At 40.9% G+C, this 72,089-nt stretch overlaps 1 protein-coding gene across 1 annotated transcript; it reads left to right on the top strand.

Moving 5' to 3' along the window:
- Positions 1-37,325: 37,325 nt before the first annotated feature.
- Positions 37,326-56,179, top strand: LOC136866896 (uncharacterized). Its single transcript, XM_067143993.2, has 6 exons — positions 37,326-37,389; positions 40,534-40,629; positions 45,835-45,977; positions 49,991-50,055; positions 54,040-54,123; positions 55,930-56,179. Exons 2-6 carry the CDS (start codon positions 40,534-40,536, stop codon positions 56,049-56,051), a joined length of 510 nt encoding a protein of 169 aa, XP_067000094.2. The 5' UTR covers positions 37,326-37,389; the 3' UTR covers positions 56,052-56,179.
- The last annotated feature ends 15,910 nt before the right edge of the window (positions 56,180-72,089 follow it).

Below are 72,089 nucleotides of genomic sequence, written 5' to 3'. Positions count from 1 at the left end.
ATGGCCGCTTCCTTCCCTCTTTCTTGTCTATCCCTTCCAAGCTTCCCAACCTCCGCCCCCCCCCTCCGTAAGGCCCCTGTTCAGCATAGCAGGTAAGGCCACCTGGGCGTGGCACTGGTCATCCTCCCCAGTTGTATCCCCTGACCCAGAGTCTGCAGTCCTAGGACACTGCCCTTGAGGCGATAGAGGTGGGATCCCTCGCTGAGTCCGAGGGAAAAACCGACCCTGCAGGGTAAACAAAGAAGAAGAATTCATTACCGAGGACAAAACAGAATGCAAGGACCTATACCTGGATTTAAGTGGTTCGCGGAAATCTATCCGTTCTAAGTGGCCAAATATGTGGTGAGATGGATGCTGGCACCTTCACGATGGTAATATACATTGCTCCCAGCTGGTCTCAGATGTTCTCGTCAAATATGGAACTTAACGTGATTCAACACTCTGCTTATACAGTCGACACAGCCTCCTGTGACTTTACCTCTTTCTAAGGATGGAAACTTCTGAAGGGAAATCATTTATAATTAGTAAATGAGGTACATTACATTTCCGTGTCCGGGATAACGATTAAACTGAGTTCTTCCAGTATTCTGCAACATACAGCACTTTTTCACTGGCTGAAAGAATGTCGTAATGAGAGTATAGTCTAATGATTTCACAAAGACCAGAATATGCTCTTTCCCTTCGACTAGCCACATTGGCAGAATGTGTCTTCATCAAGGCAGTGCCATTTCACAAATTTTGATTTATACCCGGACACACCAGTGAGCAGTCGGTCGAGACATTTCCAGGTTGTATCCTATGAACAGAACAGGCTGAGGACTTGGGAGCGTATAATCAGATTGGCAAAGATTGAATTATATTCTAAAACCCTTGAATATATACACATATATACAAATTACATATACAATTCTGACACTATATACTCTGACACCATTTAAATCTCAATCTCTTTTCAAACTTCAGGTCTCTCTGCAAGTCTTTTAAGTTTTTATATTACAAGAATATTTATATTCACTAGTTAAATAACTTAACTACGGGATGGAGCCGATATCGGTCCAGTTGAAGTCTTCTCTCTTCTACTTTCTTCTTCGTTGATGTCCCTCTCGTGACGAGGCGATACTCTCCCAAATAAGATTGAGTGCTGATTTATAATGATTATATTCCAACACCTAATTGACTACTGGTGTGGAAAACCCTGTGATCGTCCACTAACGAATCATATTCAGTTCAAGAGCCTATTGTCACTTTAACTTGCTAATGTTTTAGCTATACACTTGCGGCTCTACTCAAACTATACTAGCACATTATCAGTTCTCCCTTGCCAGCTAATTATCTGTTCACTGGGCAACAGGGCCTCCGGCCGACACCGTCCAAAAGCTGAGTCAAAAAGCCTTGTTGTTTACGAGTTACGTGTTTATAGAGGCCAGAGCAAAGTGTAGCTTCCACTGAAGTCCCAGTCTCATCCATGGCTGTGACAATATGGAAGCTCCTGGAGTATGGGTGGTGCTGATTAATGACATTCAGAGCACAACCAGTGTGTCTGAGTGTCATGAAAGGTGTTGCTCATAGGGTTAGTTGTGCTACAATAGCACTGTCTGGCCCAGTGAGGAAAGCAATGGCAAACTACCTCACTCCTCGTCTTGCCTAGTACGCCTCATTTTGGTACTGCCATTGGTTTTTGTGGTTTCCCTGTAACTGCATAGCCTATTTGCTATTTGAGGATCCAACCAGCCTCTGAGCTGATGACCTAACAGACAGACATAGTTCCTTCTATTCTTTCGAGAACACTCCCTTAACCAAAATATCATCACCAATAGTCACTTCTATACGCCACAGCATCACTGTTCTCTGATTGGTTCCTTAGCATGGAACCTCCCTATCACGTTGCAATTACATGTGATGTTCTCGAAAAACTTGGAAGCTGTTCGTATGTCTCTTACACGTAACATCGTACATTTCCAGAAGAAATGCGTATTTAGCTTGCACACTGTCTTGTCATAACATTGAGTCACAACTGGACTCCTGCTTGCAAGTTTCTACGCAACATAGAATGTTCTGATTCTTTCTTAGGAATATTCTATCATTCCGATTATTATTATTACCAGAAAATATCAGAATAAATATGTATATTTTTCTTAATTAGCTTATAAGGAACACTTGTGCTTATTTTCATCCCTCTAGCTTCGTGGTAGGCCCAAGTGTGAAAAATTAATGATATTGTAACATGGCAAATTGCCATATCTTCATCCCCTTTACTACAAAAATTCGCACCGAGCTCGATAGCTGCAGTCGCTTAAGTGCGGCTAGTATCTAGTATTCGGGAGATAGTGTGTTCGAACCCCGCAGTCGGCAGCCGTGAAGATGGTTTTCCGTGGTTTCCCATTTTCACACCAGGCAAATGCTGGGGCTGTACCTTAATTAAGACCGCGGCCGCTTCCTTACCATTCCTAGGCCTTTCCTATCCCAACGTCGCCATAAGACCTATCTGTGTCGGAGCGACGTAAAGCAAATTGTAAAAAATAAATCAGAATAAAACACCACTACCTTCGCTAATTAGTTTATAAGGATCACCTGTGGCAAAAGGAACACCTGTGTCAGATTATATCCCTCCTGGTTTGTAGGAATTGTGCGATTTAGTGATATTGTATTTAGGTTAAATGCCTCATTTTCATCCCACTTTATCGCAAATCAGCAGAATAAATAATTCATTAGCTTATCAGATATATTTTTGCCAAATTTCAGCCCTCCACCTTGTGGGAAATGTACCATTTAGTGATATTGTATTCAGGTTAGTTATCACTATTTCAGCCCGTTTCAATACATCTGAATAAAAATTCAATTTTCTTAATTAGCTTATAGGAAACACTTGTGCAAAATTACAGGCCTCTTCACTTTCGGGAAGTGTGCGATGTAATGTTATTGTGTGTAGAGAGGAGATAGAGAATCCACAAGGGATAGCTGCCCTAGAACAAGGGGTACCGTACGGTAACAGCATCAAATTATTATCTATTTTCGCACTATTTATCTTAGGATAAAATATATAAGATATATATAATTTTGAATATCCCCTGTTGTAGCCCTACAGCTATCCCCGATCAGGAAAACTTTATTTTTCTTTACACATACCGTACAAATTATGATTGACCATTGCGAAAGAATCTCGTAAAACATCTAAACAAATATCTTTTATATACGAAACGGGAATACCAAAACGAAGGAAGAAATTCATTGGAAAATTTGTGACAGGTCCTCGCGCACCGAAGAGTAACCCAATCATTTCCCAGCAACTCCATTTCATCCCCGTTTATCTCAGAACAACGGAAAAATATATTTACATACTGTCGTGGAGAAAAGTATAGACATCCGAGTTTATACGCTTGCCTATTGCTCACGGTAAAATGTTTCGTAAAATTTGTTGTACAATTAATTTTATAAAAATTTGGTGAAAACAAGTTGTGTTGCTCACGGTAAAATTATTTTATAAAATACGTGGAAACATCGGGATGACCATCTATGAACTCACTTCTGAACTAAGATGTGTATGTGCTGCAATCTATCGATAAACTTATAAACCAAGAATCAGCTGTTCAACTTACAGTGTGTTTGAGAGTATGGCTCCAACAAACAAAGCAAAACTTGCTGCTTTAGCTGCAACTATATGTTGTACGGTGGTAAAAAGGAAGAAAAGAAATGCCAGGAAATGCTGGACTCGAGATTGGATCAAAAGAAGAGAAGAAGGTAGAGGATTGCTGTCCTTGGTCGAAAATTAGTTGAGGTTAGAAGACCAGCATTCATATAGAAATTCGGCGATTGTGTTTTCTGCCTCTCTTTTTGCATTTCTATTGTGGCAAAGTGGCGTTTTAACCTCGTACAAATATGGATATTTCTGGTATTTGTCCAGTAAAACACTAACAGCTTCCTTAGTCCACCCGGGTCCTGCCATTTTACAAAGAAGTGTTTGTTTACTATCGAGCTTCACAATCTTCTCACGACGTAGCGCCAGCATCATCGTGATGTGAGCTTCGCTGATTGGTTCGTTTCGTAAAATTAATTTTACGGAATGGAACATGTCGTATTTTATGAAAAGTTTTATCAAAGGTTTTGTAAAACTTGAATTTGACCGTGGGCTACAGAAATTTCATAAAATTAAATTATTGTACAATAAATTTGACAGAAAATTTTACCGTGAGTAACAGGTATAATAAAACGTTTATCCTTTGTCCCATATGAAAACAAGCTACACAATAATTTATTTTACTTTATTCTACGTTTAATTATGTGTAGTAGACATTTTTATCGTACCCAGTTAAAATTTTAACGCAGGTTGAACAAAAATAAATTGTCGGCATTTTTTCCATTTCCAACGTAGTGCTCATTTTGAAAATTCATAACCTTAAAAGTATTCACCTGATCATTATAAAACTTTAATAGATCTTAAAGAAACTTATTTTTGATCTGTATACCAAGTTTTTATTTCACTTGATATTTGTGAAAAAAGTTGTATATTTTGTGAAACAACATTTTCTCACTACTGGGTGATCATAGCCGTAAACAGTTTGGCTCGTTATGAAGCTCGTGCGAATGCCAGGCTAAAATTTAAATCAATAAAAAATCGACAATTGTATGCAGACAAAATTCAGTTTTAATTTTAGCCTGATATTCTCACGAGTTTCATAACAAACCGAAATGTTTGCGGCTATGTTCACCCAGTTGTGAGAAAATGTTGCTTCACAAAATTTACACCACCTTGTTTTCAAAAATATCAGATGTAATAAAAACTTCTTATACAGATTAACAATAAGTTGCTTTAAGGCCTATTAACGTTTGGTAAGGATAAGATCAATACTTTTAAAGTTACGAATTTTCAAATTGAGCGTTCCGTTCTTCTTCTTATGACGCCGTCTCCCTTCGAAGGTTGGCGATCCAATTGATTATGATTACACGCGAAACGGCAGCACGGAAGATTTCTATCCACGTATGTCCATATCACCGCCGCAAGTCTTTCAGCCAGGAATTTCTCCGTCTTCCCACAGATCTTTTCCCATCAATCTTCCCTTGAATGATCAGTCGGAGAAGTTCGTATCGTTCACCTCTCATGATGTGCCCGAGGTAGCTGAGCTTACGCTCCTTGATGGTTATGAGAAGCTCTTTCTTCTTGTTCAAGATGATGAGGACTTATTCATTTGTCTTCTTTTCTACCCAAGATATTCGGAGTATCCTTCTGTATAAGTACATTTCAAAAGATTCAATACGCTTCTCCAATAAAGAGCTAAGCGTCCACCCTTCGAAACCATACAGAAGGACAGGAAAGACATAACACCGTAGCATTCGAACTCTGAGCTGGAGGTTGAGTTCTCGGCTGGTGAATAAGGTCCTCATGGTATTGAACATATTTTTTGCTTGTCCAATCCTGGATAAGATTTCGCATTTTGAATCACAATGCTGGTTAACTAGAGTTCCAAGATATTTGATAGAAGATACTTGTTGGACGATATTGTTGTTGATGTAAAGGGAGGCCTGTTTTGGTGTTTTTGAGAATACAATCAGCTTATTCTTGTTAATATTCAAGGATAAACCGTAGGTTTCACTGGTCCTCACGATGTTGTTTATAATGATTTGAAGATCACTAGGGTTGCTGGCTAACACAATCGTGTCATCAGCAAATCGGATGTTATTAATGACAAAGCCATTGATCTTGATACCTAGATTAACATCTTCCATAGCCTCTCTGAACACAGCTTCAGAGTAGATGTTGAAAAGGAGTGGGGACAGGACACATCCCTGGCGGACTCCTCTTCGTATAGCTATGTCTTCAATAGTAGTTCCTTCTATTTTGACCTCTGCCGTTTGATTCCAGTACAGGTGGGAAATGATACGAAGATCACCAACATCTACACCAGTAAATTTTTAAATCTCAACAAGTTTTGCATGAGATACGCAATCAAATGCTTTTCGGTAGTCGATGGAACAAGCGTGCACATCTACATTCATATCTAGGCATCTCTGGGTCAAAACATTCAAGGAGAAAAGAGCCTCACGAGTACCCAGTCCATTCCTAAAGCCAAACTGAGTATGTCCAACTTGGTATTCGCATTTGAGGTAGATTCGAGTGTGGATAATACGATGAAATACCTTTAGTACATGGGACATTAGGCTGATCATACGATAATCATCACAATGTGATGCACTAGCCTTTTTAGGTATGGTGACAAAAGTAGATCAGCCAGTCAGATGGAATTCTACCAGATTTATATATTGCGTTGAATAATGTAGTTAGCAGCTCTAGTCCTCTGCCATGGCCTTCAGCAATGAGTTTGAGAGTTTCTGCATGAATCTTGTCCGGACCTACAGCTTTTCTATTCTTCTGGAGTTTGATTGCATACAGTACTTCCCCTTGGGTTATATTTGGACTTGTTTCGTTGCCTTCGCCAATAAAAGGTGGTTTGTCTGGCCTTACATCGCTAAATAGTTTCTCAACATATTCTTTCCAACACTTCAACTTGTCTTCGACTCCTACCAAATTGGTGTCATTGGCATCCCTCAGTATAGCTTTACATGGCCTGTGATATTTCCCTACAAGTTCCTTGATCTTCTTGTGGAGATTAAACAAGTCATGTTTCTCTTGGAGAAGTTCTATTTCTCTGCATCTCTCCACGAGCCATAGTTCTTTTGCTTCCCTACACTTCCTCCTCACTGTCCTGTTTAGTTCTTGATATTGGACTTTACTTACATGTTTCACTTTCCGTCTTTGGTCCATAAGCTGTAGAATATCTTCTGTTATCCATGGTTGTTTTTTGAACTGTTCGAATATCCTATATCATTCTCTTGAGTATCAGTGAGTATGTTCTTTAGTGCAGTCCATTGTGATTCAATATCCTCTGTTTTCAAGTTGTTTATTGTATTCATACGTTCTTCGAGCTTCAAGGTTGTTTGATCTCGAAATACGGGGTTGTCAAGGCTCTTTGTATCGATGCGCTTAGGTCTGTCAGAGCGTATGTTCTTGACAAAACGATGAATTGTTAGGTCCATGACGACGGGATTATGGTCGCTGTTAACATCCACCCCAGGGTAGGTTTTGACAGCTTTCACGTATCTTTTCAGATGACTTTTGATGAGAATGAAGTCTATCTGATTCCTTACAATATGACCTTCACAATCTGCATGAGACGTCCATGTATACAAGCGGCGGGGATGTAGCTTGAAAAAGGTATTAATAACAGAGAGCTGTTGTTCTGAACAAAACTGAACTAGACGATCACCTCTGGCATTTCTCTCACCAAGGCCATATTGTCCAACAATTTCATCCTCTGCACCGAGACCTGTCTTAGCATTGAAATCACCAAGGACAAGAGTTACATCCTCTTTCTTTGTAAGGGACATTGCCTCCTCTAGAATGGAATAGAATTCTTCGACTAATTCGTCATCCTTACCGCCGGTTCCGCGTTCCGTTGGAAATGGAAAAATACCGGCATTTTTTCGTTCAACCTGCGTTAAAATTTTAACTGGGTACGTTGAAAATTTCTACTGTACATAATTAAACGTAGAACAAAATAAGCTAAATTTTGGTGTAGCGTGTCTCTATATGGGACAAAGGATAAACTTTTATTAACGTATAAACTTGGGTGTCTATTTTTTCCCACGACAGTGGTTTCCTTAATTATCTTATAAGAAATACTTGTACCAAATTTCAACCCTCTATCTTCGTGGGAAGTGAGGGATTTAAATATTTTTATCAGGGTATTTATCCTATTTAACGGCCTTCATACCAAATTTGAGAATAAAATATTCTTACATTCTTTTATGAGTTTATAAGAAACACCTGAGAAAGTTTCAGCCTTCCATCTTTGAGGGAGTGAGTGTTATTCTGTTTAGCGTACTCACCCCTATTTCATCCCTCTTTACTACAACACATGGGAATAAATCATCTTTACTTTCCCTAATTCGTTTTATGAAGCACCTTTACCATTGTTATCCCTGTAGCATCTTGGGAAGTATGCGATTTAGTGACGTCGTGTTTAGGGTAGTTACCCTAATCCCCCCTCCACCTTGTTACAAAATTCGGATGAAGACATCTTTACTCTAGGTACCTAATTACCTTGCAAGGAACTCCTGCGTCGTGTTCTATCGTCTAGGTTAGTGGTAAGTGTGAGAACCAGTGATGAGTGGACAATAATAGTAATACTAATCGTATGGCCTCAACTACCGTGTGCAGACATTTGAATTTGACGCCAACTGGTTGCCTGCTCGTCAATTTCGACGTTCCGTTTTACTCTAGACATACTATATGGCAGACAGAGCAAACCGAATCTCTCTTGGGCGTCTGTGGCTGAGATTTAATTAATTTTGTCGGGTAAACACCAAATGTGTCACCAGAGATCTTTTGCATACCGACATCGTCGGGGCTTTCACTTTCATATACATATATGATAAACACCATGTATAAAGGTTAAAAACGACTCCTGTTGTGTACGCCATAGCTGGAAGGGAAAGTTGGCTTCAATTTGGACACACTCAGGAGAGGGTCGAGTGTACTTCCTAAATTTAAAATCTGAAGTGGGTGACATAATATTCCTTGTGGAAGTCAGGGTTTAAATTACAAGAAGAATGTGAAGTGGTGTTCAAGAAGCGGTCACTTGTAACACAATTGTTTAACTATGTAAAGGTGTACATTGTTGTTTAGGCGCCAGGAGCCCATATAAAAAAGGACCGGATCCCAGCATCTCTATTTGCACACTTTGTTCCCACTCTGTGTCACTCGGTCTCCACAGTGAGCGAGATTGCATCATATTGAGAAAGAACCTGTTGTTGTGGCGCCGCCATTATCACTGAGTTACCTGACTGAGCAATTATTGTGCACATCATCAGTGAAGCGTGTAGAAAAATATTATTGTTTTTTATTATGGAATATTGATTGAAAAGTGTATGAAGGCTATCAAATTAGTTTTCAGCATTTTATGAGTATGTGTGATGAACGTCGTTCAAACGATTTTAGGCGAGTGTAAAGTATAACAGAACTATTGAAGTGTGTAATATGAATGAACTGTCTCTAATTCAGTGTTTTGCGTTACAGGTACACATGGTGGAAACGGAGGAAGTTGATAGGCAAACCAAAATAAGATTCAACAACATGAAAGGCTAAATAGAGGAAATATATGTTATCCCTAGTCTCCAGACAACCTCGTCGAGAACGAAACGAAATCCAGCAGACGATGAGTAGAATTAAATTCCTTTTTATTGCATGCTTTTAACTTACCACGATTCCTCTCTTTTTCTTAGATTCTTTAATATTTTACAGTTACATTAGAATAGGCAATGTTTATATATTGAAAGTAGCTTGAAGGAAATTTATAATTTCATATTTCATAATGCGGAAAGAAGTAACATAATTTGTAGGGAGGATAGATTTCTAAGGCACGAGGCTGACGTATTTGAGCACTTTCAAATACCACCGGACTGAGACAGGATCGAATTTGCGAAGTTGGAGTCAGAACGTCAGCGCCTCAACCGCCTAAGCCTATGCCCGGCCCACACTACCTTCTTCTTCTTCTTAATCCGTTTACCCTCCAGGGTTCGTTTCTCCCTCGGACTCAGCGAGGGATCCCACCTCTACTGCCTCAAGGGCAGTTTCTTGGAGCTTCAGACTTTGGGTCGGGGGATACAGCTGGGAAGGAGGAGCAGTACCTCGCCCAGGCAGCCTCACCTTCTATGCTGAACAGGGGCCTTGCAGACGGATGGGAAAGAGCTAGGAGTGAGAGGGAAGCGGCCGTGGCCTTAATTAAGGTACCGCCCCAGTGCTTGAGGAAAATGAATGTCTTCCAACATAGTGAATTCGCAAAGCGTGGACCGTCCTATTCGAATGAACCACAGACCAGGCGGCCAAGGCACCCACTACTTTGTATTTTAAAGTCTAACTAAAAGCCGTCCTATTCGAATGAACCACAGACCAGGCGGCCAAGGCACCCACTACTTTGTATTTTAAAGTCTAACTAAAAGCGATAACGGCCCTTTTCATAACCAAAAGATAACTTTCAGCTACTGAAGCACTCTCTCATAGTTCTCTTAGCGAAACGACTGCAAATCATCGACTTGTTAATAAACAGCGTGAGGGTTCCCCAGTTAGCAAGACATACCGAAGATGCATCGCAGCTCGCGGTCGCGGTCGCGGTTTGCGTCGCGGTCGATGGAGGGTGAACATACCGGGGAAGTTTACCTTTCAGTGTTCTGAGATGTGTTTACAGTGAGTGGACATAATGTTTAGATCTCCGCGTTCAAGTTAAAGATAATTTATCCTCTACTACTGAACTTTCACAAGTATAGAGTATGTATTCAAGTGACAGTGGAGATAGTGATACATTGTGCATAAGCACACGATGGTGGCTACTTTCAAATCAGTCAGCCCGCCAGTGGAATGCTAATGTATTCAAGTGACAGTGGAGATTGTGATTCATTGTGCATAAGCACACGATGGTGGCTACTTTCAAATCAGTCAGCCCGCCAGTGGAATGCTAATGTATTCAAGTGACAGTGGAGATTGTGATTCATTGTGCACAAGCACACGATGGTGGCTACTTTCAAATCAGTCAGCCCGCCAGTGGAATGCTAATGTATTCAAGTGACAGTGGAGATAGTGATACATTGTGCATAAGCACACGATGGTGGCTACTTTCAAATCAGTCAGCCCGCCAGTGGAATGCTAATGTATTCAAGTGACAGTGGAGATTGTGATTCATTGTGCATAAGCACACGATGGTGGCTACTTTCAAATCAGTCAGCCCGCCAGTGGAATGCTAATGTATTCAAGTGACAGTGAGGATTGTGATTCATTGTGCATAAGCACACGATGGTGGCTACTTTCAAATCAGTCAGCCCGCCAGTGGAATGCTAATGTATTCAAGTGACAGTGAGGATTGTGATTCATTGTGCATAAGCACACGATGGTGGCTACTTTCAAATCAGTCAGCCCGCCAGTGGAATGCTAATCCTACAAATCAAAGAAGGCAGGCGCTGGAGGGAATATCACAACTTATTTGAAGAACTGAAACACCACCCGGACAGATTCCATTCATACAGGAGAATGTCCCTTGAGACGTTCCAATATATACAACATTGTGGAATCAAAAATTGATACTGTGAAGTACAATACTACCATACGAATACACACGCGGGCTCTGTGAACACCTGGATCAAGGGCACAGTAGAACGGGAGGATGTATCACGTGTTCTCATTCCATCGCGCTAGACCTCCTGGTAAAGGACGATGGTGAATGGAAGGGAACACCTTTGACATGAACTGTTCCATTTAAAACTGTGTGTTTGTGTTACCAGGAGGTGACATCGAGGCATCGACCGCGATATAAACCGCGACCGCGAACTGCGATGCATCTTCGGTATGTTCGTACACTTACGGGGGAACAGGAGCAGTAACAGCAGTGAAAATGAGAACTTTTACGAAGTCTTTATCAATGCTACAGCGAATGCGCGTGACGTCACTACTGGGCACACTGGGATTATATTATCGGCTCACTTTTTCTGGATATATTAACACCCTAGTGCCGAATCGGTCGACCTCGGCAATCTTCGAGATTCGTACTGGCAACCTTTAAAACACAAACTATGAATCGCTTATGCATCGCTGTGCGACATCTGGCGTACACTTTAGGTACTAGTACTGTTGTTGTTTACACAGCAAAGCCAAACTATAGAATTCATGCTAGGAACAAGATTCGCATCGAGAAATGTTATATAATGTGTGTGTGTGACACAGTTGTTGGCTTAAGATAATAATGGTTTAGAAACTTCATATCGATCAATCATATTCTCGATTCAATTCAGATTTCATGTTCATTCAGTTGGCAGCACTACCGGAACCGGGAGAGCTCCGTCCTTACTCCTCACCGCCGTACACAAATATGTCCACAAAAAGTGTGCCGATAATATACACTCTGCAACGAAGTAGACTTTCCATATTTACAAGGAATTCCACCGCATAACATTGTCACTGAACACCGCATCTGATGGCCTTGGAATCTGAGTGTGACATCAGTGCACCATACGAACGTAGTGTGAAGCTTACTAATTCTTGTATGAGTTGTGGAGGTGGAATGAGTGTAGGATGTTATAAACAATTCTTAATGAATGCTACTCATCGAAAATACGCATTTCAGCTTATGTTATGGATCGTCATTACGTCTTCTTGCTTGCCGCGTGGTTCATTTTCGTAAGATCTTGAAGATCTTAATGATATTCTTACTCGTTCATATACTTCGCTGTCGAACCACAAAAGCAGTAACCATAAAAGCGCATACAGTATAACTATTATTGTTGCTAGATCGATCGTGTGATATAGTTCTGACACTGCACATTATCGTTTCTTATATAGGCCTATTAGAATAAGTTTAATTGACCTGCCTGTGGCAATGATAACATGAAAAGGAATCGGGGATTACAGGTGGTAATCACAGAATAATGTTCAATCAAATCAATCAGTACTGATTTGCGTTTAGGGCAGTCGCCCAGGTGGCAGATTCCCTGTGCCTTTTCTTAAATGATTTCAAAGGAACTGGAAAATTATTGAACATCTCCCTTGGTAAGTTATTCCAATCCTTAACTTCTCTTCCTATAAACGAATATTTGCCCATATTTGTCCTCTTGAATTCCAAATTTATATTGTGTTCCTTCCTGCTTTTAAAGATACCGCTCAAAATTATTCATCTACTAAGGCCATTCCACGCCATCTTTCCGCTGTCAGCTCGGGGGTTGTGAAGGAATTCACCTATACGGTCAGCTGGTAAGTACGATTCAGAGTTATTGATATTGATATTTAATAACATCTTCTGACTGGGCGAGGAAAGCAATGGGAAAGCATATCGCTTCTCATTTCCCTAGTACGCATCTCCAGTGACAGATGGGTTTTAAGACAGCGGAAGAACGAAGTGGCGGTGTTCTAAAAATGTTTGGAACTGACGACTCAACATTATTATTATTATTATTATTATTATTATTATTATTATTATTATTATTATTATTATTATTATTATTATTATTATTATTATTATTATTATACTGTCACTCCATATGCTTCAGAAAAGGTTTGCAGTGGTATCTGAACGGCGCACTAGTCGCCAGCTTCTTGGAGAGGTATACCAATCCAACTGCTGATCCCGATGTCTTCTGGTATGGGCTAGAATATTTTTTAAAAAAACTTTAATCGATCTATTTCAGTGTCATCCTTGGCTCTAACTGCGGAGAAACGCTTGTAATTTCACGATTGAGAAAGCCCGAAGAGATTAAATACTCATACAATCTATAGTAGTAATAGTAGTAGTAGTCGAGTTAGTTGGCCAAGATGTTTGCGTTAGGGAGATAGTGGGTTCAAATCCCACTGTCGGCAGCCTTGAAGATATTTTTCCATGGTTTCCCATTTTCGCTTCAGTTAAATGCGTGGCTGAACCTTAATTAAGGCCACGGCTGCTAGTTTCCCAATTCTAGCGCCGAAAACCTTCGATGTCTTAGAGCGACGTTAAACAAGTAGCAAGAAAAGTAGTAGTAATAGTAGTAGTAGTAGTAGTAGTAGTAGTAGTAGTAGTAGTAGTAGTAGTTAGCCGTGCGGTTAGGGGTGCGTGGCTGTGCGCTTGCCTTCGGGAGACAGTGCGTTCGAAGCCCGTTGTCGGCAGCCTTGAAGATGGTTTTCCATGATTTCCCATTTTCGCAACTGGCAAATGCTGGGGCTGTACCTTAAATTAAGGCCACGGCAGCTTCCTTTGCACTCCTAGCCCTTTCCTATCTTATCGTCACCATGAGACCTATCCCTGTTGGTGTGACGTAAAGCCAAATGTAAAGAAAAGTGGTATGAATCATGGGATTTGATTCCTTCATTATTGTAGGACAAGTGCACTTCAATACAGACGATTCATTAGTCATGGGGTACGCGACTTTTTTTTTTTGCTAGTGGCTTTATGTCGCACCGACACACATAGGTTTTATGGCTACGATAGCATAGGAAAGGCACAGGAGTTGGAAAGAATCGGCCGTGGCCTTAATTAAGGTACATCCCCAGCATTTGCCTGATGGGAAGATGGGAAACCACGGAAGACCATCTTCAGGGCTGCCGACAGTGGGATTCGAACCCACTATCTCCCGGATGCACTCTCACAGCCGCGCGCCTCTAACCGCACGGCCAACTCGCCCGGTATACACGACTTTGAAAGCACTTTGGTTTTCACACAGTATACAACGTAGACTCATCACTAAAATAACTGAGTTTCGTTTCATAGGCCGTTTTTGCTTTTCCTGTGTACTACCTCCATAGCATACAGACTTCAACGATCTACCAACAGATGTCGCAAAAACTTAAGATACTCTTTTTTATTTTATTTTGTTCTTCATAAGGGTAAAAAAAAGAACACTTTTCTCTTTCTCTTGTACTTTTTGTCTCCAGATCTTACTGCAGATGTTGTCACCAATATACAACACTCCCATCTCCCTCCCTGCCTTCCCTCTCAGCTCCTCTTTCGCTAAAGCAACTCCGAGAGAAAGATGTAACACACGGCAGAATAGCGCAGCACAAAATAAAAGGCTTTTCTATACAACACTTTTCACTTGACAAATACAATAAAAGAGTGTGTGTGTGGTGCTGGTGTTCGCCGTTATTGCGCCACAGTGACACCTGGCGGTAAGCAGAAAAATGTACCAATTGGAATGCTATAAGACCGTTTGTGGTACCATATTGGAGGTCAATACGAAATTACTTTCTCTAGAAATAACCGAGGCCATGGCGTGCGGGAAGGAGCAGGCACTGTTTGTAGGTGGTCTTGGAGATCTGAGTAACTGTGGCAGTTGTTACTCTTGTTTTAAATACCAACGCAATAGATAATATACCCTCATAACCTTTTGCAATCCAATATAATTTACACAAGCATACCCATACGTCTAACTTTATATTCGACCACAGTTGCTGAAGTAGAGGTGAAATCCTTCAATGATTAGGTAAGGTAAGGGTTATTCTGCCCGAAGGCAGGTCCGAACCTCCGCAGAGGTGTTCCTGAGCCGGAGATTACGTGCGGTGGGGTGGCTAGTTCCTTACCGCTCCTCCATTCCCTTACCCCCCCCCCCCCCCACCAACAGCGCGTGGCAACCCATCCAACTCCTGACCACGCCCAATGTTGCTTAACTTCGGAGATCTCACGGGATCCGGTGTTTCAACACGGCTACGGCCGTTGGCCTTCAATGATTAAATACACCTAATATTGTGACCGGTACTGTACGCATCTCTCGATACTTAATCGTCATGTATTCTCATACACTTAGAAAAGTAAATAAACTCGTAGGATAACAGCCAATGACGGCCTGCCAAGACGACTGCTACTCAGCCAGGTGGCTTGAAATACTCTAGTGTCATGTGGTGAGCATGAAACAATCCTCAGCTACAGGTCCGATGTCTTGATAGACAGCACTTCATTTCAATCAATCAATCAATCAATCAATCAATCAATCAATCAATCAATCAATCAATCAATCAATCAATCAATCAATCAATCAATCAATCAATCAATCAATCAATCAATTAATCAATCAATCAATCAACCAATCAATCAATCAATCAATCAATCAATCAAGCACTACTGATCTGCACTTAGGGCAGTCGCCCTCAAGACGCTGAGTGAACCACGTTCCAGACTGATGTTCATCATTACAATCCTCAGAATGGCCAGGAATCTAACCCGAGGCTTCCGGATAAGAGAAAGGCACGCTACTCCCGCAACCACAGGTCCAGCTCTCATTCACTTAGAGGAAGCCATTTATATTTATATCTGGCATATTGATTGAGGACTGATCTATTGATCTACTGATGAACAGCTTCAACAAATACAACATTCCATCTGTGAAGAGGTTTGTGTGTATTGAGTACTGAGCCAAAAGGCAGGTTGAATCCTCAACAACTCCTCCATCAGCTACTACAGATTGCCTAGGTGTCAGGGAAGAGGCGGGCAAAGGGAAATGAGGGGGTTCAGTAGTTTACCATTGCTTTCCTCACCGAGCCAGAAGTTCCTATTATATCAGTCTGCTAAGCCCATTGAAACGCACGATCATCTGACCCTTTGAGCGACACTTATTGTTACCATTCATAACAGGGACTGGGTGCAAAAGGAATGGCATTATTGGCATCGTTCACACCTATGTCACTTTCATATTGTCAAAGACATGTTGACACTGAGTAAAAACTGTTCTAGCCCATACCAGAAGGTAGTGTGCACTGCAAACACTAGATCTCTCTTACAAATGCAGTAAAAGGTTTACAGTCCATTGATTTACACCATGAACTAACATATGGACACAGTGTGACCACGCAGTAAACATAGACAAATAAAACATATCACTTTAAACTCGCGTCATGCTGAGCATGATAGTGGACCGCAAGGATTAATAACAACTCCCAGCACTGCCTTCATGATGTCCAGGCCGTACTGTAGCGAGCGCGAGAAAACGATCAGCTGATTAGTTGACCTGGTTGTGAATGTTTCGCTGTTCTATTGAAATTTTCACCTCTGGCCGCATATTTACTCAGAAACGTAAGAGACTGGATCGTCATGGACTGCATTTTTTTAAGTGAAAAGTGTATAATTAGCGAAGAAAACGTTATGTGTGAGCCTATAGGTTAAGAAGATCGCTCTTCAGTGCTTTAATTTTGTAGTTTACTTGTGTAGTGTTATATTCAAAGTACAAAATGAATTGAGATAGTGAATTCGGTGTTTAATTATCAATTACGATTTATATACAGTCTAACCTCCCTTCTGCGGACACCGTCGGTTCCAAGGAAAAATGTCCGTTACGAGAGGTGTCCGCTAAAACAAGTTTGTAAAAGGAATCGAACATTTTAACAGCAAAGAACATCCACCTTAAATATAAGCATACATATTTTTATTTTTATTATTCTAAGTCACTTCTGTGTTAGTATTTAATAGAGAATCATTATAAGCGATTTTACATCATTTACAAACATTACAGCTTCGTGAAGTAATCGTGAAGCTTCGTCTGTGTAAATTTAGCACATGTTTTCTTAACTGCAATATTCTCGAAAACGGAATAAAGTCTGTTAAATGGTTCCATAGTATTCTCGCCGTACTCGCGGTCCAGGGCGACACACAAATTCTCACTGAAAGTCCCTTGTCACTTTCTATAGTCACATTTCTTCTTGCCTCGAGATCTAAACACGATCATCCCTTGTTACTCATGTTTAACAGACAACGACGGTATTTCTGTCTCACTAATTAGTGCCTGTTCAGTCTTTTTCTTCTCAAGTTGACTGCCTGAGCTCGACCTTATCAGTGACAATCCGAGTTATGAAGAGAATGGTGCATGAAGGGAGGAAAATCCCCAGGTAACTTGTAAGTCAACAATCTCTGGCAGCATTTCTGGGCAATCAGAATTCTCGGAATAGGCCTATACACCACTAGGTAGAACAGCATTCCGATGTACTTTCTCTCCCCTTGCACTCTAAATAGTACCAACATTCGAAAGGGATTTCCTTATGTCTGAAGAATGGTTTTAAAAGAAAGGATATCATGTGGTCCGGCGTAATAAATTGTCCTGCAACGTGTAAAGTGTCCGCTTAAGTCAAGTGGACGGGACAAATGGCGATGTCCGCTGTCCGGAGTTCGAGGTGTCCGCTAAAATGAGGCCAAATTAACACTTGTCTTATGTAAAATAAAGTCGTTTCCGAGGAAAATTGTCCGTATAGGGAGGTGTCCGCTGAATAAGGGTGTCCGTTAGGGCAGGTTCGACTGTAATTGAATTAAGGTGAGTGAACGAGATCACCATGCCGAAGAGCTGTTGTGTGCTAATTATGAACGAGGAGAGTGTACTTCAGTACTTATTTGTGTTTCCTTCTGATGAAGGCCTGGGTGTTTATGACGTCGTTAGCCTTAGATTTCATCTCTGATAGGGCCGCATCCTCATGGACGCGCAGGTCGCCTATACGGCGTCAAATCAAAAGACCTGCACCAGGACTCTCTGGAGGCCATATGACATTATTATTTCAAAAATTCTCCATTCATCAACCGAGTTCGAACCCACGGCTGCCTTGATTAGAAACCAATGACTGAATCCATTCGGCCATCACATTTGAAGAAAATGGAAGATGTCATAGGCCTGGCAAACCGTACTTTGCCAATGTAAGGGCAGAAATAGAGTTCACCAAGAAGTCTGACTACGAAAGATAAAAATGGGAAGATGAGTGAAAAACTTTGAACTACTGATCTACTGACCCTCGTTAGTTATGAACTCCAGGAGAAGTAAGGATTTTTATACAATGACAGGTAGGTTTACTAGATGATTACAGTAGAATGTAGAACTTACTGCTCTAAAATGTGAGACATAGGAAATTGTAAGGCATAGGGAAATTATACAGTGAAAGCAAAAACATATGGAACAAAGCACTGTTAATACATGTCGTCACATTACATACACGAAAAAATCACTCCTGATTTTACTGTAAAACGCCATTCATATTTAATAATCATATAGATTTTCTGCAAAATATCCAGCCTGTTTTAAAAATAATCATGAAACTCAGAGCAGTTTAAGAGTTTGAAGTTACAGGCCACTTAATTAAAATATATCCTCCACCGAATCTACCAATAGTACGCCTATGTTTATCCTATTTGTCTATCGAGTGCAAATCACTGAAAAACCCTCTATATTTACACTATACTCATTTATAACGAAGAAATATTCTATAATACTCATCATCCTCTTCTTCTGCTCCTTAATCCGTCTACCCGCCATGGTTTTATTTCCTTCGGACTCAACGAATTATCCCACCTCTACCGCCTCAAGGGCAGTGTCCTGGAGCGCGAGACTTTGGGTCGAAGTATACAACTGGGGAGGAGGACCATTACCTCGCCCAGCCGTCCTCACCTGCTATGCTCAACAAGGGCCTTGAGGGAGGATGGGAAGTGTGGAAGGGGTGGACAAGGAAGAAGGAAGGAAGCGACTGTGTCCTTAATTTAGGTACGATCCCAGCATTTGCCCGGAGGAGAAGTGGGAAACCACTCCGGGGATGGCTGAGGTGGGAATCGAATCCCTCTCTCCTCAGTTGACCTCCCGTGGCTGAATGGACCCAGTTCCAGCCTTCGTACCACTTTTAAAATTTCGTGCCAGAGCCTGGAATGGAACCCGGGCCTCCAGGTGTGGCAGCTAATCACACTAACCACTACACCATAGAGGCGGACATATTCAACATCTCAGAAATAAAATATCTGTCCACAATAAACACATACAGTATAAAACTTTATTTTCTCCCCAAAAGCAATTTTTCCTGTGGTGGAAAATTAGTTTTTAAACCCCTGAATGTTTTGAATTTCTAAAAAATAGAGGGCATTTAGGAATTATAAGAAATTTCTCCTAGACGCCGGACAGAAGGTCAAATTGTAGGGCACGTTGGGGATTTTCCAAACGTCTGGTAACCCTAGTGACGGGGAGAAAGTTAAGTGCACAGAATTCTGTGTATGTATTCGTTCGTGAATCTTACAGGCTACTTGAGGAGGAACAACTCGTATTTCAAGAGATATACATGAAGCTTTGTGCATGTCGTCTTCCTCAAGGATTGTGATAAGAATACTCTTTCCTTGATTTGATGTTCGGATTCCAACTTGGCATTGAAACCCGAAGGTACGTCCAGTCGTGCAATATTCTTTACAGTTAAAAAATCAGAAATGCTCGCGTGCAAGGAGAATGAAACTTAAGTTTCCCTTGCTCCTGTGAAAGCAATTAATACGAAATTTCTTAAAATTCTAAATACATTTCAATACTCAAGTTTGTAGTCAAAGAATTAGAAAAGTAGAAAGTTCAGGAAACGGAATATGAAAAGGAAAAGGAAAATGAATATAAATAATAAGAAAAATTAGCTTACTAGTATTAGGAAAAGTACCAGAGTAATATAGAAGCGGCTTAGCTACCAGCTGAAAATCATTTAATAGGCTGCAGCTGGGCAATTTTAATTTAATCGTTCCAGTCAATGTATCACGTTGCACAAGCATTGCCAGTTGCAAAATCTAAAGCCTGAAATATAGAAGTACACCAATGTCTTATACTATGTTTCTATGCTGACATGAACGACATGGTAAGCTCTATTTTTTCTACTCTTCCAATATCTATTTCCTTAGACAGGAATTGATAGAGTGAGTTTCGAGTCAAGACGATAGTCCGCTAATCAATGGCCACTGGCATAATTATGTATGATAACGGAAAATATTCTTGCCCTCTCATCCAGGTTTAAAAACACGCCTCAATATTTAGAAAACCTGAGCGCTAGGGAGAAACTGAATGTTATGGAAATTAGCAGACCTCGCATTAAAACAAAATACGTGATGCTTACAATGTTACAGAATTTTATAGAGCCACATGATCCACCTGTTCATTTCATTTTAATAAAAGAGTTACATGAAGTTAATTAAAGGAGGAACCAAGATGAGGATCTTGCACTTCAGAAGGAAAAGTCCCTCATATATTAACTCAATCTCATTAATGGAGAATTTCAATTCATCTCCGAATCTCTTGAAAGTTGGAGAAGAGGAGGACAAAAGAAGAAAGTAAATTAACCGCAGTGACGGTCATTTGTTAGAACTCTTCTTCCCTCATTCTCATTAACACAGTCGCGATACAAATGGAGCCTACTATCTCATTACATCATCAGCGAGGGCAAATTTGTCCGGCAGTGGAAACTCGAGATATTAAAGGCTAAGGTGAAAAAGAAACAAGCTTAAGACAACTTTCTAAAAAAGGCAAATGATTAAATATTTCTTCCTTCAAAAATATTCGGAATATTTACCAAAATGTGGTTGGCATGCTGTAGTAGTTTTCTTTGAGAAGTGTATAGTTTGTATATCTGTATTAACACCAGTAATGCGGATTTTTTGTCTACTTGTTTAACGTCGCACTAACACATCGAAGGTTTTCGGCGACGGAAGGATGAGAAAGAACTAGGATTAGGAAAGTAGCAGCCGTGGCCTTAATAATTAAAGTACAGCTCCAGGATTTGTCTCGCATGAAAATGGGAAATCACAGAAAACCATCTTCAGCTTTGCCGACAGTGGGATTCGAACCCACTGTCTCCCGAACGCAAGCTCTCAGTTGTGCACCCCTAACCGCACGGCCAACTCGCTCGGTAGTAATGAGATGAATAGTCATTAAGACCAATTTACTGAACTTGGCGAGCTCGATAGCTGCAGTCGCTTAAGTGCGGCCAGTATCCAGTATTCGGGAGATCGTGGGTTCGAACCCCACTGTCGGCAGCCCTGAAGATGGTATTCCGTGGTTTCCCATTTTCACACCAGGCAAATGCTGGGGCTGTACCTTAATTAAGGCCATGGCCGCTTCCTTCCCACTCCTAGCCCCTTCCTGCCTCATCGTCGCCATATGACCTATCTGTGTCGAAGCGACGTAAAAAAAAAAAACTGAACTTGGAGCTGACACAGTAAACACACGAAAATAGTTGTGATAGCCGAGTGGCATTGTCACTTACATTTCACTACAACGGCTGTGGTTAGGACCTGGCCAATAAGTGTGGGATTTTTCAGTAAAAAGCCATGTCTCTGCGGTTCGGATTCCATGTAATATTGGATGTCTATGGCTAAAATCACGATATCGACAGTCACATAAAACTACGAGCTTACTTTTTTTTAGTAAACGAACTAATCACACCGATGGTTCTAAAAATTCCGATCGGCAAGTACGACCCAAGGACACTAGTCGAGTCTGACATTCACAAAAAACCCTAGGGACATTATGGTGGAATGGGGTGCATATTATAAGAAACTTACCCGTTACTTGCAAGTAATTTGATAAGTCAAGAATCTTGATAAGTCAAAGTGGGACCCTCACGGCCTCATATGGGAGTACATACTTACCTGCTGTCCCGAAATACAAACGTTCCGTTTTTTAGCACAGTTGAGATGTGTCGAAAACTTAATATTGTACTACAATCTCTGCCGATCTGCATAACACCTGGTTGATAATGAAGTCCCAAGAACACATGCCAAAACAGAAACTTCATCTCAGGAATTTAATGGAGATGCAAGTTTTCTTCACTATTCCTTCTTGAAATATGGTAAAAGTATCAACATTGGGAAGTACTGTACTACCCCAAGCTGTACGAAATGCATCTCTCTCATCCACCATTCTTACCGGATTTCTTGCGAACAGACTAATACCTTCTTAAGCATGGATCACTTTTCGGCAAGAAATGGTACAACATTGAAGTAGTCGTCAAAAATGTCTAGGAAAAGTTTTTTAACGTTCAGGCAGTTAGAATTCTAAGGAATGTGATGAAGCTACTTGCATTTAATTGGGAAAAGTCTCTTTTGTCTAATGATGTCTATTTTGAATAATTATTTTCACAGAGTTCATGCTACTTGGAATTTCACTAAAAGATCAAATGGTGTTTACCCAAAATGTCAAGTTTTGATATTTTTGGATGAAGACATGTACATATTCATCATTTTTCTCTGAATCTGTTCCACAAACACCTTTTGTCAATTTCTCTCTCTCAACACTCCCTCATACAAGATTATAACAAAACTGCTTTATCAGAGCATACCGTTTGAAACTGGATTTTACTATCTGCTGCTATAAGAAGGTTTGCATTCTGGACCATCGATATGCCACGACCTGTATGTAGTCTGTCGAAGCATGTATGTATGTATGTATGTATGTATGTATGTATGTATGTATGTATGTATGTATGTATGTATGTATGTATGTATGTATGTATGTATGTATGTATGTATGTATGTATGTATGTATGTATGTATGTATGTATGTATGTATTATCCGCACACTTTATCTTGGTGCATTTGTGTACGGTGTTGAGGAGTAAGGAGGGAGCTGTCCCAGTATCGATAGTGCTGCCTGGTGCTGCCAACTGAATGAAAATGAAATCTTAACTGAATCGAGAATATGATTGATCGATATGAAATTTCTAAACCGTTATCATCTTAAGCCAACAACTATGTCACATACACATTATATAACATTATAAAACATTTCTCGATGCGAATCTTGTTCCTAGCATGAATTCTATACTTTGGCTTTGTTGTGTAAGCAACAACAGTACTAGTACGTAATGTGTACGCCAGATGTCGCACAACGATGTTTAAGTGATTCATAGTTTGTGTTTCAAAGGTTGCCGGTACGAATCTCGAAGATCGCCGAGGTCGACCGATTCAGCACTAGGGTGTAAATGCACCAAGATATAGTGTGCGGATAATATGTATGTATGTATGTATGTATGTATGTATGTATGTATGTATGTATGTATGTATGTATGTATGTATGTATGTATGTATGTATGTATGTATGTATGTATGTATGTATGTATGTATGTATGTATGTATTGAACCCATGACATGTGAGTCATAAGGAGCCAGAGTCCTAAATTCATTAAACCACGTAATTTCAGCGCGCCAGGTCATGAGGAGTCCTAGTTATATTTTTATTTCTGACCAGAGATGTCACGTGGATAACAGGTGGAATAATTCCCACTCTCACGCAACAGAAATTACGTCACCCACACGTGTAGAATATCCAGGGATACAAAGTAATTTGGCACGGGACTATTTTTGTTGAAATTCTGTTTTAAGAAATATTGGCGACGAAACTGCCGTGGTAAACGTCAGGAGATCGTAAATGAAACAATTTGGTTGTTAGTGGTAAAGACATTACGCAGCTAAGTGTCCCAAGAAGGAAAATTACCGAAAGGACGCGCCTGTTTGTTTAAGCTTTGTTGCAGCGAGAAAAATATAGTGTCTAACTTATGAGTTAATTTAAAGACTCAAATTTGTTAAGAGAAACCCTTAATGTTCATCATCAACACCGCTACTAAGCTAAACAATTATGTATTATTTCATGATCAGCCATAATTACATTTTCTATGAGGAAATACTGTGTCAGTAAACGTTTGGCGGTAAATGCAATCAGAATGGGAGTGGGAGAAAAATTTATAAAACCAATCCGCGCCATTTGCATTTGCCCATTGTGTCCAGTGAATTTGAGGCGACTCCACGCATTTCAGAATAACACTGCAAACTTGTTCGGAAGACTAAGTCCCACATGGAAAGATAGGTTTGGCCGAATTGACTATAACATCATTTCCAAGTGGGTATAGGTTAGAAGGTAAATCGATGGTATTCCAAAATGTGGAATCACAATTCAGATTCAGGTTCAGGCAACAGACGGTCATTCTAACGCCAAAATCCTGGAGTTGAATTGGAAATTATCATTGTATCATAAAGTATTGCGTGTGGGGATCGGTGGTTTGACAAACGTGTTCTGTCCGTGCAAGGAAGAAACGTGTGAAGGGCATTGATATTTTTATATGTCATTATTTTCAGATGAATGATGAACAATAATCCATATAATCATCGTATCCAGGATAGGAATCCTGATGAAAGGAAGAGTATGTTTTGTAAAGCCACTATCTGTTCGGATGGCTAGACAGAGAGTGAGAGAGTCTGGTGGGCCTGTAACGATGCAAGGCCACGTACGACTTACAGGTATGTAAGCTACCCTTTTTAACGTGCATTTGTTTATTTCATTACGTCACCATTTTATTTGTGTATCTGCGACGCACTTTGGTCATCCTTTTTTATTTCGTGGAAAGGTCAGATGTATACGACGAAAGGTCATTTTATGTTTGTTGAATAATCGGCAGAGCCGCGAAACTACAGTGTGAAATGTTGTACAGTTGTAGATTTGATGGTTGTAAAACGAATGTAATGTGTATAACGGAGTAACATTCCCGTACGTTTATTCCTATATTTGTTGTTTGCGCAAGTTATTAATTTTTTTTTTTTTTTGCTAGTTGCCTTACGTCGCACCGACACAGATAGGTCTTATGGCGACGATGGGACAGGAAAGGGCTAGGAGTAGGAAGGAAGCGGCCGTGGCCTTAATTAAGGCACATCCCCAGCACTTGCCCGGTGTGAAACTGGGAAACCACGGAAAACCGTCTTCAGGGCTGCCGACAGTGAGGTTCGAAGCTACTATCTCCCGGATACTGGATACTGGCCGCACTTAAGCGACTGTAGCTATCGAGCTCGGTGATATTAATTTATAACGAAATTTTGTTCAGTGTATAGCTGCAATTCCCGGAAGTGTAATCATGTGTTCAGGAGCTGTGGAATTTGTTGAAGAATGTACGAGGTGAAACTGGCATGTGATTTGTGAACGGGAAGTGTTATTCCAAAGGTCTATTAAAATATGTGTAGAAGTGATGAGGAGAAAATAACGGTAAAAAAAATTGTAAGTCAATTTGTGAGTTTCTTTTTAGAAATATTCTTTTTTGCTATTGGCTTAACGTCACACCGACACAGATATGTCTTATGGCGACGATGGGACAGGAAAGGGCTACGACTGGGAAGGAAGTGGCCGTGGCCTTAATTAAGGTACAGCCCCAGCATTTGCCTGGTTTGAAAATGGGAAACCACGGAAAACCATCTTCAGGGCTGCCAACAGTGGGGAAAAATATTTTGTTGACAGACTCAGATAGGCGAGGAGAGATGGTTAATTTTTCACAGATTGTTTTATGTAACAGCATAGTGGATCGCGTAAGAGAGATATTCCGTATTATTGCCGTGTAGAGAATTTGAGGTAGCAAGTGGTTCAAGTCTTACAGAGTTAGTAAATGTGGCTCAGGCGGTTGAAATCCTGTAGTGTTGAAGAGATATTTGTTGCTGGGATTTTTCATTGTAGGGAACCCGAGTATTATGTGTGTATTTAATGATACTGGAATAGGGCCATTCCATAATTAGGATCCCACTTGAAACCGTGGTGGCTAGAAACATTTCAAGTGACGTTTTAAATAAAATCTTTTCACATATTCTTTCACGCGAGTTGTCAACGAGGCGAGATTTCATATTTGATACAGTTAGAAGAGATAACGTGTTTGCTTTCATAGAGGTCACGAGAGTAGGGCCTTCCTTCCAGGTAGTAAACCTCCTGTTTCGGCGACTGAGCCAGCTCATTTTTCTGAAAGGAATAATTGTAACTGAGATTATGTCATTTATAATAAATGTTTTGAAATAGATTTCATTACTTAAGAGGAGCATCGTTTGGTAGAGAACTTGAGATTCACTATAGGTGCGACGGAAATGATGCGGTGTTGTGTTAGGTTGTAAATAACCATTTTCAGGGGCAACAAATTTTGAAAATCTGATAATATGTAGTAATGTGTCTTCGTGTTTTTGAGGATTGTCTAAGTTCCTGCGATTATTTTCTTTGAATGTCAGGATAGCTTGTCAATCCATAGAGTTCGTGGTTTCCAAGGCACAAGTGTAGGTTCGTGTGGTATGCGGTCATGCCTGTCATGCCTGTGGAGCACATAGTGGGGCAGTAGTCCATTCACCATATTGGAAGGAGGTACCAGAATTAGTCCGAGGGGTAACCGTAGGCGTTGTAAGATATTGACATGGGTTATTTTATATTCCGTTGCATAGTAATTTATGCAGATTAGAGGATTTAAAGTTAGGATTATCCAAGCTAGTGTCTTAACAATTATTAGTGTTACAACGCGAATAAACAAAAGGTACCGGTAGTCATGACCATGTCTTTCGAATTACAGCTGCGAAACAAGAAAGCTATGAGAATAAACTAGAGATAAATATTTATTTTAAAGGCATGTTTCTGCTAATCATTTCCAAGTGAGAACGTAAATTTAATTGTAACAGTTAGGAGTTTAATGAAACCACTTCGCCCGGGATAGATAAATTTCTTGTTAAGTAGGATTATGAGATTACTTCATTTATTAATTTATTAAATCCAGTGAAACCGTATTTTGAGAATTAGCTTAAAACCAAGTGACTAATTTGAAAATTCATTCTGAAAATCTTAGTTTTATTTGCTGGGAAAATTCAACTTATTAACGTAACGATTAAAGGGGGATGTCGGATAGCAAGGAACTTTACTGCCGCAAGAGTTGTGAGTGTTTGTTGTTGTTGTTATTTTTGCTTTCGATTTCTTGAGCACCAGATTTACTAACGTGGAAACCTTGGTCATCAACTACTTTAACTTAACTTTGTTCAGCCTTAAGCCTAGAAATTTGGATGGTCATGGGGTTATCAACCTCAACTTAGATTAGGACCTTCTGCCATTATAGCATCATTCTTCTTGAGGCCATCATCCACAATGACTTAAACGTCAATCACAAATTTAGATGTCGGTCCATGACATAGTCGCAGGTCACATCGATTAAATTAAGGGTCCATGCCGTACAAGCACTGTGTGGCACATACCGACTGTACAGCCTTAATTATACCAAGAGTCCAGAGCTTGTGTTACGGGGGCTGAATTTTCACGAATCATTATGGTGGTACATGCAGTGTCACATGGAAGCCGATCTTAGGGATCTCCAGACTTTCTTTATTTTATTCGTAAATTAAGATGGTGCTTTCTAGTAAGGATGCCCCTCAGGCAATTGAGTTAAGGTCTCCAAAGCCAGCGTTTCTCATCGTCGTTGTTATTATTCGTTTGTTTATAAGCGGACAGGAACAGCTGTCGTGAAATATCACAAAATTTCAGATGTCGTTGTTCAAAAAAGCTGAATTTTTAAATCGAGTTTACTCATTGTAGACATTAGTTTTAAACTACTGAAACCCGCCTCTAACCTAAGCAAGTGACGAAGAACCCGTAAGCGACCCAAGAGAAAGATTTCATGCCGATTGCTGATAGGTAAGGAAGGTAGGTATCCTTTGAAGGGCCTTGAAGGTTTCGGTATTTATGTATGTATGTATGTATGTATGTATGTATGTATGTATGTATGTATCCTAGAATTATTGTCGATGTACAGTGCGGAAGTCTCGTTTAAGTCTGATTGTTTACATTGTACGAAAATACACCAGAATATCTCCATTTATAGGTACGGTATGTACCTAGGTATATAATAATTTTGAGATGCTGAAAACGATCATTTTAAATTAATCTAATATTGAATTCATAGAGCCTCCGTGGCTCGGGCGTCAGCACGTCCGCCTCTCACCGCTGCGTTGCGTGGTTCAAATCCCGCTCACTCCATGTGTGATTTATGCTGGACAACGCGGAGGCGGGACAGATTTTTGTCCGGGTACTCCGGTTTTGCCCGCCACCTTTCATTCCAGCAACACTCTCCAATATTATTTCATTTTATCTTTCAGTCATTAATCATTGCTCCAGAGGAGTGCGACAGGCTTCGGCAGCTGGCGCAATTCCTACCATCGCCGCTAGATGGGAGCTTCCTTGATTCCATTCCTGACCCGGTCGAATGACTTGAAACAGGCTATGGATTTTCATTGTCATGGACTTCGAAGTTTATGTATTACAAGTCCAGCTGCATGGCTGAATGGTCACACTGAGCCCTTCGGTTCGGAGTGTGCCAGGGTACATATCTGACTGAGTAGGAGATTGCTAACCACGTTTGATTAATTCCTCTGTCTCGGGGACCGTAAAACTGGACCAGGTTCTCATGTGCAACACAGATCAGGCCCGCGACCCGCTATGATGTGAGAAACCAAAAGAAGGAGAAGAATAAAACGATGAAGAATAAATGGGAGTCTATATATTGCAAAGTCAGTTAAATTCCCAGGGGTCAAGGAATTTTGACACAATAGGATTTAATCCCATGGTATCGTGATGAAGAAAATGGTATCGATGTATGTTTTGGCAGAGACAGTGGCTTGTAGTACACCGACAATGTGTAGGTGTGTCTTGTGTGGGCGAGGCTTATTTCTGAACACTTGTCTAAGCACAAACGTACGTGTGACGCTATTCAGAGATTGAAATTGATTGCTTAGTGTAGGAGTGGTTTAAACGACAATCCTAATTCAGTGTCTCCTTGAACTCTAGCAAACTACATAAAACAATAAATCATTAATACTATCCACAGACCTCAGTTAATTGATGTGTGTGCATGTTTAGTCTTCAGCCCTAAGGCTGGTTGGATCCTCAACAGCTCTGCTATCAGCTGTCATAGATTGCCGGCATCACTGAAGAGGCGTACTAGGGAAATGAGGAGGGAGTAGTTTCCCGTTGCTTTCAACACCGAGCTAGAGTTGCTAATACATATCAGTCTGCCAAGCCCACTGAAATGCATGCATCAACCGATCCTAAGAGCAACATTTTCGCACCATTCATAGCAGGGACTGGCTGCATAAGAATGGCATTACTAGCATCACTCATACCTCAGTCATTTTCATATTGTCAAAGCCAAGGATAAGACAGAGACGGATCTATGCCCTAGCCTATACCAGAAGACATAGTGAACTGTAAACATTAGGTTCTGCCCGCAAAGGCATCAGTAATGGGAAGATGAAGATGATGGAATTTATATCAACCAGTGATTGAGGACGTAAAATTTCAAATGAATAACATATATTTGTGTTAGAGTAAAATATGTTTTTCTTAAAATCCTCCTTAGAAAGAAACAAATTCCAGGCGGCCTGCCAGCACCATACTTTCAACCTACAATTGTCCCGCATGCAGTAGTGATACATGGGATGCCTAATAACTTGTTTTCTAAGGAGCGCTCGAGGTAGCCTACTCTAGTAGCGACAGTTCAGATGGAGTAGACAACACTTGAAGATTCAAATAACGATGCCCGAGCAAGTAGCTGTGTGGTTTAGGTCGCGTATCTATCAGCTTGCATTCCGGAGGCAGTTGGTTCGAACCCCACTGTCGGCAGCCCTGAAGATGGAGTTCCATGGTTTCCCATTTTCACAACAGGCAAATGCTGAGGCTGTACCGTACCTAGATTAAAGCCACGGTCGCTTCCTTCCCATTCCCACCCCTTTCCTACCACATCGTCGCTATAAGACGTATCTGTGTCGGTGGGACGTAAAGCAGATTGTAACTAAAAAGTAAACAAATTCCGATGTTTCATTAACTATTTGCACTAGAGTCATAACCACTTTTAATAGGTTTCAATAGGTTTGGTTCTATTTAATAACATACACTTTGGTTTAGAACGGAATTTCATTATTATTGCAGGAAGCTAAGAATGGCCTGTATTTGTGAGCCTCTGTCGTACTCCCACTTCGTGAAAACAGCTCGTGAACAGCACATCTCGTTTGAGAAATAATAGTGGTGAAATTGTTTTGCTAGTGGTTTTACATCGCACTGTCACAGGTAGGTCTTATGGCGACAATAGGATAGGAAAGGCCTAGGAGTTGGAAGGAAGTGGCCGTGGCCTTAATTAAGGTACAGCCCCAGCATTTGCCTCGTGTGAAAATGGGAAACCACGGAAAACCATTTTCGGGGCTGCCGACAGTGGCATTCGAACCCACTATCTCCCGGATGCAAGCTCACAGCCACGCGCTCCTAACAGCATGGCCAACTCGCCCTGTGCTGATCGTTTTAAAGAGATTCATCCGGTATAGTACTTGTAGAGATATAATAGATATCATTTATTTTATGTGATTACAAGAACCTGAAAAATGTTTCAACTTTTGATTCTTCTTTTTCCTTGAATTTTTTATATTATTTTTGGGTCAGCGCTACACGTAGATTTGGCCCAGTTTTATGGACGTATGTCCTTTACGACTTCAAACCTACGGGGAGGCATATATTCACTACTGTGCGTATCTCTGTGGTGGATGGCAGTGTGATGCGTTTTGTGTATATATGAAGTGTTGTTTATTAAGAAAACACAAATACACAGTCCTTGAAACAGAGAAATGAATGAGACGCAGGCCTAAATATAAGGAAAGATTTTAATTGGGGTTATTTATTTATTTATTTATTCGTATCAGAAGCATACATTTTACATTGCATAATGGTACTTAATGACATACATATCAAATAGTGTCTGCCCAAAATTTTGCCAAATCACGGGCATTAGGTGTTGCAGCCATCAAGTCCTCTATTGTGCAACTTAAAGGACACTTACTACAGTTCATGAAATGGGCTGTGGTTTGGTCTTCACCACATTCGCATTGCCTGGATGTGCCAGGAAAGCCCCACTTTACCATATTGGTTCTTGATCTACCAACCCCAGTGCGAAGCCTGTTCAGCGATTTCCACGTAGACCAATGTTCCTCGTGTCCTGGGGGGAGATGTTCAATTGGTAGCATCCAATCAGCAAGTTGAGGATTTCTAGTTCTCCATAATCTCAACCGTGTGGATTGGGCAGATTCGTTTAAATCTTCGGTTGTATTCAGGAAACTCCTCCTAGACCTCAATCTTCGGTGGGCAGGTTCATATCCATTTAATGGGTGTGCACATGAGGCAAGTAATTTCATTAACAAGGTTGTAAATAAAGGTTACTGATCTCTTCATATAGTTATGAGGGTATTTATGGGCTGTAGTAAGGATGTAAAGGAGAAGGCGTATGGTCACTAGTAAGACTATAGTTCCAGTGTATGGGACCGACACCGGGAATACTTGTTACGAGAACTAGAAAATATTAAAAGGAAAACAACACGATCTGCTCTGAATGATTTCCGCAAAAGGGTAGTGTTACGGGGCTGGGAAGACTTGAGAGTAAGGCAAAGAGCTAGGGACAAAAGATCTCTATAGGTCGACGCCCCGAACAAATAGCATTTAAAAAAAGAAAAGGCAGTGAGCTGCTCGACTAAGTGGGATGTTCCGAGCTGTCAGTGGAGAGATGGCGTGGAATGATATAAGTAGACGAATAAACTTGAGTGGAACTTCTAAAGGTAGGAAAGATAACAGCATGAAGATAAAGTTGGAGTTCTAAAGGACAAATTGGATGCCGTTATGCATCAGTAGACTAAGCGCCATTTGATGAAAATTGAGATTTTAGCGCCATCTTGTAGAGGAAGGCTTGAACTATTTATAAAAAATTCCCCACTGCATTACAAGAGGCCGTTAGTTGTTAGTAAACAGAAAACCTAAGCGACAAAGCGGAAATCAGTAAAAACGTAAATTGCATCAGTAGACTATGCGACTTTCCAGTCTGCATCATTGGATCAAGCGCCACATTCCTCACATTGCGCGCGGATGACAGCGTGGGAGCCCGCATTTTCGATAGTGCTGACATTTTTACGTGGTGATACATTGAGTGGTTTATCAAGTGACGAAATTCAGCGATGTATCAAGTACTTCCAAAAGTAAGGAGAAGGACAATGTTACTAATGCAGCTTGCTAAGAAGGTTGCGTCTGAGAATCATTCTCTAGAATTTGATGGTGAATCTCAGGAAGTAAATCTAAATAAGTCAAGACACGGACGACCACGGGAAAGTAGAGTTCCATTTCACCAGGCATTAATACCTCTGTGGCCAAAAGGAAACCCTATCTCTGAAGCCAAACTAAGAGACTTTGGTTCGCTGATGCACCTAATACCTACAGATGCCAAACAATTTTACCAGAATCTTCAAGCAGATTCTCAGATCGTGGAGGACGTAGATGAATTTAATGGAGATCCTGATTTCGAGATTGAATGAACTGAGAGCAACAATCTTATTACCTGTCCAGTGATTTGTGTGTATTTATGGGAGAAAATATCTTTAATCACATTTTCTGTCTCAAGCAGAACAAAACTTATCCATAGGCTTAAAAATATCACGTCAATACCGTACTCTCAGAATATAATAGGCCTATCGTGAAGGAAAATCCATTAAAAATTGTATAGACTAGAATGGCTCATGTCTTACCATTTGTATTTGACTCAAATAAGTTGAAATTCCTAAAATCAGTAAGTCTTTATAGCAACGACTTTAGAGAATAGCTTCCCTTCTAGAATTTCTCCATCTAAAACTTGAATAATGTACCGGAGTTGTGGCGCGGCTCGTGGTGGTTCAAGCACTTAGCGGGCCTTTTCAGACAGTAGGAGATTCAGTTTTTAATCATGGCTGCCACCACGTTGTATTTTTTGGAAGTTTTACTCAGTAGATACTCAACAGTTAGGGGTTATTGGTGTAGCATCGTGATACATTATTCGCACTTGAGAAAAACCTTAAATTGCATCAGTAGACTAAGCGCCATTTCTTGAAGAAACTCTATGTAGTGCGATTATAAAAATGTTGAAATTTGGTGAGAAGGTACAATCTGTTATCCTACAACACCAGTAATACCATATTTAGTAAAATTATGTTCGCCCGAATTTACACATAGAACCAAATTTAAACGCGATTATCTCGCAACCAACTTTTGGCGCTTGGTCTAGTGATGCATAACGGCATCCAATTGGAGAAAATATTCATTTACAGGAAGAGAAGAAAGGGACTGAAATACATCAAGGGAAATGTTCGATAAATTTACACGCTCTTTGCAATCATTTTAGAGAAGACTAGGTAAACAACTGATGGATAATCTGCTGCCTGGGCGAGAGTCCCAAACGCAAATCAGTCATAATTGATAGATCTTCCGCCCCACGACGAATCGAACCTGGGACCTTTTGGACTGAACTCTGCTACGTTGATCATTCAACTAATGAGTTGAACGTTTATATTTCAGTTTTTAACGCTTTATTTTCCACTTAATTTTTCACATTCTCAGCGTAGACGAGATCCACTTATGTAGAAGTCGTAAATGTGTACAAGAAATTAAGTTCCCAGAAGGAAAACATACAATTTCCTCGATTTCAAATCTTAAAAACATTCGTGATTTTTAGGCCTTTTCAATCGTGAAATAATCAGCGTTTTGCCCCAGTGTAGCAGTGGACTCGTCAGTTGGGTTGCCAGACCTTTTCAAGACGCTGGCTCTTTTAGTGCCGCGTTGAAACACCACCGTCGCCTTTCTTTGTAGGACAATGCAGTGACGGTAAACTATGGAAAGGACACATTGTGACATCATAGCGTATCGAAGAGGAAGTGCGACTTCTTCTCCGTTCGCCCGTAAGAGAGCTCAAGAGGTTGGTGGGACACCCGCTTGGTGGCAGCACAGGCGTTTGCGATGTCAACAGAGACCCTTGGCCATTAGCCCGCGTTATATTTGCCTTCAGATGTAGTAATTTTTATTGCTCGTTATTGTCGCTGTCAGAGATGTTTCGACAGTTTGCATTATTAGTGTATTCACGATTGAGATGTGTGAGAAGTGTCATGTTTTTAATACCTCGGTTTTTGTCGCTATTGTGCTATTAGGCAATGTATATCAGTGCGGGAGGAAACTATCATATCATGCCCTCGTTTTTTGTACCTGGCTGCAGATCTGGATATGACCGATCGTCTTCAGGTAGGCATTTCTTTAGGCCCCCTAAAGAGAGTGGTGTTTTACTGAAATGGGAGAAGGCTATCCATAGAAAAGACCGAAAACTAACTCATAACTGTTTCGTTTGTGACATTCATTTTTGCGATGACTTTCTAGTGAAAGTAGACTCGTTTACGGTGAATGGTGAAAGAGTAGAGATACCAAGACAGCGCTGGAAATTAAAACCAGAAGCATTTCCTCACATATTTCCTAATCTACCCACGTATATTTCTAAGGCAGTTAAGAAACGCAACTCCTCCACGAATAGGCAATCCACACGAAGAGATTTCTTTAATAAAAGCCGTGAACAGATCGTAAATATCAGTGATAGTGATCAACCTGTATGCTCTGTAGTTGAAAATAGCTCTAATGTCGCAGATGCTAGGAAAACAATTGCGCTATTAAAGAGGAGATTGAAGAATCAGAAACGTAATTTCATTAGAACGCAAAATCAACTCAATGTCGCTAAAGCTAAGATACATTTGCTTGAAAAAGACATTTCTGATATAAAATCAAAGAGAAATTTCACTGAGTCAAAACAATTCGGTTCTCTCAGCAAAAAACAGAAAATTATAGTCGATACAATGTTAAAGAAATTTCAAGCGAAAAGTAAAAAATGAATGAGATATAGTGATGAATATCTTCTTGATGCACTTCTTTTAAGAATAAAGTCTCCCAAGGGTTATCGGCACTGTTTAAATCATGACTTGTTGCCTTTGCCTTCTGAATCCCACTTGAGAAATTTGGTGAAGGGCCTAAAATGTTCGTACGGCATAAATGAGCATGCTACCGCTGCCATAGCAGATTTTTTAAATGGAAAGGAGGAACATGAACGCTTAGGGATGTTGATATTTGACGAGGTGAAGTTACGAGAAGAAATTCGTTTTAACTCGGAATCGTTGCAAGTGAATGGTTTTGTTGATTTGGGGAAATTTACTGAAGATAAAAGCGAGGGTCAGTTGGCAAATCATGCTCTAGTTTTTATGTTTGTTCCTTTTCTATATAAGTGGTTACAACCCATAGCGATATATGCTAGCCGGAATGCCAACCCTGGTGATATAATTGCAAACATTCTCATTCAAGTCATCATACAATTAGAGCAAGTAGGTGTCCGAATCATTGGTTTCACATCGGATGGTAGCCAGTCGAATAAAAAGTTGTGGAGATGCTTAGGAATATCTGGTAACATAAAGAATCTGAAGTGTTATATTTCCAATCCAGCTGACTCCAACAGAAAATTATGGGCATTTTCAGACGCGCCACATATATTTAAATGTGTAAGAAATCATTTTCATGACAAAGGACAGGTTAATTATAATGGCAATATTATTTATTATTCATTCTACAGAAAAGTTTACGAATGTGACTCGTCTCCTGAATTTTCCGGATTGAAAGTTTGCTACAAACTGACCTCTGCCCACTTGGATCCTAATTCGTTTCAGCGAATGAATGTAAGACTGGCATTTCAACTATTCATTAGATCAGTCGCTAATGGTATAGCATTCTATCGGGGTATTAAAACACAGGGTTTAGAAGACAGTAAACAAACGGCAATTTTCACAAGCGATTTAAACTGTCTGATTGACGCATTAAATTCGTCTATTCCCACTCAAGCACTGTATAAAGGATCACAGGCCGCTTACTTCCCACTCCCAGCCCTTCCCTGTCCCATCGTCGCCATAAGACCTATCTGTGTCGGTGCGACGTGAAACAACTAGCAAAAAAATAAAAACAACAAACTTACAATAGGAGTCAAAAACAAATGAAAGTATTTCAGACTATTAGAGTTGAGGATATTTCAGAGATATATGTGTATAACCTAAACGATGTTAATATGCGTGAAATGAGTATTCCAGCTCCGCTTAAGGAGACCAATCCTCTCCTATGCCTTCAACGTCAAATTACCTAGGTCCTAAACCATTCAAGCCAGGAAAAGATTTTTTTCTGTTGTTCGTATGACTCACGGTTTACGTGTTAAATGTAATATCACAACATTAGTGAGAGTAGAATTTTAATTATCTTGTTTTTTTTTGCACGCCTAAATATTTTTTGTAATTTTCTAAATAAGGTTCTTATTTACAAACAAAATTCGATACGGAAGTTAACACAAACAACAGCGGGTCCAGTATATCTGTGGCTTGGTTCTGAAAGGGCCAATGTCATTTTTGAACGAAATTGAGATATTAACTGATACAAACGCTTTTTATCCTTGCTCGCAACATGTTAAAATGGCCAATGTCTCTGTTAAGTACTAAACGAACAGTTAACGTTTAATTAAATAAGCCTTTGCCAATAATGTTAGATTAGCAATAAAGATTAGAGACCTGAAAATTTTTAAAGAATACAATAGAAAAAATTAGCGTTTAAGAAGGTGACTTCCACAAAGAAAGTATATAAGTTAGTTGTTGAAAAAAATAATTGGAAAACTATAAGCAAAACTTCAAATGCTCATAGCTCAAAAACAGTTTTTTTTGACATTGGACCTTTTAGAACCAAGCCACAGATATATGCCGGCAATTTTAAGGTGTTACTTTCAGCCACGGGATCTATAAATCTGGAATTCACACAATGAGAAAAAATGGGCTGAAATTTAACGCATACAAAACACATTATTTGTTAATGGGAATCCTCTTCCATATTAGGTTGTTAAAACTTCAATTTGGGTTCTGCGAATGTTCATGTCCTGAAACCAACAGGGTGATTGAAGCTTTTTCTTTTCATGTGAGTTATGTGCAGAAATTGTGAGAGATGAGGAGTTACTTACAACCTGCGGAGCTAACACGTTACACGAATGAAAGAGGTCGTAAATCGTGCGTACTAAGAAAGAAACAAACTCAATTTTAATGCATTTGCGATGTGTTCCATGGAATGCAACTTCGGACTATAATTTATCAGATAATAAAACACTCAAAAACAACAACAATCATTTCGAAAATGTTATTGACCTGATCTTCGTACTCTTCAGCTAAAGTAACGCTGAGCTTGATTAAAAAGGAGAATCAATTAGTACCTGCGAAATCTATTTCGCTTAATTTTTAAATCTCAAAGAGACATAATGCGTCATAGAGTGATATATACATACCCTCCTTACTCTCAGAGAGCTATTTACACAGATGGCAGATACAGGTGCATCAAGAATTCAAATAAAGAGACGAACTATAAATTGGGTCCCGTTTCACAACAGAGCGCCATTCTCTTTCTGAAGGACATCCGATATTCAAGGTAGGATTAATTTTGCTCATACACTCTACCATTTTAGGGTAAACATTCTATTGATAATTTGTTCGCTAAGTTTACATTCGTTATGTTTGTCTGAAAACTGCATCCTCTTGAATAATGGTATGTGAAAACTGTGTGATATATTTTGTGTGTATCGTTGTAATACTGGGCAAGAGAATATTATTTATATATTACCGGTCTTTTCGGCAAGTTACTTCAATAGATCACAGCTCAAGGGTCAATACATATAAGGAATATCTATCCAATTATTTATATATATATATATGGAAAAAAGTATTGATTAGTAAGCTCCCTCTGTAAGTATGTAGATCCCAAGATCCTATGTTCAGATCCGGTTTAGGTAGCTGGACTTTTCAAGGATGGAAAGAAAGTCCATTCAATTCGCCATGTCGTGCAAAATCAGCATTTAATAGATCTCTGTCGATATATTTGGTGTTTACCCGGGAAGATTAATAAACACTAAGTCATATGCCGCCTAAAGAATTTCGGTTTCCCTGCCATCTGGTATAGAAAAGCAGATTGTCGAACGTGACACGGACGCATTCTAAATGGCATAAAATCAAAATACCTATAACACATTAGCTGAGGCGAAACTCCTCCTCTTCTTCTTCTTCTTCTCCTCCTCCTCCTGTTCTTCTTCTTATTGACTCCTTTACGCATTTAGTGTCATTGATAATTTTAAATATTGAGGTGCAGGAGGAAATTATATCGATGATTGCTGCTAATAATTGATGCTAATTCATATTTTTAAATCTAGGTCAGTTAACAAAGTAGTTAAAGTAATAAGAAAATATAAGACAGTGGGAAAACCATCAGTGATTATTTTAGTGAAATATAACTCTTGGTATAAATTAATGTGATGAGAGCGGACGAATGAGGAAGAAAGATCCTCAGGAATATTTATGGTCCTGTGGATGAAAATTGATCCTGGAGGATTCACCGAAGTACTGGACTGAAAAAAAAAGTATTTAGTGGGACTTAAATGTTATAACAATATTATTCTTTCTTCCTTTCTTTCTTTCTTAATCCGTTTGCACTCCAGGGGTGCTTTTTCCTTCGGACTCAGCGGTGGATCCCACCTCTACAGCCTCAACGGCAGTGTCCCGGAGCGTGAGAATTTGGGTCGTAGGGATACAACTTGGTAGGAAGACCAGTTCCTCGCCCAGGTGGTCACCTCTGCTATGCTGAACAGAGGACTTGTGGGACGATGGGAAGAACGGACGGGATAGACAAGGAAACGGGGAGGAAGTGGCCGTGACCGTAAGTTAGGCACCATCCCGGCATTTACCAGGAGAAGACGTGGGAAATCACGGAAAACCACTTCCAGGATGGCTGAGGTAGGAATCGAACCCTAGTCTACTCAGTTGACCTCCCGAGGCTGAGTGGACCCTGTTCCAGCCCTCGTACCACTTTTAAAATTTCGTGGCAGAGCCGGGAATCGAACCCGGGTCTTCGGGGGTGGCAGCTAATCACACTAACCACTACACCACAGAGGCGGTATTTTGATATCACTGTTTAATACAAAAGACTTGAGGCACGATGGTCAACAATCCCATACGCGTAGTTCGAGTCCAAGTAGGGCTAATAACATGTATGTATTATCGTAGTTAGGGCAAAGGTCGTAAATACATCTAAGTTATACGTTATACTATCTACAGTATATGAATCAGTAAACACTACATCAAAATGAACCTCTTTAATTTGTAACTATTAAATTACATATGAAGATTTTAAAGAACAGCAATCAAAAATTTTAGGCAATAATAAATAACAATAAAGTCACAAAAACAACATATGAAAACCAGCCCATTAAGGCCTTAGCCTGCCATGGTGACTTTTACAATTTTGCTTTACGTCGCACCGACACAGGTAGGTCTTGTGGCAACGATGGGATAAGAAAGGGCTAGTTGCGGGAAGGAAGGGGCCGTGGCCTAGGTATAACCCCAGCATTTGTCTGGTATTAAAGTGGGAAACCACGGAAAATGACCTTCAGGGCTGCCGACAGTGGGCCAAGGTGACTTCTGCCCATCCGGATGGCTTACAGATACTAGGATGTCAAGTGACTGGTGCGACCGCATCCTCAATTTCATTTCTTGCATTTCTTGTCCGGGTAACAGCTCCTTAAGCAGACTTCACCCCGTTTCATCCTTCAGTCCAGAATACATTCCCTGGCTGGTCGGGAATGGAATCTAGGGCGCCGGGTGAGAGGGAGACAGCTACCTCATCACCACAGGGCTAGTCAATACAAGCACAAAATTAGTAGAAATCTCAGAAATTTATTAATAGCGTCAGTTTTTAATTTGCAGATGATTATTGGTAGGATCAGAGGTGGAGTAGGTCCTTTTGAAATGAAATGAAAGTATATAGCTTTCTTAGGATGAATTATGCCTTTGCTGGCAAGATGTAGTGTTTACAGTGCACTATGTCTTCTGGTATGGGCTAGAATAAAATTGTTACTTTCATTGATCTGTCTCAGTCTTATCCTTGGCTTTGACAATATGAAAGTGACTGAGGTATGAGTGATGCTAGTAATGCCATTCCTTATGCAGCCAGTCCCTGCTATGAATGGTGTGAAAATGTCGCTCATAGGGTCGGTTAGTGCAGGCATTTCAGTGGGCTTAGCAGACTGATGTGCAATAGCAACTTCTGGCTCGGTGAGGAAAGCAACGGGAAACTACCTCACTCCTCATTTCCCTAGTACGCCTCTTCAGTGACACTTAGGCCATCTATGACAGCTAATGGTGAACCTGTTGAGGATCCAACCAGCCTTCGGGCTGAATACCCAACATAACAGGATGAATTGGAAAGGGTAGAATTTTGAACTCTCTAAGAATGAGAGTGTTGATTGGTTAAAGGTAATGGCCATAACACCAGGAGTTAGGAGATTTTCGGGGTCATAAAGAAGAAATGACTAAGGAAGGCTGGACAGGAATAATACCGGAAGGAACCTCACAAAAGTTATTACACTCTCACCTAGTACCCCGTGAACACCAGTGAACTCACGAATGTTACTCCATGGGGGACTGGATTATTTTACCTACATTGCTCTCTTGTTACAGAATATCGATTTTCGGTCTGAATAATTAGCACTATACGTATTATACTTTACACCCACATCTGTTTCAGATGATGAACTACCTCGTTCTTCTCGGAGCAGCTCTAATATCCTCCTGCATGTCCTGCAGTTTGCCATATGCATCCCAGAACCAAAATGTCAGCACAGTGAGTACAGGACATTCATTCTTGTAGTTCCGAGTTTCTTATCGGCAAATGTTGAACAAAGGTCAAAGTCTTTTGATTTTGGAAACAAAGACTACAGAGAAATCTGTGTAAATGCGATTGTATTGCATGCACGTACTTTTACATTACACGAAGTTAGAAGCATATACACAGCTGAGGTAAAATACTGTGACTGCCTTCCTAATACTATAGACAACGTGTTTCGATCTGGACGTATATCGGCTCACAGTATCCAAATCCACCCAGAAAGTTTAGTTTTTCCTTCAGTGTTTTAACCAATTGTGACCGTACTTTTGGTAAGTTCTCAATTGAGGAGTGTCTGTTCGAAAGACACTATTTCCACCCTAAGTAAGTTGTAGATAAACGCAAGGAAACGTATAATAAAAGGCACATGGAACGCACACATAATCGGGTATGGTACTACTTTTAAGTAATTACATCTTTCTGGTCTGGATTGCACACGGCATTCAAGAGTTTTCAAGTACTGTAATGCATGTGGACGAACTATTAAAAAAATAAGTGGAAATACTGTAACTTTCTTGGAACATACGCTCCTCAATTGGCCTTCAAATGGGTGAAGTTGGTGGCCAGGATAATCTTTACCCTATGAAGTACGACAAGGTACAATTCCTAACTTAAAAATGACATTTCCATCGCCGAAGCTGCACTGAAGAAGTATATTTCACCCTTTCGATTTTGGAGTATCTGAGGAATGATATTGAAGTTGCTTAGCAGCCTGTATTTCTTCTGTTCTGTCATTTATCAGTTTACCTCCAAGGAACCCACGGCAACGCCCTTGAAAGGGCCTTAGCCTGACCAGTGACCGCTGCTCAGCCTGAAGGCCTGCAGACTACGAGGAGTCGTGTGGTCAACACGACGCATCCTCTCGGCCATTATTCTGGGCTTTCAAGACCGGGACCGCCATCTCACTGTCAGATAGCTCCTCAATTCTAATCACGTAGGCTGAGTGGATCTCGAACCAGCCCTCAGGCCGAGAGAAAAATCCCTGACCTGGCCGGGAATCCAACCCGGGGCCTCCGGGCGAGAGGCAGGCACGTCACCCCTACACCACGGGGCAGGTCAGTTTACCCTCCAGGGTCGGTTTTCCCGTCGGACTCAGCGTGGGATCCCATCTCTACCGCCTCGAGGGCAGTGTTCTGGAGCTTCAGACTCTGGATCGGGGATACAACTGGGGAGTATGGCCAGTACCTCGCCCAGGTGGCCTCACCTGCTATGCTGAACAGGGGCCTAGCGGGGGATGGAATGATTGGAAGGGATAGACATGGAAGAGGGAAGGAAGCGGCCGTGGCCTTAAGTTAGGAGCATTACCGGCATTTGCCTGGAGGAGAAGTGGGAAACCACGGAAAACCACTTCTAGGATGGCTGAGGTGGGAATCGAACCCACCTCTACTCAGTTGACCTCCCGAGGCTGAGTGTACCCCGTTCCAGCCCTCGTACCACTTTTCAAATTTCGTGGCAGAGACGGGAACCGAACACGGGCCTCCGGGGATGGCAGCTAATCACACTAACCACTACGCCACAGAGGCGGACCAGAATCCTATTGAAACCAGGATATTCAGTCACCGTCGTGGTATCCTCCCATAGTGCATTCTGGTTATTTCTCCTAGCAGTTATACTACAAGGATCAAGGATTGAGCCTAATACGAAATTCGATATTTCCAGTTCCTGTTTACAAGGAGTTGGACCTACGTTGTATCAGGAACAGCGATACTAGGGCACTGTACAAATTATACACGATTGTGCTGGTTGTTGTTTTAATGTAAATGATGCCAACGTAATATTCATCGAAGGAATATTCCGTCACTAGAAAAACTGAAGGCCGATCATAGAAAAGGAAAACTTTCGTAAACCAGGAAATTTAAAGCCTCCATAATCCTCGTAAACGTAGTAGCTCTGGGATCTGAAAAGAACAAAACAAGTGTTAACAGTTAACCCTAGAATGGTAACAATACGCCTCATAGACGTACATGCAAATGTAAATGCCCGCCAAAGCGAGTGACTTTGACAGGGCATCCCTACCCTCCAGCTATGCTGCAAACAGCCCCCCTACGTGTGTCAGTCACGTCCCAGCCGTGTTCCTGTCCACGTTCGGTGAGTAATAATGCCTCTTACGTAAGGTAGTGCGCCTGAGTGACGCATAGTTACCATTTAATGTCAAGTTTTATACGCCTCTCAGACGCATTGTTACCAATAATAGACGTATAAAAGGACGGAACGAGACCATTATCTAGATACACTTTTCTAGTCAAGCTGTCTGATCAGTTGACATATCCTTGGATGATGCAAAGGCTCCAACAACCACACATGCCCCATGCAGTTAGGGACAGCATCCAGAAATGTTTGGGGAATGTGTCTGAACCTGGTGTTGAAGAAACAATGGATAGAAACCTCAAGAGGAAGTACTGTAGCTACTGCTCCTACAAGAAAAGGAGAATGACGAATATGGTTTGTCACAAGTGCAAAAAATCAATTTGTGGTGAACACAGCAGCAATGTGTGCGTGCAGTGTAAGGTAACACTGCCTACTGGGCTAGAAGAGTTGAAGGCTAACATTGGTGTGATTCTTTCTAGTTTATTTCATATGAGATTTTATCAAATTTGTTGTAGGTTATTTATCTTTTACTTGAGTTACTTCTGGAACAATAATTTACTTTCAACAAGCTAGTAAGACTGTCTTGAGGGTCAAATTTTTTAACTGGTGTTTATTTTTATGCACCACTTGTGCCTTGTATATCTTGTGTTGGAAATAGAATAATTAATTCAAGTTTCAGAAAAAAAAATTATTGAATTAACCTCTATACTTAGTGATGTAGTTAACATGAAGAACGTTGGAGAAAAGAAACATAGGAGACAGTACAGGCGTTGTTTTGCGCCGTGTACGCCTTGGAAGCGTATAGTTACCAATAAGCGTTAAATTTCCTTGTTACCATTCTAGGGTTAACCAAGGCGTGTCAGAAAGCGAGGATGGCAGAAGGAGTTTGGAAGAGTACAGAACCACTCAATAGTTTACGAGCACCACATAAAATTACAAAAAAATATATTGTCACTGTACTTATATAGTTCTTCTGGACAGACCGTGGAAGCTTCACATCTAACAGCGCTTAACATGATTTCTCAACAACACATCGTTACTATGTAACTTTTGTAAGACTACGGCCCAAGTGCGTGTTTTCACAAATCTTGAAATCTGACTAAGATGATCGATCCTTATAGTTCAACAGCTAGGAGAAATAACCAGAATGCACTATGGGAGGATACCACGACAGTGACTTAATATGCTGGTTTCAATAGGATTCTGAAATGAATACAGGCTGCTAAGCAAGTTTGATATCATTCTTCAGATAGCCGAAATGGCCACATACGTGCGTGTTTTCACGTTGCAGTTCACATTCGGAGTGTGTACTGGCATAACCCATCGTATATGGAGTTGTAATAATTATTAACAGAATTTGAATGCAGTAATATTATGTGCTGCTTTAGTTATTTCTCGATGGCGGTCGATGTCAAAGTAATACTGGATTCATCCCGTGTTGAGAGACAGGTCAGCAAAGGGGACATTTGTGCTCCTACATAATCCACTGAAAGAAAACCTTTGCAAGATTTTCGAGTATTATAGGATGTCCGTCAGTTCATGAGTATTTTTGAAACTCCAAAATGAAAAATTCGCTGTATATTACATATTCCACTTTACAAATAGCACTAGAAATGAGATTCATACTGTTTCAAAAATAATTAAAAGCTGTGAATTAACTCAATAAAGATAACACAAATGCATAAATACCGTTCGCTCTAGCTGTGTGTTATGTAACTCTTGAGTGCTATGCTAGAGTAGTGTATTTCCCTTCGCGTGTGGTCATACAAAGCTGAAACGCTGGCGTGAAAACCAGCGAACGAATGGACCCAGGTGCGTTCTCCACCGGGTGACCTAGAAGGTGCGCCTCCCTTCCTCTTCTTCGGTGGAATATCACGCTATGTCTGCCCAGTCTTGTCCAAGCTACTGTGATCCATATTTCTGGAGTATTTTCACGCAGAAAATCCACCTAAATCCTCCTAACTGGAATTCTAAAACGCCTGTTTCCTTCTGAAATTATAGTATAATTTAGATCATGCCGGTGAACTGTAATCATGCATCATGTTATTGCGTTTGTAAAACAAGATTCATTCACATTTGACTGATGTAGGCCTAGTATGTCTCTATGGGATTTCTTGCTCTTGGACATGCTAATAAATTTAGACTAAATTTCATCAAAGAGAGATCTCGAATTTTACACACAATAAAAATGGCAGTTACATTATTTTCATGCACTGCGAACTAATCTGAAGTCTGAACCCCATACGACAAAAAGGAGATGTATAGTAACATAGGGAGAATGGAAGTGAAAGTGGACTACTTTTAGGGGTTCAGTGACCTGCAACTACTGTGACATAATCAAGGGAAAATAGCTCGCTTAAACGCGAAGTCGAAAACATGAACAAAAAATGAAAACCAGTACATATTTTTTGAAATTGTTATGCTCGTAATACTGTATAATTTGACACCTAACAAATGATTTTAGTCGTAATACATTACAACGACTTGTCTCACACAGACGTTAAATCTCTAAAAAAGGATTAAACCGACCTCGATAGCTGCAGTCGCTTAAATGCGGCCCGTATCCAGTATTCGGGAGATAGTAGGTTCGAACCCCACTGTCGGCAGCCCTGAAAATGGTTTTCCGTAGTTTCCCATTTTCATACCAGGCAAATGCTGGGGCTGTGGCTTAATTAAGGCCACGGCCGCTTCCTTCCCACTCCTAGACCTTCCCTGTCCCATCGTCGCCATAAGATCTATCTATGTCGGTGCGACGTAAAGCAACTAGAAAAAAAAAAGAAGGATTAAATTTCGGGGCAGTTTTAAAATATTTAAAAACGGATCTTTTTAGAAAACATAACCTTAACAAAATAAAATCTGGCAAAAAGTGCGCAATAAGCTTGCAGGTTACATTACATTTTATTAAATTATGGTGTTAACGTTTAGACCAGTGCTGCAAGTATAATCGACGCCAGACACAGTTGAGATCACACGTGTTGTAAGTTGAGTTCGTAGTGTTCGGCTTCAGGTGGACAGGAGTAATTATGAGCAATTTTTTGAAGTGAAATAATCATACCTGACATATTATTGTTTCAGGAACACATGGTATGGCATGAACAGTATCGGTACCCGTACCCATTGGGCCTGATGGAACTGCAAGGATGTCTTACAATTACCGTCGATCCAGGTACTAACCAAGGAGACGTCATACTTTCGGGAAAATTCAGCAGAGTTCCTCTGTGAGTATGATAACTACGTTTTTTTTTTTTTTGCTAGGGGCTTTACGTCGCACCGACACAGATAGGTCTTATGGCGACGATGGGATAGGAAAGGCCTAGGAGTTGGAAGGAAGCGGCCGTGGCCTTAATTAAGGTACAGCCCCAGCATTTGCCTGGTGTGAAAATGGGAAACCACGGAAAACCATTTTCAGGGCTGCCGATAGTGGGATTCGAACCTACTATCTCCCGGATGCAAGCTCACAGCCGCGCGCCTCTACGCGCACGGCCAACTCGCCCGGTGATTACTACGTTTAAATATATTTCTTGTTAAATTAAGTTTCGTACTTTCATCAACATATTCAGACCACGTGTCAATATTACACTGGCGGAAAATGACATCCCAATACCAAGAAGACATTAGTTTACAGGAATGCAATTTAATTTAAACTATTGCCTACGTAATTATATTTATTTGATTAAAGTTTCCAGGTCACAGGTCCAAGTATGTGCAAGAATTCATGTGATATAGTGGTACGTTAATAACCGCTGTAGTTGTCACGATTTTGAGTGCAAACATGAAAACGAGCATGCATTGTGTCGTACAGGTGTCGAATTTCATTGTGTCGGATGGAGTTCCAGGGCTGTTGCACATCGTCAGTCAAGTTAGCAACGGTTAATGCTGGTGAAATGAAATGTCGTATGGCTTTTAGTGCCGGGATATCCCAGAACGGGTTCGGCTCGCCAGGTGCAGGTCTTTCTATTTGACTCCTGTAGGCGACCTGCGCGTCGTGATGAGGATGAAATGATGATGAAGACAATACGTACACCCAGCCCCCGGGCCATTGGAATTAACCAATTAAGGTTAAAATCCCTGACCCGGCCGGGAATCGAACCCGGGACCCTCTGAACCGAAGGCCAGTAGGCTGACCGGTCAGCCAACGAGTCGGACGTTAATGCTGGTATTGGATGACAATCAATTTATTGTCCCATACTGTACCATATGTGCTCAATGGACGTAAGGTGAAGTAATCTCGCACACCAAGGTAATAGGTTGACACTCTGTATAGCACGTTGGGTGACGGCTGTTGTATAAGGACGAGCATCATCCTGTTGGAAAACTCCCTCTTGAATCTTTCAAATCAATGGCAGCACAACCGATCTCCGTGGAGTAACGGTTAGTGTTATTAGCTTCCATTATCGGGACCCGGTTTCGATTCCCCGTACAGCTAGAGAGGGCTGGTATGTGGTTAATATGGTACATGGAGATCCCCTCCATTGGGGGTGCGTCTGAAAAGAGGTGCACCATCTCGGGATGAGGACACGAGTTTACTTTTTTACCAGTCTGACGTACAAATCCGCTGTTAAGGTTCTTGGGATAACGACGAAAGTGCTCTTGCTGTCAAAGGAAATCGCTCCCCAAACCATAACTCCTAGTGTAGGTCCGGTGTGTCAATGCCGCAGACAGCTTGGTTCCAAGGGCTCACCTGGCCTCCTTCTCACCAACCTGGGGCTATCACTAGCACCAAGACAGAAACGGCTCTCATCTGAGAACACAACGGATCACCACCACCACCACCACCAAAGGTAGTAATATAAGCCTGTACACAGTTAACCATTATGTTGTTGTATTGAAAGAAATACAAGGAATAATCGATCACCCTATTGAACGGACAGTTTGGAGTGAACCCCATTTCCTATAGGAATCAATTCTTCGATAGTTCTTGCCAGTGGACGGATTTCAGAGATTTGAATTTCCTGTGGATAATTTCAACGCCTACGTAAACGAAGTGTTAGTCTTTGAAATCGAGGACACGCCTCTCAAGAAATTCTCCTCTTGCGTTATATTCAAATAGTTCCTGTGTCACGCACTCCACAAAATTGAATATTTCTTGTACACTTAAGAAATTAATAATATCGTTTGAATTCCCCCTCAAACGTTTTTTCCATAAAACCACGTGATATGGATAAGAGAGACGAAGGGAAAGTTGGTGTTTACATATGGGCAATAGCAGATAGGTTAGTCACGTGACGGGAAGTGGACACAACGTAGATGGCTCGTGAATTAACTTTTCGCTTGAATGGAAGTCAACAACAACTTGACTGTCTCACATCTTTACAAGGAGAGGCAACTTGCCAATATATTCTTTTAAACTTTCCGTGACAGAACCTTTCCGGACAGAATTCCAAAGGCCGGGCTGAGTGGCTCAGACTGTTGAAGCGCTGCCCTTTTGAACCCAACATGGCAGATTCGATTCTGGCTCAGTTCAGTTGTACTGGAAGGTGCTGAAATACGTCAACCACGTATCAGTAGATTTTCCGGCACGTAAAAGAACTCCTGCGGGACAAAATTCCGGCACCTCGGCGTCTCCGAGAACCGTCGAAAGTAGTTAGTGGGACGTAAAATATTATTATTATTATTATTATTATTATTATTATTATTATTATTATTATTATTATTATTATCATCTTCCTTCCAAGTATTGGGCCATATGACCCGTTACGGTCTTGCATTTTACTTTTTGCAAGACTTGAAAGCAATCAAATGTCCTTCCGACGGGTTGCTAGCCTGAATGAAGATTATTATTATTATTATTATTATTATTATTATTATTATTATTAATATTATTATTATTATTATTATTATTATTCAGAATTCTAAACTGAAATATTTCACATAGTGGTTTTTGCTAGGTGCAACTACGATAGAGTACAGTTGCGTGCAGAAAATCTGGCCCATTCCCGTAGATTATAAGTTTTTCACATTTACCTAACTAACACCTTAATCCACCGATCCATCACTGGGTTTGAAGTAAATCTGGAGTAACAAAAAATAATGAACGATGTGATGCCCTGGTGTGAAAGGAAGAAGGGGTTAGAAATAGCCTCCTTCGATGAAATAAGTTATATAACGATTGGAGTGACAGGTTAGTCCATTGTAATATGATTAGGGTCTCGACTTGTATAGAGATGGATATGAAATGCTCATCCATTGGAGGAAGGTAAGTGTGGCGGTGGTGGTGGTGGTGGTGGTGGTGGTGGTGGTGGTGGTGGTTATCGTTTTAAGAGGAAGTACAACCAGGCAACCGTCCTGTATATAGCACTAATCAGAGAGAAAAATGGTAGGGATCCGACACTTCGAAAAATGAAGTTATCGGTCAAAGGAAGACAAGGGTGACGAAGGGCGTGAAAATGAAAGGCTTCCTAGGCCTCGATACCTGATACCATCGGGGTCGGAAAAGAGCAAGAATGACCAAGAGAGGTCGGATAGGATAGATGAAAGTGAGATGCCTGACACAAGTAAGTGGAAAAAATGCCAGGACTGAGGTAAGGGCCCCACGGTCGCCAACTCACGCTTACAAGTTCAGAGCCCCTGGGGCCCGTTTTAGTCGCCTCTTACGACAGGCAGGGAATGCCATGGGTGTTATTTACCATCCCCAGCAACATAGGGAGGGGGAGGTAAGAACTTGTCAGTCATATTACTAGAAGTATGCTCTTGAGAGGGGACTGACGCTGAAGAGGGTGGTGGTTCTGTAAGACACTTCATAACTAACATTAATCGCCGTTCTTTTATGTGCCACAATTTCTCATCGCAAATGTAAATGCGGGATGGCCATTTCTTAACATCCCTTTGGCATGTATTATATGTCTTTTTGTTTTTTTGCTACTTGCTTTACGTCGCACCGACACAGATAGGTCTTATGGCGACGATGGGACAGGAAAGGCCTAGGAGTGGGAAGGAAGCGGCCGTGGCCTTAATTAAGGTACAGCCCCAACATTTGCCTGGTGTGAAAAATGGGAAACCACGGAAAACCATTTTCAGGGCTGCCGACAGTGGGGTTCGAACCTACTATCTCCCGAATACTGGATACTGGCCGCACTTAAGCGACTGCAGCTATCGAGCTCAGTATTATGTTTTATACAGTATCTCATAGCTGAATGAATTCTTTTATTTACTTCATTGATTAATATTTAGATTATTATGTTGAGAAATGAATTTGGCTTCGTGAGTGTACATGAAATTCTTTTCCTTCCAGATTGAAAGTAACCGGAACAGGATTCCTTAATGGCAGCCGACTGAACACCAATTATGACGGACTTGGTAAGAACAACTTATTTTAATACAGCATTGTGAATGCTAAGGATTATATTATGTCAAATTCAGCAATAGTTACGATATTTTATGATAGCCTTAGAGCAACTAATGGCAGGGAGTCACTTATAAAGGAGTAGCGTCTGGGTTACAAATCGACACGATGCAAAAATATTTCCCTTTGAATACTTCTACAGAGTGTGCCAAGAGATGGAAAAGGAAACCAGTAGATTTAGATGACAGTATGTACTGTACATCAATATGAAGATAAGAAGGTGAACATGATTATGGGGCAGGTTTCATATAGACAACGGTATGGGACTTAAGGAGAATAGACAGTTTTAAAATAATTAACAGCGTCCAATAATTCTGGTAGATACTCCAAGAAGATCAGGTACGTCTACTACAATGTGTGGGATATTTTGTGCTCATTATTTCTCATTCCAGACAGTAGGCAACACCTAATTTGCCTGTTCAGTAGAATGTTTGGCCAAGGAGAGAACATTGGTCCAGTGTATGGAACCCACACTGGGATTGCCTGATACGAAAACTGGAAGAGATCCAAAGGAAAGCACCATGATTTGTTCTGGGTTATTTTCGACAAAAGAGTAGTGTTACAGAAATGTTGTAAACTTTGGGCTGGGAAGGCTTGGGATTAAGGACACGAGCTGCTTGACTAAGCGGTATGTTCTGAGCTGTCAATAGAGAGATGGCGTGGAATAACATTTGTAGATTTTTTTTTTTTTTTTGCTATTTGCTTTACGTCGCACCGACACAGATAGGTCTTATGGCGACGATGGGATAGGAAAGGTCTAGGAAGTGGAAGGAAGCGGCCGTGGCCTTAATTAAGGTACAGCCCCAGCATTTGCCTGGTGTGAAAATGGGAAACCACGGAAAACCATCTTCAGGGCTGCCGACAGTGGGGCTCAAACCCACTATCTCCCGGTTACTGGATACTGGCCGCACTTAAGCGACTGCAGCTATCGAGCTCGGTCATTTGTAGATGAATAAGCTTGAGTAGATTTTTTAGAAGTGGGAAAGATCATAATATGAAGAAAAGGCTGGAATTCAAGAGGGCAAATTTGGACAAATTTTCATTTATACGAAAATAAGTATTTATTTATTTATTTATTTATTTATTTATTTATTTATTTATTTATTTATTTATTTATTTATTTATTGATACGTACACAGGTGACTGATACTTATTTACACGTCCTTAATAAGTATATGTATCTTAATCATTATGGAATAGGTTTCTTTGATAATCTTTACATTAAGGACAGTGTACATTTTATCCTAGTAATATATCCAGATATCGTAGCGTACAGTAGTTATGTAATATTATCATCTGCGTACTTTAATTCCAAGTCAATTTTCTGTCTCCTGTCCGGCCGTTTGACTGAATAGTCTGCGTTGGAGCTTTCGGTTAAGAGGGCCCCAGACCGAACCGGAGATTTTAGCTGCTTCAGATGAATTCCTATGGCGTGGGGGCTGGATGCTAATTTTTATCTTAATACTCGACAAAATGTCTCTCCACATAGGGTCGGCGTCAGGAACGGCATTCGATCACATAGCTGGACTAAAATGCACATGTAGTGCCGATACCAAATAGCTTGGAGTGTATCAGTTAAACGTCCATACGGACGTAAAGCAAATAAAACTTTTAGAAAAATATTATTAAAATGTTCATATACGGTTAGGTGAGAAATGAACTTAGATGTTAACTTCTAAAATACCATGCTCACACAGTACTCGCATATTTCACGGTACCTCAGACGTGTTTATATTATGCCTGGTAGGCCAAAGTCTAAGACTGAGTGATGCTAAACCCGGATCAGGTTCGATATTTTTCCGATAGGAGGCATTTGCAATGACAGTTAATTTAACAATAACACTTGTAGGGCTGAGTTAAACACGGAAAGAGTACCCATTTTTGCTACTGACCGCATTCGAATTGTGACATTGCTGCAAGATGAATGGCGATTAGCGGATGTCACTGCTCGCGTTGGAGTGAGTGAAAGTGATACATCCGGAGTTTGGAAAAAATTAAGGGACACAAACGGTTGATGATCGAAGCGGACGGGACGCCAAAGCAAAATATTTCGCAAGGAGGATTGTAATTTGTTGTTTCCAGTACGTCGAAGGTCCACTGGCATCTTTGCGGATTCATTGGAGTGAATGTGTGAGATCAGAGAGTCTGAAATCGGCTGCATAACGGAGGATTGATATCAAGGAGATCCTCGTCGAAAGCTCCTCTTAAACAACACCTTAGGACGGCTTGTATGAGTTGGATAAAAACTCGTAGAGCTTTGCATCAGGAATAGTTGAAGCGTACGCTGTTTTCTAAAGAGGTTACCATAAGTTTGCATCAGTGAACCAATATAACAGGAGCGTTAGAATCTAGAGACGATCCGATGAGGGATGGAACAAGCCCTTGATCCTGGAGCGCCATCAACAGCATGTTTTGTGTGGGATCATGTTTGGTCGATGTTCTCCTCTAATTTTTTCCCAGGGTAATATGACTGGTCTGGTATACAGAGACAACATCCTCCGATCTGTAGCTATAGGATTTGCTGCCAGTGTGGGCTTGTGCCCATCGTTCTGGAGTGGTTAATTAGTTCATTGAGGCGCACGCCATACAGCGAATGGTGTGACCTGCATATTCTTCGAACCTGAAATGTGTTGAACATGCATGGCCTGAACCGAAGAGAGCAATTGCCAACCGTCCTAACCCTCCTGCTAAAGTTCAGCAAGTGACTGAAACTGCTATCCAAGAATGGAATAATCTGCCCCAAAACAACTTGGATTATTTGTTGCTGAGTATGCTTCGTTGTGTTCAAACATGCCTCAGGGCCCAAGATGTCTATTCACGGTACTGATATGCCTCACAGTGAACGATAATTTCGTGCTCAAAATACCACTTTACCAACTTTTTGCTTTGATTGCGTTTCTGTTGCTTTTCTACAGTTCAGCATAATTTACTGGTACATACACAGAGAAAAATAAAAAAGTGCATTAAACGGATATGCAAACCTTGTTTTCAGCACTGTAAATAATTTTAACAAAGTACAACGGGCGTTCAATATACAATGCAACACATTTTATTTATCGGCCAATTTTGGTTTTAAAAAATTGGAATTTTGTTTGGGATATCTTTGAATATTTCCGCTTCGTCTCGTAGAGTTTCGCTAATATACGATAGGTGACAGCGCTATAACTAGCCTTAAAAGTGGCGTGTATAACGGAGTTACGTACCAGACAGAGAGCAGTTATTGAATTTCTTTGGGCGGAAAAGCAGGGCATTACAGATATTCATAGGCGTTTGCAGAAAGTCTACGGGGACCTGGCAGTGGACAAAAGCACAGTGAGCCTTCTCCACGACAACGCACGACCTCATACAAGTCTGCGCACCCGACAAGAGCTCACAAAACTTCAGTGGACTGTTCTTCATCATCCACCCTACAGCCCGAATTTTGCGCACTTTGACTCCCATCTGCTTGGCCCAATGAAGGATGTACTCCACGGGAAGCACTACGAGGATGAAGTTATCGATGCAGCACGACATTAGCTCCGACATTGACCAGTCGAGTGCTACCATGCAGGCACACAGGCCCTCACATTACGGCCGTGTAAGACCGTTGCATTGACCGGAGATTATGTTGTAAACCAGGGTATTGTAGCAAAAGGACTGGGGAAGAACATTGTGTATTTGAATCTTCAATGAAACCAACATGCTTTCATACAAAAAGTGTATTGCATTAAATATTGAACTCCCTCCGTATTTGTAGATTAAGATCCGTAACTTTTCCTTCTCTTCTCGAATTATACTACGGGTTAGAATAGCATACAGTCTTTTCAATCGTTTGCTATAACAAGTTTTGAAAATACTGTATCTCCTTGTGGAATATAATACACAATGTGTTTTGCAACATAAGTGTATCGCTGGTATTTTGTCGTATAAAATGACTTCGTATTGTATTTATCTTGCAGCTCATATGATGAGTGGACCCCGTAACGTGGTCTATACCGACAACAAGGATATCTACATCGATCACTACTGCATGTTTGGAGCTGGTAGGTGACATAAGAAACATTATTTATTATTATTATTAACAAATACATTGCAACTGGGAAACATCCCGGTGGCAGTAATAACTTACTGTAGTGTGATAATACAATAAGTACGGCCTCAATGCCGTGTAACAGAATGCTGCAAACGTAGCATCGGAGTAGTCGTGTCCATACTGTAATGGAAAGGTAATTTAAAAAAAAAAGGAAGGTGACGCCATCACATATAAATTTACACACACTTTACAGAATGATGGAGTCTATTGTTGAAGCATATTACCTTTTTGGGAAAAGGCTTTAAGAGCTACAGGCAATGCGTTTCAATTATCAATTCCCCGATTTACAATTACTAAACAACAACAACAACAACAACAACAACAACAACAACAACAACAAAAAGAGCACAACAAGCAATTTAATGAAAAGAAAATATTACGAGAAATTTACTAGTCCGATATTCTAAATCCAGCATCAACATATACAAATTCACACACAACTTAAGTATTTCCAGTGCTTAACACTATGGTTTACTATACTATTGGTTGAGCTTACTACTAGCTTGACATTACAACACCGTCATCTACAAATTCGCACGTACGTTAAGTATTTCAAAATTTTACACGATTACTTACAGTAAATTGAGCATTCCAATTCCATTGTAAATGCAGCACGTTCAAATATACATTCACACATACCTTAAATAATTCAGTTGCCTTAATGCTACTACTTACAGTAGATTGGGTTCTTCTTCTGCTTCTTCTCATTATCATAATCTTCTTCTTCTTCTTATTCTTCTTCTTCTTCGTGTGCCATGTTCTCGCAGAACGTTGGCGATCAGTAGCATGATCTGTTGTTTCTTCATAGCTGTTCTGAACTGAGTAAGGTTCGTCACCCCAAACCACTGGCTCGAGTCGCCGAGTCACGATGTCCTACTTCTCCCCGGACCACGTTTTCTATTAATTTTCCCTTGGGGCATCACTGGCACTTACTGTTCCGCATCATATGACCAAAGTATTGTAGCTTCCTTCTCTTGATGGTAGAGAGAATTTCTGGTTCTTTGTTCATATGGTGAAAAACTTCTATATTGGTCATTTTAGCTGTCCAAGGTATCTTCAGCATCCTTCGGTACGTCCACATTTCAAATGCTTGCAACTTCTTGCACATGGTCTCAGTTAGTGTCCATGCCTCAATGCTGTGTAACAGAATGCTGAAAACGTAGCACCGGAGTAGTCGTGTCAATAGTCTAATGGAAAGGTAAAGAAAAACAAGAAAGTGACGCCATCACTTAGAAATTTACACACACTTCAGAGAATGATGGAGTTTATTGTTGAAGCATATTATATTTTTTGAAAAAGGTTCTAATAGTTGCAGTTAATGCGTTCCAATTATCAATTCCCTGATTTAGAAACGAATGTTTACCATAGTTAGTTTTCTGCGATCTACTTTTTACTTTATGTGGGTGATTATATTATTATTATTATTATTATTATTATTATTATTATTATTATTATTATTAATTTAAATAATGTATAAGATGTGCCATGCGGGAAATTGTACAATTTCATGAAATAATTTAATTAATATTAGAGACTTATTCTATTTCTGCAAGAAGTAATTAGGCAGTCAAGTTGAGTTATTCTATATTTAAAAATATTTTACAGAGAGCAATACAGGAGTCGATTCAGTAACAGTAAAGGAGCGTGTACTTTCATATTGGATGTCGATGATTAATCACAAATTTTATCTACCTGTACTCACAAAAATACTAACAAATATTTTAAACTCACATGTGTTTAATATTATCTCCAACAGAGATCGCTACTGTATTCACTTCAGAGGTTAATCCTTCCGACGAGGTCTTGCAAAAGGCCTGGGAAATGGTTGACAACTCTTCTGAGCTTGATCGCAGTCGTTTTAAACGGGTCACCTGTTAAGATCGTGACCCCGTGAATCCTGATCGATTTGTTTGAGCAACAAGTCTGTAATATCACCTATGTATCTATCTTCAAATATGCCATTATCTCAGGCAAATGAAATTACAATAAATTATACTATAAATCAGCTCCTGAAGACAAGGAATTCAAAATGTCATGTTGAATTTCCAAATTGAATCTGGTAAATAATAGTACACGGAAACACATCTTGAATAAATATTTCAACAAATAATAAATAAGCTGTAGTTTTCTCATTACCCTTTTCCACAATATCCTTACATTGCTTTGTTCAACGATTTTGTATGAATAAATGTAATATATTCCGTGCAGAATATCTACGCGCTCAGTGTTGTAGGATTAGAGAATTATGTTGTGAAAAAAATACTTATAACATTTCTATGTAGATAGGACATCTTGCCTGCCTCTTACCCACAGGCCCCAGTTTCCATTCCCCGCCAGATCTGGGTTTTTTTGCCTGGATCCGAGGGCTGGTTCGAGGTTCCGTCAGTGTACCTGAGAAAAGATGAGGAGCTATCTGGTGGTGAGATGGTGGAATCGGTCTGGAAAGCAAGCCAAGAATAAATAATGACTGAGGGGTTTATCGTGCTGACCATGCGTCACCTTGTAATCTGTGGAGGCATTCTGACTGAACAGCGGTCTCTTAGTAGACCAACGGCCAATACGCCTGGAGCAGTATGAGGGAAGAAGACATGGTTTGTCGTAAGTGTGATCCTGAGACGTACTGATCACTGAGAAAGCTAACTATTGGAAACTGCCTTCGTTTTAAGTTGAAGCGTCCATGTGTCAGAAGGAATAAAGTGTTAATATGGGCTAGGCTACGTGGCTCTGACAACTTTTCACCGAATATTTCGACAGTTTCTGAGATTTTTGAGAAGTTCATTTTGGATTTGAGGGGGCTTCTGCCTCGGTCAGTTTGGCTTTAAGTTACGGGTAGAATTAGAATTAGTGGTATTTTGAAACTAGAATTAGCAGTTCATCTTCCAGGTAAAAGTGTAGCTGCTATTCAGGTAGACGCTACTGTGCTAGCGTGATCCCCCTTTCTTCAGATAATACGATGCACTGTCGAGCTAACTACCTGATGTCCAGCGAAAATAAAACAGTGCTGTTACAATGTGCGTGTTTAGTGTATCTGAAGGATAACAAAGACTATATTAATAGTAATTCAGTTTTCTCCCATCTACGACTGGTGGCCCTAGCTTTGAGATAAAGGTGCTACATTCCTATATTGTGTACGTGCAGTTCTAGGTCTACAAAATATATTTCTTCAGATCGGACCTAGGAGGGTTAAGTTGTTCATTGATTTACTTAAGTGTGTATTATGGACCACTTTGTTCCGAATAATGTCGTATAAAATCTTTATTTGTTGTATATACTTTGGCTATAATGTTCTGGAATATATTCTGGTTCTCCTTCGGCGCAGATTATTGGTGTTTATAAAGCCAAGGTGCTATTTTTTTGCTACTTGCTTTACGTAGCACCGACATAGATAGGTCTTATGGCGACGATGGAACAGGGAAGGGCTAGGAATGGGAAGGAAGCGGCCGTGGCCTTAATTAAGGTACAGCCCCAGCATTTGCTGGTGTGAAAATGGGAAACCACGGAAAACCATTTTTAGGGCTGCCGGCAGTGGGGTTCGAACCTACTATCTCCCGAATACTGGATACTGGCCTCACTTAAGCGACAGCAGCTATCGAGCTCAGTGGGCCAAGTTGCAATAGAATCTGTGTATTTTAATTGATATATTTGTTGTCGTTGGTTATTCCACTGTAATTTGTAGTCTATATTTTTCCATTGTGTTCATAGTACCAACATTCAAACTAGTTTGCAATGTATATTGAATTATCGGTAGGTAATTTCTGATGTGATGAAAAAAAAAAAAGATATACAATTTATTATATTTACTGTCCGACGCGTTGGCTGAAAGGTCAGCGTACTGGCCTTCGGTTCAGAGGGTCCCGGGTTCGATTCCCGGCCGGGTCGGAGATTTTAATCGCTTCCGATTGATTCATCTGGCTCGGGGACTTGGTGTATGGGTCCGTCCCGACACTCTCCTCATCATATTCAGACAACATTCGGGAGAGGTGTGTTCGAAAATAACTATGGGCATCCCTGAAGATGTCTTTTTCTGTTGCTTCACTTTTTCACACCAGTTATCTTAATTGAAACCTCGGCCGCTTCCTTCGCAGCCCTTTCTTATCTCTTAAATAATTGCAAAGGATTTTGAAATTTATCAAACATCTTCCTTGGTAAATTATTTCGATCTCTAACAACTCTTCCAGTAAACAAATATTTGCCTCAGTTTGTCTTCTTGAATTCCAAATTTATCTTCATATTGTGATCTTTCCTCCTTTTAAAAACGCCACTCAACCTTATTCTTTTGCTAATGTCATTCCACATCATCTATCCACTGACAGCTTGGAACATACCACTCAGTCGAGCAGCTCGTCTCCTTTCTCCCAAGTTTTCCCAGCCCAATCTTTGCAACATTTTCGTAACTCTGCTCTTTTGCCGGAAATCACACAGCATTTATGGAGCTGCTTTTCTTTGAATTTTTTCCAATTTTCGATTCAAGTAATCCTGGTGAGTGTCCCATCTACTGAAACCATTATTGTGGGCTTACCAGAGACGCATATACCCTCTCCTTCACATCCTTACTACAACCCCTAAATATCCTCTTGTGAAGAGATTTGTAACATTAATCTACAATACCGTATATGTGATTACCCCAATTCTTTCCTTATATTAACACCAAGGTACTTACAGTGATCACCATTAGGAACTTTCACCCCTTTAATACAATAATTAAAAGTCAGAGGACTTTTCCCCTTTGTGAAATTCACAACCTGATATTATGCCATCTTCGCGAGATGGGAAGGTTTGGATTCAGTTATCTTGCACTGTATGATAACATGCATTGTCAAAGACAATCCAACTAGGCAGAAAATTAGGAATGGGTTTCTCCTGTAACCACTTCGTGTTATTCATTTCATCTTGGGAGACTGAAACTTGGAATGACTTAGATGCCATTTTAATTAAATCCTCCCCCCCCCCATGCATGTACCACGATAGCATTTTGTCCTGCACTTCGATTAATCATAACTTAAGGAATTTCTTCGTGTTGCCAGCACTTCCTCTCCATGTGAGGTGCAGGTTAACCGTGCAGTATGAATCTACAGTGTTGGCTACTGAATGCGTGATTCGAAGCAGTGTATCGATTCATTCAAGTGTCCGAGTGAATCGATTCACAGGAACGGCGAGCTCACGGCACACGATTCAGCTTACTCCCAGCGGACAGTTCTGAGTGGCGCACTCACTGGACGTTGAAGGGAAGCCGAGCTTCCGCTGCAGCTAGACAGTGAATCATGGAACATCGAAAGAATCGTGAACGAGCGCGGCTCAGTGAGACACAAGGTACACACGGCTCCTTATCGGCTCACTGGACACTGGCGGGTGGCGGAGAGCCGAGCTTCCTCTGCAGGGAGACATACAGTGAGCCATGGCACACCGAAAGAATCGTGAACGAGCACGGCTCAGTGAGACACAAGATACACGGCTCCTTATCGGCACACTGGACAGTTGGACACTGGCGGAGAGCCGAGCTTCCGCTGCAGCGAGACATACAGTGAGCCATGGTACAGTACACTGAAAGAATCGTATGCTATAATGGATTCTCGAGCTCAGCTCATTTGAAAATAATACCCATTTGCATTCACTATCCTCTTCTTACAGGGTGGTTTAAATAATAGATGGCTTTATTTGCAGTATTAAAAAGGTAGTCAAAACATAAGTCTGAAGTACCCAGTAAGTAGGTAGGCTATTAGGTTATACTATTTGTTAGTTTAATGAATCTTAGTATTATAACTTAGTTGACATTTGACAATTAAACTCTACTATGAGTCATGCTCATGACCACTCAAAAGTACCTGTTTTATATTGGGAAGAACGGCTCAGTATTCTCTCAGTTCATATGTCACATCGTTGCACAAGACCAATCATATGTGGACAGACGCAATAACTTAACCAACAGTATGTTGAATCAGAAAACCAGCGGGCTACTGTACATCTCGGATAGCCTATACAAAATATGACGATTTAAAAAATCCTCAGCTGATAGAAAAATACCTATTTTCAAACATGACTTAGCGAGTTGTCGTGCGGTTAGTATCGTGTAGCTATGCGCTTGCGTTCGGGGGATGGTGGGTTCGAATCCCACCGTCGGCAGCCGTTAAGATGGTTTTCCGTAGTTTCCCCATTTTCACACCAGGAAATGCTGGGACTGTACATTAATTCAGACCATGGCTGGTACCTTCCTAATCCTAACCTTTCCCACCCTGCCTCGCCGGAAACCTTCGATGTATTAGAGAGACTAGCATTTTTTTCTAAGAAAGGAGTTCATGGTATTGTGCCCTACTGCACTATTAAGTTCCGTCCAGGCGAAGGCCGGTCTCGAACCCAGAGTACAGTAGTGAACGAACTCTCACAGACGTGAGCTGGTGCACATAGTCTTACCTGAACACTGTCCTCTTCAATCAGCCGGTAGAGCGCTCTTCTCAGGATAACATGGGTATAAAGGGGCAACATAAAGATAAAACACTAGGACATGTGCCTCCTCAGGTAAGAATTCGACTAAATAAAAATTTAAAATAAATATCTAACAGAAAACACCGCTGCATTCCAAGTTTAACAAATAGGGATTTATTACATAAAATTGAATTATTTACAAATAAAAGATCATTTCAATATGAGATGGAAAAATGACGCTGAGCTGATGACTATCATTTCACTGCCTTCACACAAACACGTGAATCTGCAACAAGCATGTAACCATAGTGTAAGTCACGAAGTTTAGAAAGATGGATATCTGCTTAATGACACCAAAAACAATGATTCCCTTAAAAAAATTTACAAAGCCTCACGCCGTCGAACCCCGGTGCAAACAAAAATCACTACAAAATTTACAATGACCTGACACGGTCACGAACCCTAGTCCTATGACAGGTAAGGTGTCCAAGATACCTATGCAAACAATATCAAAGATCCAATCAACACATCCAAGGGTGTCAGTATAAAATGGGCCAGTGTTAAAATCTTACGTAAAACACGTAGGACATGAAACAAATCTCTCTCTCTGCTTTCAAAACAAGAAGGTCGTTTCTTCCCCTCTGGCATACTTGAAATACTGCAGACGACCAACATACCCGCCTGTGACGTCAAGCTCAATGACCTCCATTCTCACCCCTCCAAGTGCAGCAGTCCCCCTAATTTATGAGCTCCACCGAGGAGACAGGCTAAAGTCTTGCCTTTCAAAAGAACATTTCACGTAGTCAGCTGTTAAAGCCATCATTTAAATATACCTGGGCGATCTGCCCTCGTCTCGATACATTTAGCAATCTCGCTCATCTTACTTAGGCCTCTCATGGGCTAAATCCTGGTGCTACAACACACTAATCATTAAGCGATCGTCACATTGCCATATTAGGCATTTTCAAAATATCTTCAATAAACTCTCAATGGTTGGGCTCTCTCATACCAACTGCAAATCTTACTTTTGCCTCTTATGGGCTCAAATCTCTCAATACCTGGACTCGCTCGCTCTATCAATGAATCTGGGTGAATTACTGGTCACGACTTGGTCATAATTATACACTTCTACGTCTGCAGAAACAAATGCCTGAATATGATCTAATAAAAGTCCCTATCTGTAAACTAACCTCCTATGCCCAACTGAGTTCAATCAGACCCTTACACAAACATGTACTTCAAAATAACGCAATCAAAAATGAACAATAAATTCGCTAACAAGGACTCTACAAATAACATCTACCTTAAAGTACGGGGTTCGAGTTTGAGGCCTAGCTCTATATTACAAGGGAAATTCTCCTATTAACACAAATATGCTGACTGACGGGCCCCATATTCCTATCTAAATTTAAATGACATGCTTGAAACAGAATTGGAAAGCTCTGACCTTAAAATAGAAGACATAGCGGAGCGGCCATCCCTGTGGACCACTGGATCTACCACATTCTGATATACTGCAGAGCTGTCATCAGAGACTGTTGACCACTTGGATACATTCTTGCTGGTGTGGCGTCTTCGTACAGCTCCCTCTGTAGTCGGAAGGTGTCCTCTTCGATGTTGTGCTGGTCAGGTGCTCCCAACGTCCCTGGATCGATGCCTGTTGTTGTGTGGGCTTCAGCTCCTGGTTGTGGCTTCTGTGCAATGATGCTGTCAAACACTCGTTCTGACTTGTTGCTGGGGTAACTGAAAATAAATTCATATATTACAGACTGTCCAAACTCGATGCCTGTCTTCACTGTTAGCGTGTCTCACACGTCACACTGACCAAGTCTCGTTCAGAGTTTTAACCTGGTACACAATAGTTTCTTCACTACTCTCCGTCACTGTTCTATCACCCTATCACATGGACAACATATAGTTTTAGAATTCCTAACCTGAGCCAATAATAATTCTAGCATTCCGTCTGCAACCCTTGACCTCACAGAAATATGGAGCTACTAGTTATTAGTCTCATGTAAGCAGTACCTCATCTCCCCATAGCATAATCTCACAGGTAAAATCTTCAATTCATCTGAATATTCAGGTTGATTACTTACATCTTTGCAGAAATAGCAGTACAGGTAGTCGTTGTAGCTTGAAGACAAAGCGTTGTTCTCAGCACCAACACGCAGTATGACGACTCGTTCCCGCAGCTTCTCGGTCCAAGAATGACTCTGATATGCCCGGGCGGCCTTAATTTATAATTCCGGGTCGCGTCATCAAGCCGCTTGGCTGCGTGCAATCTTAGCGTGCCCGGGAAACTTTTCCCGCATTAATTATCATGAGCGCAACTTAGCGAATGCATTAATTAATGCAGCCCTAATGCCTATCAAAATATAGCAGATATAATACAGGTTGCAATTCTTGTCACAAATCCAATGCAACACTTCTGTAACCAAAGATATTAATTTATTTCATTCTTCCCTCCTAGAATAAGTTTAGCCGGGAACTGGAAGAGCGTCCCCAAGCTTCATCAAGAGGCTTCGCTTGGGACATAACTTCTATTAATGGGTTCTGGAGATTTCTCATAATGACGCTCGCGCTCACTTCACATAAGAACGCTTCTTCTGGACCCCTTTATGACATATACTGTAAGACATCGGCTTCGTGGGTGGCCTAGTATGATTCCAATATCCAATACTCAAATTGATATAATTGCACCAATGAACAGAATGGTTCATAGCCCCCCGTGAACGACAAAATAAAATTTTGTGAAGAATTTTATTTTCCCAAATTCCAAGATCATTTTCTCATTGCAATTATATCTGCTGTCAATATTCCAAACTTCAGGGCATGGGACTATCTTCAGCTACAGACATGATAGCCTCCCTATCCTTCCTAACTTGGTAATAGGCATCCAGCAGAGCTAGAAATCTCCGGTGGTTACTCTCGCAGTCTTGACACTCCGTTTCTTTGCGCTGCTCAGCTCGCTGTTTCTGGTCGCCTGGAGAAATCATATTCACTTCTTCTTCTTCTTCTTCTTCACCATTGGGTATCTCTGGTTGATCTTCTTCGCTGTCATTTCCATCTTCTTCCGGAATGATAACCTCCTCTCTGGCAATATTTTCGGTCTCTTCGTCCTCAGGTTCTTCTTCCTCTTCTTCGCCTCCTTCTTCTTCTTCTTCTTGATTGTCTAATTGATATTGGCCGGGTTGGAAAAAGGGCTTAAGGTTTGATGAGTTAAAGACCTTAGTCACTGTAGCGTCCAAGCTTTGTACCTTGTATGAGTTATTTTCATAACTATGAATTATTCTATACGGTCCAGTGTATAGCTCAGCGAACTTATGGTAGTATCTCTCTGTAGGGTTAGAGACAGTGGGTGTCTTAACTAACACTAACTCGCCCACTTGTAAAGGTCTATGAAAATTTTTTATTCCTAGTTCTTCGCAGCCGCTTCTCAGCCTGTGCTTTTAAGTGTTCTGCAACGTTATTAACACATATCTCTTGAGCTAGTTGAGGATCCCTGTTAAATTCATCTTAAATTCTCTTCCTTCGTCATGATGTTCTATTAATATAATTCATAAAATAAATTTATAACTACTGGTTATCATCAGTTTTCTATTTACAATACTACTTATATACAGTGGTGTTTATCTAAATGGCTCTTCTATTTGCCAAACTTACAGAAGTTCCCGGTCTCACGGCCATTTCGCAACTTTCTTCACACCCTGTCTCATTCATTCGGCCTTCTAGCCTGCAGAGGTTCCTGGCACCACATGTTTGTTTTCTTCTGTAGTTAGAGAGGTTCCCTCTCTCTGTTCCGCTCTTTCTTTTGTGGAGTAAGAGACATTCCTTTCTCTCGGTTTTCCAGTCACTTTTCTTCCGCCTTATTTCACGACATGCGGAAAGCCACCTCTTCGCAACAGCACGTTTTCTCCTCAACTGTTCCACGTAGCTTCTCGGTTCAAGAATTCGTCCCTCTTTCATATCTTCTTTTCGCCGCTTCTTCTTTCTCTTGATGGTTCCAATCTTCCACCTACGACGTATTCTCACTTGTTTCCCGAACCAACCCAACTGGTATCGGTATTTTTGGTTCTTCTTGCGTCTCTTGTATGACTTAGTTCTCTTTCCTTTATTTCGCTTCGAGTGCTGGTTATACCATTGATCATCTCTTTCATTAACGGCGGCTATTTCTTGAAGATATTTTCCAACCGTTTCCCTTTGATTATTTTGTGCGTCCCCGTTCGGGTCTCCAATTTCTATTTGTCCAGAAATCCCGGTCACTTCGTTCGCGATTTCCCTTCCTATCTCCTTTGCCTCGCCCTTGGATGCTGTCACACATTCCAGACTCTCTTCTTCTTCCGCAGAATTTATGAGGTCTTCGCCCTCAGACGTCGTCGCGTAGTACTTGAGCTCAGCCCCTTCTGACAGGACTATGGCTATGTTGCCAGATCTCTGCACAATGTGATTCTTGAACTGCTCCTCTTCTCCTTCCTGTAGCCAAACCAAAGTTGCCGTTTCCCTAGCTTCCTTGCTTGTTGTGTCATTCAATCCTTCTTCTGAGGCTACGGTAATATTTTCGTTTCCTGGTGTATCTTCCCTTTCTGCTTCTGCCTCCTGAACCATTGGACTGTTTGTATCAGATTGCTCCATTCGCATCACTTCATTTTCGGGCGGTTCAACCGGTGAATCAGACTGCTGAACTTCTGTGATAATTTCCTCCTCGGGCACCTTATCGCCGACTTTACCTTCCTTATTCTCTTCCGTGGTTTGCTCTTTCCTCCCAACTCCTTCTCGAGTCCTCGCCTCCATACTGTCTTCTACTTTCTGCTCTATTTTTTCTAGCCTCGCTTGCGTATGGTCTATGCGATCTATTGCTGCTACCAGGTCTTCTTTAACGGTTCTCCGTTCGGACTGGGTCTCCTTATCTTTTTCTTCCATGCGCTGTTCTATTCTCTCGATACTATTCTTTACTTCCTGAATTTGCTTCTCTACCGTTCTGTGCGATTCTTCCATCTGTTGACTTAACTTCTCGGTCGTGGTAACACAGCACAGCCGTACATTTTCTATTTTGGTATCTAATTCTGCTATGGTTTCCCTAGTCGCTTCATTTTCAGAGGCCAACTGCTCCAAACGAATGCTAGTGTGCTCCCTTAGCTCAGTTATTTGGTTAGCTACCCGTGTTTCGGTGATTACTAATCGTTCGGTCAAGTGTTCCTTCAGTTCTTTTACTTGTTCTGAGTTCCTAATTTCCTGTTCTTTAAATTGTGCACTGACTTGGTCGTTCAAACGCTCACCAAGCGCCGCAAACTGTACTTCGCTTTTAGCACACTGTTCCGTGAACAGCTCACTATTCCTATCCGTTTGTCCTTTAATCGCTCCTACATCCTCTCTAAGCGTAGTCTGTTGTCCTTTAATAGCTCCTACATCCTCTCTAAGCGCCACAAGCTGTTCGCTCAGGTGCCTCAGCACCTCTCCCATGTCTACCGACATTCAACTCACTGGTTATAAAGTCCGGCGGGAAAAGCCGCTCCGTATGTCCTCGATTAAATTTCAAATACTATAAATTTCCTACTCTTTCTAATTTATCAAAATGTTCCTACTGCTACACTCTCGAACTTTCAAAGCCTAAATTGGCTACCTCAACCTAATATCATGTCATTCAAACATAGGGTAACCGTCAGTACAACACTATGATACAAAACATATATACAACACAAACATAAAATTCTCCAACACATGACATAAAAAACAGCTAAAACTACCACATGCAAAAATCCAAGCTATCCGATTATACACCTGTAAAACATAACACCTTGCAGGTCAAATCCCCGCACGAATATCATCCATCACTTCAATGAAACCACAAAATCAGCACATCCTCGCTAAACACCATCACCAGCAATTTCCTAAACAAATGGTAAGATCAAAGACAGAACCTCACAAAATACCTCTCTGAACTGGCAGTCATTCAACCTCACAAGTTTAACAACCTACTCCAAATATATCACCAAGCTAACAGTACAAATCACCGACCAAACTTGGTATACCTGCATAACACCTAATCGAATGCAGCTGTCATAACATATGCCTGAAATCAAGCCTTGCACGACCTTTATTTACCAAAATATCAGGTCCTGCCTTTATAGACACATATTATGACCTATAGCCCTATTTTATGGGGAAAAACAGCCGAATACCACTTGGTTATGTGAGCTCGTTTACACAAATATCAAGCATCACCTGATGGCATAATAAAATAAGCTGTATGACCCTCCTTACTGCAATATCGGGTCCTCAGTTAGCCACACCAAGTTCACAATGTAGACAAAGGCGCTCTGGTCCCTTTTACTGAAATATCGGGCCATTCGTTACTCGTCGTCATTAATACTATGGCGCTATGGTTAGCCCTTTACGGAATTTCGGCCACCACGTTGCTCGGCGCCATTAATACTATTGCGCTATGGCCTAATGAGCCCCTTTTTACTAAGTTATCGAGCTCCACGAGTATTGGGCGCCATTAATACTATGGCGCTATGTTTCCACTGTCTGGGCAGCCCTCATTACAGCAATATCGAGGCCCCACGATTGGCTTGCGCCATTAATACTATGTGCCCTACTGCACTATTAAGTTCCGTCCAGGCGAAGGCCGGTCTCGAACCCAGAGTACAGTAGTGAACGAACTCTCACAGACGTGAGCTGGTGCACATAGTCTTACCTGAACACTGTCCTCTTCAATCAGCCGGTAGAGCGCTCTTCTCAGGATAACATGGGTATAAAGGGGCAACATAAAGATAAAACACTAGGACATGTGCCTCCTCAGGTAAGAATTCGACTAAATAAAAATTTAAAATAAATATCTAACAGAAAACACCGCTGCATTCCAAGTTTAACAAATAGGGATTTATTACATAAAATTGAATTATTTACAAATAAAAGATCATTTCAATATGAGATGGAAAAATGACGCTGATCTGATGACTATCATTTCACTGCCTTCACACAAACACGTGAATCTGCAACAAGCATGTAACCATAGTGTAAGTCACGAAGTTTAGAAAGATGGATATCTGCTTAATGACACCAAAAACAATGATTCCCTTAAAAAAATTTACAAAGCCTCACGCCGTCGAACCCCGGTGCAAACAAAAATCACTACAAAATTTACAATGACCTGACACGGTCACGAACCCTAGTCCTATGACAGGTAAGGTGTCCAAGATACCTATGCAAACAATATCAAAGATCCAATCAACACATCCAAGGGTGTCAGTATAAAATGGGCCAGTGTTAAAATCTTACGTAAAACACGTAGGACATGAAACAAATCTCTCTCTCTGCTTTCAAAACAAGAAGGTCGTTTCTTCCCCTCTGGCATACTTGAAATACTGCAGACGACCAACATACCCGCCTGTGACGTCAAGCTCAATGACCTCCATTCTCACCCCTCCAAGTGCAGCAGTCCCCCTAATTTATGAGCTCCACCGAGGAGACAGGCTAAAGTCTTGCCTTTCAAAAGAACATTTCACGTAGTCAGCTGTTAAAGCCATCATTTAAATATACCTGGGCGATCTGCCCTCGTCTCGATACATTTAGCAATCTCGCTCATCTTACTTAGGCCTCTCATGGGCTAAATCCTGGTGCTACAACACACTAATCATTAAGCGATCGTCACATTGCCATATTAGGCATTTTCAAAATATCTTCAATAAACTCTCAATGGTTGGGCTCTCTCATACCAACTGCAAATCTTACTTTTGCCTCTTATGGGCTCAAATCTCTCAATACCTGGACTCGCTCGCTCTATCAATGAATCTGGGTGAATTACTGGTCACGACTTGGTCATAATTATACACTTCTACGTCTGCAGAAACAAATGCCTGAATATGATCTAATAAAAGTCCCTATCTGTAAACTAACCTCCTATGCCCAACTGAGTTCAATCAGACCCTTACACAAACATGTACTTCAAAATAACGCAATCAAAAATGAACAATAAATTCGCTAACAAGGACTCTACAAATAACATCTACCTTAAAGTACGGGGTTCGAGTTTGAGGCCTAGCTCTATATTACAAGGGAAATTCTCCTATTAACACAAATATGCTGACTGACGGGCCCCATATTCCTATCTAAATTTAAATGACATGCTTGAAACAGAATTGGAAAGCTCTGACCTTAAAATAGAAGACATAGCGGAGCGGCCATCCCTGTGGACCACTGGATCTACCACATTCTGATATACTGCAGAGCTGTCATCAGAGACTGTTGACCACTTGGATACATTCTTGCTGGTGTGGCGTCTTCGTACAGCTCCCTCTGTAGTCGGAAGGTGTCCTCTTCGATGTTGTGCTGGTCAGGTGCTCCCAACGTCCCTGGATCGATGCCTGTTGTTGTGTGGGCTTCAGCTCCTGGTTGTGGCTTCTGTGCAATGATGCTGTCAAACACTCGTTCTGACTTGTTGCTGGGGTAACTGAAAATAAATTCATATATTACAGACTGTCCAAACTCGATGCCTGTCTTCACTGTTAGCGTGTCTCACACGTCACACTGACCAAGTCTCGTTCAGAGTTTTAACCTGGTACACAATAGTTTCTTCACTACTCTCCGTCACTGTTCTATCACCCTATCACATGGACAACATATAGTTTTAGAATTCCTAACCTGAGCCAATAATAATTCTAGCATTCCGTCTGCAACCCTTGACCTCACAGAAATATGGAGCTACTAGTTATTAGTCTCATGTAAGCAGTACCTCATCTCCCCATAGCATAATCTCACAGGTAAAATCTTCAATTCATCTGAATATTCAGGTTGATTACTTACATCTTTGCAGAAATAGCAGTACAGGTAGTCGTTGTAGCTTGAAGACAAAGCGTTGTTCTCAGCACCAACACGCAGTATGACGACTCGTTCCCGCAGCTTCTCGGTCCAAGAATGACTCTGATATGCCCGGGCGGCCTTAATTTATAATTCCGGGTCGCGTCATCAAGCCGCTTGGCTGCGTGCAATCTTAGCGTGCCCGGGAAACTTTTCCCGCATTAATTATCATGAGCGCAACTTAGCGAATGCATTAATTAATGCAGCCCTAATGCCTATCAAAATATAGCAGATATAATACAGGTTGCAATTCTTGTCACAAATCCAATGCAACACTTCTGTAACCAAAGATATTAATTTATTTCATTCTTCCCTCCTAGAATAAGTTTAGCCGGGAACTGGAAGAGCGTCCCCAAGCTTCATCAAGAGGCTTCGCTTGGGACATAACTTCTATTAATGGGTTCTGGAGATTTCTCATAATGACGCTCGCGCTCACTTCACATAAGAACGCTTCTTCTGGACCCCTTTATGACATATACTGTAAGACATCGGCTTCGTGGGTGGCCTAGTATGATTCCAATATCCAATACTCAAATTGATATAATTGCACCAATGAACAGAATGGTTCAGTATGAAGACCAGATGGCAGCTGCGAGCACTGTATGCTGTTGCTGCTGTCTTACCAGCACATACTACACAGATGCAGTAGGAACGGTGACTAATGTGCCGTGAATCGGATCACTGTATCGATTCAGTAACGTGAACGGAATCAAATGAATCGATTCAGTAAAATAAATCGAATGTCCCATCACTAGAATCTAGATTCAGTCATTGGTATAGCAATTGAGTGTTAAGAAAACGCAACCATTAATTATAGTATATTTTCACTCTTCGTGTGGGAGATATTTAGAAATATCTAGATTTGTTTATGATTTGTGGGTAGGAAAATGATACTTCTCAAAAGTCGTATTCTAATTAAAATTGGCTGGGCATTTTTAGGACAACTACTCAAACCAGGTCAGGTGTTAAAATGGTATCACTGTAAAATGGTAAAATGTATCTAATGTTATTGGCTTTACGTCCCACTAATTACTTTTACGGTGTTCGGAGAAATCGAGGTGCCGGAATTTGGTCCCGCAGGAGTTCTTTTACGTGCCCGTAAATCTACCGACACGATGCTGACGTATTTGAGTACCTTCAAATACCACCGGACTAAGCCAGGATCGAACCTGCCAAGTTGGGTTCAGAAGGCCAACGCCTTAACCGTCTGAGCCACTCAGCCCGGCTATTAATGCATTTGAAGGACGTACAAGTGAGACGTTAAGTTTATATTCATTAAACAAAAAAACATGCCCATTCAGCACGAACTGGGTAATGATGGTGGTATTAGAAGAGCTGCCCGTCTAATTGCGCTGCTAGAGCTACAATCCAAAAATTCTCTCCAACTGTATTCCTCCTTTAACCGTTAAATGCTGTAACATTCTCCAATCCACGATAATCTCGACTCTGATAGACATTAAGGAAACCAATTCAGTTACAAGAAATGACTCTTTTGAAATGTGCGGTTTATGAAAGTGAATGGCATAATTATGTAAATTCACCGACGTTGAAATGTTCCCTTCTCTCCAATAGTGTTTTTGAAAGGAAGTAAAATTCTTATTTCCTTGTGTGTAATTACGTACTGTTGTGTAAACTTTTTACTATGAAATGAATACTCAATCCAAAGTAACAGACATGGAATGAAAATTTAAGTTATGTGATACAGGAACCGAAAGAGTTAGCCGCACGGTTCGGGCCACGTAGCTGCGAACTTACATTCGAGAGATGGTGGGTTCAAAACCTACCGCCGGCAGCTCTAAATATGGTTTTCCGTGTTTTCACATGTTCAACCCAGTCAAATACTGGGACTATACCTTAATTAAGACCACGACAGCTTATTTTCCAGTCGGTGCCACGTAAATCAAATGGAATTATCAAGGAGCGAATTATTTTATTTATTTTTTGGCTCCACCTCTTATTATTATCTATTTCTCTACGTATTGTGTTTATTACTTATCATTTATCTTCTTTGTTGTATTATTTTGCATTATTGTTAACTAGCTGTATTAATTTATTAATTGTTTACTTTTAGAACAGTACAACTGAATTTTGACTGGCAGTAGAGAAGTTGCCCGCCATTATAATAAAAATTCCTGAACTCTAATCTGTCTGGAAGTAGGAAAGGGGGCCTGCGATTGTAACGAAAACTTTCTAAATCGATTGTAACCCCGAATCAGGCAATGGGGCCTGCCATTATAATGTACGTCGAGTGAATGGCAGTATTCAAGTGAGCCTGCCGTTATCATAGTGACCCCGAATTAGGCAATGGGGCCTGCCATTATAATGTAAACTTCCCAACTCCATTGTGAATGGCAGTAGTCAAGTGAGCCTGCCGTTATCACTGTGACCCCGAATTAGGCAATGGGGCCTGCCATTATAATGTAAACTCCCCAACTCCATTGCGAATGGCAGTAGTCAAGTGAGCCTGCTGTTATCATCACAACTCCGCAATTCACACTTTACATTGGTCAACGTATGGGGACCTGCCCATGCCGTTTCTCGGATAACGCTAAGACACATGCAATTTAAAAAAATTTAAAATATCCTGGACGATCTTATTCTTATTTATTTCTCTACGTATTGTGTTTATTACTTATC

This window comes from Anabrus simplex, chromosome 1 (assembly GCF_040414725.1).
Source record: "Anabrus simplex isolate iqAnaSimp1 chromosome 1, ASM4041472v1, whole genome shotgun sequence".
In the NCBI taxonomy this organism is placed as follows: Eukaryota; Metazoa; Arthropoda; class Insecta; order Orthoptera; family Tettigoniidae; genus Anabrus; species Anabrus simplex.
Note: the sequence above shows the minus strand (reverse complement) of the source record. Positions and strands in the feature narration are given on the sequence as shown.

Coding starts and splice junctions, on each gene's coding strand:
- LOC136866896 (XM_067143993.2), top strand. CDS start 40,534: ATGATGAACTACCTCGTTCTTCTCGGAGCAGCTCTAATATCCTCCTGC. Junction 45,978..49,990: donor AAATTCAGCAGAGTTCCTCT/GTGAGTATGATA, acceptor TTTTCCTTCCAG/ATTGAAAGTAACCGGAACAG. Junction 50,056..54,039: donor CACCAATTATGACGGACTTG/GTAAGAACAACT, acceptor TTTATCTTGCAG/CTCATATGATGAGTGGACCC.